Source organism: Osmerus mordax, chromosome 8 (assembly GCF_038355195.1).
Source record: "Osmerus mordax isolate fOsmMor3 chromosome 8, fOsmMor3.pri, whole genome shotgun sequence".
NCBI lineage: Eukaryota > Metazoa > Chordata > Actinopteri > Osmeriformes > Osmeridae > Osmerus > Osmerus mordax.
The window spans coordinates 20,236,248-20,308,336 of record NC_090057.1 but is presented as its reverse complement, the minus strand read 5'-3'; the positions used below and the strand labels follow the sequence as shown (position 1 = coordinate 20,308,336).

Below are 72,089 nucleotides of genomic sequence, written 5' to 3'. Positions count from 1 at the left end.
TGCACTAAACTGTAAATGTAAAGTGAAAATAACAAAACCAGTCAGTATGATGACTGGAGCGAATATCATTCACATCTTACTAAAACAGCGGCCACGCGAACGGGAATGAGGAAACTGTTTCCTCGACTAAAAAATACAATGCGGGTCACGTGAAAAAAGGATCCAAAGACTTGTAGAAAGACCGAGTCGGGAAATGAACGAATTGTTTGTTTCCTCCAGTACAGAGCCTATGCAGGTCACGTGAAAAATTATCCAAAGACTCGTAGAAAGACCGAGTCGGGAAATGAATGAATCGTTCCCTCTAGCGTTTCCTCTAGCTACCACTACAGAGCCTATGCAGGTCACGTAAAAAATGATCAAAATACTCGTACCCGAAGACCGAGTCGGGAAATGAACGAATCATTTATGTTTACTTGGACGAGCCTATGCAATAGTCCCGATGCGCGGCCACGAGAAAATGAACGAATCACTCTTTGAGAGGACTTGTTACTCCCGAGACCTTGTAAGGATTTGTTCAAAATGAACAAATCGTTCACAAACGACACATCACTACTGCACACCCGTTAGAGTTGAAATTACATTTAGTCTGTTATTGTAGACACATAAAAATAAGTCCATAATCAAAATAAATTACAGTACATTGCATAGAAAAGTGTGTAGTGTTAGTTCTTCACCTCAGTAGGACTATTTAGATTGAGCCTCTATCAAATGAGAATTATGATGCATACTTTATTCCAATCTAGAAAAATGTGAAGCCAAACAGAACCCTTAATCAGAACAGTACTTAGTTAACAAAGTCTTTATAACAGCTGAAAAAAAAACATCAGCTGTTGTGCTTTTTGGGAGGGAGAAGACTGGATATGTCAGTCTGCTAATTGTATCAACTGTAGCATGTCTTTTACATGGCCATATCAGTTGGAAGGTAACTGGTTGAATGCCTGTCAGTATGGAATTTGTAGTAGATTTGCTTGCTTTACAAGCATTCCTCTTTACATTTACATTTAGTTATTTAGCAGGCGCTCTTATCCAGAGCGACTTACAGTAAATACAGGGACATTCCCCCTGAGGCAAGTAGGGTGAAGTGCCTTGCCCAAGGACACAACGTCATTTGGCACAGCCGGGAATCGAATCGGCAACCTTCTGATTACTAGCCCGATTCCCTAACCGCTCAGCCACCTGACTCCCTGACTTTACCATTCCCTGTAACTATTAACAAATATTGATTGTTCAGTTGCCCACCTAGAAAATTGCATAACCTTAGGGGTTACTCTGTAGTTTTACCAGGTTTTTCCTCTGTGATTGCCTACCATGACATGAAGAATGTTCTAGGCTTTGTGCCTTTAACATCTCACCCACAGAATAGAGTACTTTGGCCAATATTCTCTCTTGCCAGTACATGTTGAGAAATAGCAGGGGCATTGCTACACTGTAAAAAAAAAACTTAAAAAAAAACTGGAACAATCTGGCAGCTGGGACACCAGATTAAACCCATTAAATTACAGTATTTTTTTTTTGTTAATTAAGATTAATTAACCGTAAAATAATTAACATTTTCCTGTAACAAATTTACAAGATATATCTGTAATATTACATTACAGGCTGTTCTTTGCCGGGTAAATATTACTTTTATTAATTGAACTTCTCTGTAAAAAAAACAGCATTTCTAATTTTAAATGTATACTATTATCCTGAATAAGGATAATAGTATACAGTACTACTTTAATTAATTAAACTTAAAATACAGCATTTTCAATAAATAAAACTATTCAATAAAGCCAAAACAAGATATCACGATTTAACATGTTCATTCAAAACAAGTTGTGTGCACAACATACAGCATCCAGATGCTGTAATCAGTATCCCGATATTTACAACTGTAGCGCCGGCTAGCTGTACGAATTGGAGAGGAATATTGCTCGCAGCAGCTTTGTGTCATTAGACAGGTTAGATCGCCATCTAACTGGACAACATTCACACTCAGGGTGAACACTTAATTTATCCAAACTACAGACCATCACATTACACATATCAAAACAGAACGAACACAACAACAAAACTCCAAACAATGCTTATCTAACTAAGCTTAAACCTTTAACTCTGTAGCTTTTCAGCATGCCGCGGGACATTCTGGGTAACAGGAGTGTTGCCGCTACACAACTATCTAATCAACTTTCCTTCGTCCTACTCTGGAGTCTTTACATTTATTCATTTAGCAGCCGCTTTTAACCAAAGCGACTTCCAAGAGAGAGCTTTACTAAAAGTGCATTGGTCAATGATCATGAACAACGAGATAGCCCCAAAAAGGCTTTTGCAGGCTTTTGTAGTCTTTGATATTGACTGGTGCATGCTGGGATTTCATGACATCAACTACCCGAGCTCAGTTCACAATTCAAGGTTCCTATGTCTAAACCAAAAATTATGTTATTAAGAAGTTATTTGTCTGTGGGATGAAAGTACATATCTGAAAAATAACTGTTAAAATAGCTCGTTTTGATAAAGTGAAATTGTGTTTTAACAGAACATTTTAGTGAAAATATTTGTAAAAAAAACTGACATGTTATTGTATTTTTAAGTAACAATATTTTGCTGTAATTTTAATGTAAATATATACATTTACATTTTGCCATTGTCTTTCTATCTTAATTTCCTGTCATTCAGAAATACAGAAAAAAACAAGTATAATTTACAGAAAAAGTACTGTAATTTAATAGTTTTTTTTTTTTTTTTTTTTTACAGTGTAGGGCATTTAGGGTTCCGCCTCAATCCATGTTGGATGGTCCAGGTGTATCCAAAAAGATTGTAAATGTGTGCACCAAGTTGGCCTCACGGTGGCCTGGGTTCGAATTTGGTCAAGGGACCCCACCGCATGCCATCCCCTGCCCCCCTCCAAACACACACCATCCTCATCATATAAAATAAAGGAATGAAATGCCACAAAAGAAATGCAAAGTTACTTTTATAGTTTCTAACTGTTGTAGTTGACAGTACATTTGGAGCAAAGATGTGTCAGTGACAATATATTATTTTCAAAATTATCTTTATATGCTGTTATGCTTCTATGTAATTGTATACTTTGTTGCTCAGTGTTCAGGGATGGACAAAAAACGTAAGGGATACGGGCATGCCATGTGAATGTCCCGTAGGCCTATAACATTGTTATCTATATTAAAGTTGGCAGACTGGGGGAATGTTGCAATGGTGTCAAATACGAATAGAAGTTTCATGGTTATGGGATGTTTGTTTGTGTGTGTCTGTGTCTGAGCACTTTTAACTCAGAAAGTTAAGAACTTCATCTTCCCATTTTAAATTATCATCAATAATTATGTTGCTTACATCCCTTTGTTACACAGAGGACAATGCATTGACCTTCCCTGTACCTTGGACAGGAACAACACCAATTTGAAGTTGGGAGGTTGACTTGCAGCATCCAAAGGCTCCACACACAATTACCTATGAAACTGATGTAATATATTGTGTTGTTAAAAACAAGTACAAGATTTTTCACTGTGGTATACATCTGAAATTCATCAAAGCATGTCTCTCTTCCATTCCTATAAACGACAGTAGGCAAATATTTTCCAGAGGGACCTTATAGAATCATTGATTTGATACAAGTTTTATTCTCTATTGGAGAAACAAAAAAGGTGAACATGTTTTTTGTCCTCTATGTCCGCCAATATGAGCAGTATTGCTCTTGAATCATGGGTCCAGGGTTCAACATCTGACCTAATTCCAGTTCTGGAATTGACAAATAAATCAAATAAAGCCAAATTATATATCTTCTCTGTATTTCAGTGTACTGATATTGAAGTAAACTGTAGTTGCTGCTTCATGAAGCACATCAACAAATAACCAGCTGATTCCATTGATATTATAAAAAAATAACATGCAGTAGGAATTGTCAGCCAGTCTTTGATTAAGGATTAAACAAAATATTGTTGCATTTGAATGTTCAAATCTATTATCAGCAGGGGCTTATATCAAGTCTTTAAGTACAACGAATGAGGGATGAACACATAAAATAGACCCAAAGTATAATAATTAATTTAGACTGTCGTTGTGTCTGCTACATATGATCTACACCTGCAAATTAAATATGATTGGCAGGTCTTTGAGGACTGTATTTATGGAATGTCTAGAATTTGAAACTTTTAGACAATTCCAATTTTATTTCATTTTGTATGTTGTCTCTGTTCAAGCTTTATGTGATGTGACAGACAAATATAAATGATCCCAAGCTGCACAAAATTATCTGGTTCTGCAATTCTGGCAAATTGGTTAATCTGTGGCCTTTATAAACTCTTTGCCTTTGTCCCTCAACATGGGCGGGAGGTGTGGACTTTGGATCTGTAACTGTGCTGCAGTCTGTGACTCCCTCCTTCCCTACCAATAGGCCCTATGGGGTATAAAATCCCAAACCAAGGGCTGACAAATCAGTCTTGTATTCATCAGTACTCAACCCCCAAAAATAGACTTTCAAAGAACTTACGATGGGGGATACCAAGCTCTGCTTGGTTCTTTTTAGCTGTCTGGCTTTAGCTTGTAAGTATCACATACAGCACATATCTTCTGATATGGGTTTATTGAGGGATTTTACATTGTAACTTTCAATTACAATAATCAGTTTGTGTGGTGTAGTAAATCTTCTCACACATCACAATGGTCTTTGATTGTGCTCGCCTTCTTTATTGCAGATGCCCAAGACAGCCCTGTAGGTCAACCAGCATGCTTGTGTAAGTTGTAAACAACATTCTATTTAGCTTTACAATACAATGTATTGCAACTTTCACATAAAAAACTAACATATATACAATGTAAGTGGACACATCTAATGTAAACAGAATACAAGTACTCCAGTACATTCCAATGTTAGGTGAATTATTTTCAAAGGCTAAATACAGTTATTGTTGATGATTTCCCTTAGTGGCAAAAAGGTACAAGACACTGCACAAGTATGAATACCAGTATGAAGCTGAGTCCCTGAATGCCATTACTGGTGCTACTCAGCTTAGAAATGGACCTAAAGTATCTTGCAAGGTAATTATTTGAGATACTATTCATGACTATGAATAGTCATACAGACTATTCATGACTGTATGACTATGTTTAGCCTGTGTTCTGCTCCTCTCTCTCACCAACCGTCTCTGGAGGAGGGGATCCCTCTCTGAATTGCTCCTCCCAAGGTTTCTTCCATTTTTTCCCCTGTTGAGAGTTTTTCTGGGAGTTTTTCCTTGTCTTCCTTGAGGGTTTAGGTTGGTTGAGGGGCAGTTCTATGGGCGTATGTGAAGCCCTCTGTGACATGCTTGTGTGTAAAAAGAGCTATACAAATAAATTTGATTTGATTCATCTAACATAATGTTTGTACTAACATAGCATTGAACAGGCTAAAATCTATACCTCTCTCTAAAGGTTGAGATTGAAGTTCCTCAGAGCTGCAATTACATCCTTCGCACAACAGGCTGTAGCCTAAGTGAGGTGGTTGATACAGATGCAGAGGGAAACCCTGTGTTCGGACCTGCAGCTGGCTCTGATGCCTTTGTAGCTGCTATGGAAAAGTACGTACAATGCTTGTGTCATTTATGCTCAAACCCAAACCCGTCCTATTCTATTAGTAATGTTCTTAATGTCTCCTGTTTACTTCAGATATCCTCTGAAGGTTGTAGTTGAGGGAGTGTATGATGTGAAACTGTACCCTGAGGAGGATGAGGCCATGACCATCCTGAACATTAAGAGGGGTATTGTCTCTGCCCTTGCTGTGCCCCTGCTGGAGGAAGACAAGAACAAGAGACTGGTATGTGAAAAAAAGTTTTTATAAAACATGATTATCACAATTACTTAACTATACATAAGTTATTGAAAACATCAGTCGAAATTTCTACATTTTAAGACTTCTGACCTGCTTTTATGATCATCCTTCAGCCCACCGTCCATGGCATGTGCAAAACCATCTACTCTGTCAATGCAAGGGAGGACATAGCCACTGACATTACCCTCACTAGAGACCTGTCAAGATGTGACAACTTCATCCCCCAGAGGGCCCACACCAGCCCCCTGGCCCTAATCTCTGGCATGGTGAGACTTTGGCTTTTGTCACCACTGTGAAATGCAATTACACCCCTTCAAAATAATTCACAACAAAACCCATTTCCTCCTACAGCACCACCCTCTTGCCCAGCTGATCAGGAGCTTTCAGACCTGCAACTACAAGTTTGATAATGAGAACAAGCACATGACCTCTGGTGCCTGCACTGAAAACCACATCTTGGTGCCTTTTTCTCACAAGTGAGCCTCATCAAACCCCATGTTCCATGATATGCATGAAAATAAGGGATATCCAGCACTCTTTAATATCTTATATATTCCCATAGCGGGAAATATGGAGTTACCAACGTTGGCAAGCAGTCTTTGACCCTGCTGGAGGTTTCAGCCTTCAATGAGAGAGTCTTCGACAACAGTATGAGTCTTCTTAGTTTAATTTTGGAACTGATTGACAGCCATTTAAAATAGGCAAATGTGCTTTTAAAACTGGGGCAATTTATCAGTCCAATCTTTCTCTATCTACAGATGAGGCTAATCTCAAGGGTCTGGCCATGGAGGCTGATGAAGATAAGAGCGTTGTTCAGAACAAGGAAGCAGCACTGGCCGTCCTGAGAGAACTGGCCACTTTGTCTCAGTCCAAAAATGGAGAGGATAGAGCCCACCTCTTCCAGAAGCTTGTGAGTATGGTCCGTGGAATGAAGCAAGAGACCCTGAGCCCTGCTGTTCCAGAGGCCTTCGAAATTTCCGGTCCCCTGACATACCAGGTTCTGGCCCAGTGCGGCACACCAGAATGTAGCAGTGCCCTCATGCAAATCCTCAGGACCTTCGACACCTCAGCTGTTGATGCTGCTGTGTTCACCATGGGCCTGTTGCCTAACCCCTCTGCCCTACTGGTCAACGACATGCTGGTTATGGCTCAGTACAAGCAGAGCAAGCCCATCATGTATGCATTGAGCAATACTGTCAAGAGGTGAGAGAATGCTTACTTAGCTTGTGACCCAAGGTAGAATGATAACATTTTGTCTTGATGGCCCTTTTTTATGTAATATATTTTCTCTATTATCCATACAAGGTTCTACAAGGCTGAAGGAAAGTTGACCCCTGAGATCCATGCTGTTGCTGAGTTTATGGCTGCCCAGTTGGGGGACTGCTCTGGTGACCAGGAACATATTTTCATGAGCCTTAGGGTGAGAAGTTCATAAAACAAAATACATTATGTTTTTATTCCTCCTGACACAAGGTAAAAATCTAATATGACTAACATTTCCTGCTTCTGTTTCCAGGTTATTGGTAACATGGCCGCTGCCATGGGAGCTGCCAGTCCTGCCCTGAGGACCGCTGTGATCCAGTGCGTGAACCAGCCCGCTGCCACCCTAGAGGTTCAACAAGCAGCCATCCAGGCCTACAGACAGACCCCTGTTCCTGAGGAGGCAAGCCAAACTAGGAACCATTCTTTAGTAGAAACAAAATCCAGTAACACAATGAGCACTTAATATGACTTGCTTCCCTACTAAAACTAAGTTGTCTTTCTTGTCACAGGGAAGAGAAATACTCATGCAGGTCCTTTTGGACAGTGCTAGCCCTCTGCAGAAACGTGTTGCTGCCTATCTGGTGTTGATGAAGAATCCTCAGCCAAGTGAACTGGCTCAATTGGCTGCCGCCTTGCCTATTGAGGAGAACCAGCAGGCTAAAAGCTTTGTCATCTCCCATCTGACCAACATCTTGGCCTCCACTGAGCCTGAGACCCAGGGGTATGTAATATACTTCAATTAAACTACAGTCAAGTTCTCAACTACTGTTCTCTTCCTCCATCATAATTTTGACGGCTCAATTCTGTTTTCTCCAGGTTAAGACAGAAGATCCTTGATGCTCTTCAAGGCAATGAGGTTGGAACTATCATGGACTCTACCCGGTTCTCCCGCAACTACAGGATTGGATCTGTAGAAAGCAACATGATATTTGATGGCACCAGCTACTTCCCAAGGGAACTTATGCTTGAAATTACACTGAAAGCCTTTGGATATGACATTGACATGATGGAGGTATGATAGTATATAACAATTTATGTAATTTGTTAAATGTTGGACTTCTGGTTCATTGGGTTTTGCATTACTTTAATAATAACTTTTTAAAAGGTTGGCGTTGAAGGCAAAGGACTGGAGCCAACTCTTGAGACTCTCTTCGGCGAGAATGGTTTTTTCCCTGACACAACGCTGAAGACTATTTACTTTGCTTCTGACAAGATGCCCTATGAGATCAGTAAAGTTCTGAAGAATATGTTGCCAACTCTGACGGCTGATAGAAAGAAGAGACAGGTATCATATTTATGGATCAATTCTGTTCATTATTAACTGTCAACTGACCTAATTTGCATTTACATAAACCAGATCATGACAAAATCATTTATTTCAGGTCTCTCAGAACCTAATCAGGGAAATCAGCCGCAACCTCAACAAACTGGTGAGGGATGTGAAGGCTCAGGAATCCCCTGAGGCTATGGTTTATCTGAGACTGATGGGAAATGAGCTGGGGTACTTCAAGACCAAAGACATGGAAGAAATGGCCTACTCTGCAGCTATGATGATTGACAACATGATGAAGATGTTCCCCACTGATGTATGTATACGGAACATTTCTTTTTTTATTAATACTAATTCTACTAGAATAAAATATGTTTTAAATCCAATCTGCTTGTAGCTGATCAAGGGACTGATAACCAAGGAGGACAATGAGGTCTTTGGCCATTACATCTTCATGGACAATGAATTCTTCTTGCCAACTGCAATTGGTGTACCTCTGAAGATTGCCCTTTCTGGTACCTTCACCCCTGGTATCAAGGGAGGTATTGCACAAAGTGCTGCTAACATGGTAAGTTGGTATGCATTGACAACATCCTTTGAGAAATGTTTATGAAACTATTGGCAAGATGTTTCTGTCATTGTACATGATTTGTTCCCTCAGGCCGAGTTCTCTTTCATGCCCTCTGCTGGAGTTGAGTTTGTGACCCAGGTTGGTTCTCATATCCCTGAGTATGTCCTGTCTGGCTTAGAGATGCACACCAACCTGTACCATGAGAGTGGACTCAGAGCTAAGATTGCTGTTTCTAAGAGTGAAGTCAAACTGACCATCCCGGCTCTCCAGAGCCCTGCCAAGCTTATCAGTATCACGTAAGTGTGAAACAACAAAATGTCATAATGGTGATAATCATAACATACCAATGACAGCAAAAACTCATAATTGTTCTACTCCACTTACAGTAACTCCTTGGTAGCTGTGACCTCTGCCGACATCAAGAATATCCCCCCTATCACAGAGGATAATGTTGATGTTTTTAAATGCACCTCTGCCTTTACTGGAATGAAGTACTGCACTGTCCTGCAGTACACTGATGCTAGCTCTCATGATACTGCCCCCTACTTTCCCCTCACCGGTGACAGCAAGTAAGTGATATAAAAACCCTTGACATATATTTACTCACATAAAATATGATGTTTTGTTGTGAGTTTCTAATTATAATAATTAATTATTTTAAGACTTGCTGTGGAGCTACACCCAACAGGTGATGTGTCTGAATACTCTGCTACCGTGACCTATGAACTCCTTATGGAGGGAGAAGAGGGTAACCAGAAGGTTGACACTGTGAAGATGGTGCTGAAAGCAGAAGGTATACTTTAACTTAAAAACTCATGCTTCAAAATTGTAGACTAATGTATTAACAATAATATACAATCAGTCTCTTTTCTTTTTACATTGTTTTTTTGGTGACTGAAAACAGGTGCTGAGCCCACTGAGGCCACAGCAACCCTTAAGTACAACAGGAGGAAACATGTCATCACCACTGACATCCAGATCCCTAACTATGACCTGGAAGTTGGACTAAGACTGGGTATTGTCGATGAAAACACAAAGGGCAAAGGAACACACTCCATCTCCATTGATCTCATCAATAAGAACATCCCTCAGTTGTCTCTGGTTGGCCGTGCCAAGTAAGATGACATTGACGTACCACATGTGTTCATTTCTGTGAATCAACCTGTGATTTGTCGTCACCCAAAATACACAATCTCATGATTTGTTTGCTCTCAGAATTGAGGCTTTGAAGGACGCTATGCTACAGGTCCAGCTGCTTGTCCCATCTCTGAAGGCTGATGCCACAGTCACAGCCCATCTGAAGCGTGATGAAGAACTAGAACTGGAGCTTGAGTGTGACATCAAGCTCCCTGAGACAACCTCAGTGCAGAAGATCTCCCTGAAATATGGTACAATGGCATTCAATCGTTTCACTTTAAAAGATCTTTATGGATAACTACTTTACAAGTCCATATATTCTCTGCACATCTCAGTTGATTATTATTATGATATTTCGTACCTCCTAGACAACAGTAAGATTGAGGCTGAAGTCAAGTCTGACATGAATTCTGAGATCCAGAATATCCTACCTAACGTTGAGGAAATCAAGAAGATTGTCAATGATGCCTTTGATCTTCAGGTGGGCCAGACTGACATCAAGGTCCGCCACATCCTCACCAAGTCTGTGGAGGTAAAGTCTAAGTTTGAAATACCATCTTGTTTTATTGAGATAATTTCTAGATAAAATTCTAACAAGAAATATAATTCCAGGCAACCAACATCTACTTGGAGAAATATGCTGCTGATATTCCCTACATTCAGACTCTGAGAGTACCAGAGATGCCAGAGATTACTCTGCCAGAGAAACTATTTTTTAATGCGTAAGTTATATTGGCTGACACAAAAATTCGAATTGTTCTAACAGGTGATATATATGAGCATAACAAGTATGTATGTATTCCATCTAATATATATATACATATATCATATTTCAATTTTACAGTGAGGCTAAGGCTGCTTATCATTTCAATGATGACCGCTTCACCCTCACGCTCCCCATTCCTCTTGGAGGAAAATCAACTGAAGAGCTCAACTTCCCACCTGCCCTGACCATCCCACGCCTATCTCTGCCCCAGTTTGGCCTTGAGGTTCACTCCATGCAGATTCCCATCCCTGAACTTTTTGTTCCTGAGACAATCACTCTATCTGTGCCTCTATTTGGAAAAGCTGAGGTTTCCACCAAGGTAAACAGCAATCTGTACGATTTTGAGGCTTCCGCTTCTGCTGGCAGGGATGCTGTTGAGACCCCAAGCTACTCAGCCAATATTAAAGTAGCAGGCAACTCCCCAGTGGACGTCTTTTCCATCAAGATTGAAGGTACAATTTCCATATTCTTTGTACCAAACTATGTGGGCCGAAAGACACTCTCCAAAACTCTCTAAAATCAGAGAATACTTAGTGAATATATTTACCTTTTTCTTTACATTTATAGGCTCTGGACTGATCGCCAGCACTCCTGCTGACTCCATCAAGGCCCATGTGCAGACCTCTGTGAGCCACAAGCTCATTGATGTCAGTGTCAGCATCACAGAAGTTGGTACAGTGACAGACAAGATCAATGTGAAATCCAGCAGCAAGATTGAAGCAACAAGTTCCGTGGGTCTAAATTTAGCTCTGGAGCACACTGGACTGGTTGGCTTCAATATTGAAGAAATCACTGCTGAGAGCAATGTGGAGGGAACAGTCAAGGCAGGACCTGTTTACGGCAGTACCACTGCCACCCAGTCTTTCTCCATTTTCCCATTCAGGCCAGAGGCAAAGATTGATTCTTTGCTTAAGATCGATTCAACAGTTGTTAGTGTCCAGAACACCCTTGCAGCAACCTTCAGCAATGGTGAGTTGGCTGTTGTGTCTAACACCAATGCATTTGAAGACCTCGTAACTCATGCTGCCAAGCTCTCTTTCAAGGAGAACAAGCTGTCCCTGAAATCTGACACAAATGCACTCACTCTTGGCATGAAGATCCACAACCAGGCTGAGGCCTCTGCTGGTGCTGGAGCAGTCACTCTAAAGATGGAAACCAATGCTGACCACACTGAGAATCGTGTGTATTCTTTAGTTACTGCCTCCCTAGATGTCAATGGTCTGGCTGTGAACAGTGATGCTAATATTAAGCTGTTTGAGCATGAAGCTACACATAAGGCCACTCTGACAATGAACAAGGATGGCTTGGCCACAAGTGGCACTACAACCCTCCAGAGTCCCCTGATTGTTGAGAACACCTTTGCTGCTGGACTTGATTCTTCCAAGGTAACCCTTTCCATCAACACCAAGGCTGCACTGAATGATGTTAAGGTTGAAAACAACAATGCTCTGACCCTCACTCTGTCTACATTGGCCTTCACCTCAAAGGCTGAAGCCATTGTCACTGAGAGAACGTCATACACTCATGATATTGCCATTGGCCTGGAGCCCCACACTGTCTCAGCAAATGTGAACAACCACTTGAAGGTGCTGGATGTCAACCTGGTCAATGAGGCTCAGCTGAAGGCAGAGCTCTACAAATTACACTTTACTGGAAGCTTGATGGCTGCATATGGTGAGGAGGAGGTCAAGCACACATATGAGATAAACTACGCTGACCTGATTGCCAATGCTAAGTGCAGTACCATTGGAAAACTCCTTGGAACCCATATGAGCCACAACACAGAGCTTGAAGTTTTTGGTCTTGCTGCCAGGATCCACAATGATGCTCTCTTCAACTCCCAGCCTCTCCGCTTCGACCACACCATCTGTGCCAGTGTCATTCCTTTTGACTTCAATCTTGATGCCATCTTCAATGCTGATGGTGACCTAACCCTGTATGGCAAGCAGAGCGCTCAACTCTATGGCAAATTCCTCATTAAAGCACAGCCCCTGGCTTTTGCCAGCACCCACGAATGCAGAGCTTCAGTCAACCAGCTGCTTGACAATGGCTTCTCTTTGGAGGCCACAGTTGACAACAAGGTAGACACCCTTGTGACTCCCCAAGAACAAAAGGCCACACTTAGATTGAAGTCCAAAATGAACAACCATGCCCTTAACCAGGATGTGAATGCATACAATAATGCTGAAAGGCTTGGACTGGAAGTGTCCAGTACCCTCGTCACTGACATTCTGAACACAGATTCCAGAGAAAGTCAACATTTCACAATTTCTAGCTTTCTCAAGTATGATAAGAACACAGATAGTCATATGATTCAATTGCCACCAATAGAAAATTTGGTAGCAATCCTGGAAAGCATCAAGATTTCTTTTGTGAGTATGGCTGAGGCACTGAAGAATTACATCAACAATGAGGATATCAAGGCTAAGCTTGAGGCTTTGCCCCAGCATGTTAGTGACTTTATTTCCCAGCTGAACCTGGAAGGTAAGGCTGTCCAGCTCAAACAGAATCTGATTGCCTTCACCCGGGAGTATGTTATTACTATAGAAGACCTGGACACCTCTCTGATAAACCTTAGGGTGGCTACTTTCAATCTGCTCACTGACCTTGCCACTCACATCCAGGGTGTCATGGATATTACAAAGGAGATGATTGTGAATGGCCCCTTGTCTGATAATGTCATCCAGAAAATCAACAAAGTGCTTAACACTATCAGTGAGGACATGAGTTCATTGATTGTTGCTGCAATTGATGCTATTGAAATAGTCATCAACAACATTGCCTTGCAAAACATTGAAATTAAGGCTGACATGGGGCAGGCGCTGGGTGCATTGAAGAAGTTTGTGCAGAGATTTGATGGAACCAAATGTGTTGAAGACATAAGAAGCTACATTTTATCTATAAACTTAGAAGCTCACATTGAAGAGTATATGACTCAAATCCCCACTGAGACCGTCAACAAAATTGTTGAGTCTGTGAAGAAAGTAATAGATTACTTTGACTTTATTAGCAAAATCACTGCTTTCCATGGAACGTTGAGCCAGCTGATTGTTAAATTGGAAGTTGACAAAAAGGTTGATGTCATCCTAGAGAAGATTTTGGACCTCATAAAGGAGTTAAAAATTCATGAAACAATTCAGGTGATAGCTGACAATGTAAAATCCATTGATATCCCTGCAAAGGTAACGCAGTTGTTGGATGAGGCCATTAATTATCTGAAAGCTACCGGGATTAAGCAGGTCATTGACCATATGAATGATTATCTTGATTCAGTTGTCCAGATGATGAAGTCATTCAACTACAATGATCGTGTGGATAATGTTAACCAGATGATCAGTAGCTACACCAACTACTTAAACGAGCTTATAAAGGCACTTGAAATTCCACAGAAATGCAAAGCTGCAAGGGAGTTTGTTAACTTTGTTGTGTCATCTCTAATGGCCTCCTATGAACAATTAAGGGAAATTAAAGTTGCACACTTCCCCAGAAGAGTAAAGGACTTTGTAGACCATGCCATGCTTAATGACCTGAAAGCTATGTCTAAAAGTGTGAAGCAGAAAATCTCTGAAATGGACATTAGAGTTGAGATAATTTCCTTCCTGCAGTTGGTGAACAGTTTCTACATCAAGACCAACATCATCATCACTGACACATTCACCAACATTGCCGATATTGTCAAGAACATGGCTGTTGATCAAACAATTATCAGTGATATCAAGCAGATTATTAATGGCATTGTCAATGCACTGAAGACAAGTGAGCTTGACTTTCCTGCACTCACCATTCCTCTCACTGACTTAGTCGTTCCCGCAATGAAGATTAGCCTTGAAAAGCTCCAAACAATAACAATTCCAACAACTCTGGAGATCCCTGAGTTCACCATCCTAGATTTCCACACTGTGCCACCCTGCACAATTACATTTGATGATATTAAGCAGAGATTAATCAAGATCCTAAATATCATTATCAACTTTGAGGTCCAGTTGAATAACGTGGAGGCTTTCTTTGGAGACCTAACAATGAACTACTTGCCTGCACTGCCCGACGTGACTCTTCCAGACATCACCTTTCCAAAAATATCTCTACCAGCCCTGCCTCGTGTCCCTGTAGAGAAGTTGCTGGAGATTCCTACTCTCCAGATTCCAAAGATAAAACTGCCATCCATAAGCAGTGAGGTCTCAGTCCCATGCTTTGGCAAACTGTATGGTGCTATCAATGTCAGGTCTCCTGTCTACAGCCTGGAGACCTCCGCTCAACTTGAGAATTCAACAAACCAAGCAATAAATCCTCAGTTTACTGCATCCCTGAAATCCCAGGGGACATCTTCCAGATTTGAGGTCCTCAACTTTATATTTGACTCCTCTGCTCGTGTTGCTATCCCCAAGATGAGCCGCATTATTGTGGCTGAGACTCTGAAGTTAACCCACTCAGGTCTTACATTTGATCATCAAGCATCAGCAAACCTTTATGGCCTGTCAGCTCAGACATCTGCTAGGACTAAAGTCAAGGCCACCACTGCTCCTTACACTGCTGAATTTGTTAATGTTGCCTTTTTTGCCATTGAGAGTGGAATGTCTGCCTCTCTTGAAACAAGCTATAACCACCAATTTAACATACCAATGATTAGCTTTTTCAGTGAAGCTTCTCTGACCCAAAAGGCTGTTGCTAACCAGGAATCAACCACAGTTAAGCTGAATGTTGAAAATGAAGGCTCTATCAAGTTCAACGCTCAAGAGGGCTCACACAAGAGCAGCCTGCAATGTACCATTAATCCCAGCACCATCAATCTGAAATTCTCTGGTGACACAGACTCCTCCATTGGAAAAATCAGGCAATCGTTGTCTGCTGATGGCGCCATACTCAGTTACTTCAAATTTGATGCCCGTTCTGAAGCAGAGGGCTCTGCTGTCAAGAGCAGTGTGGTGGTGGCATCTGGACATGCTGACATGGGAGATTTGAAGGTTGAGCTGAAGGCAACCCATGACTCTGAGCTTGTTGGTGGACTCAGCGGAATACTCTCTAACTCTTTCAATCTTGTGATACGTCCAATTGAGGTTGTCTTGTATTTCCAGAATAAAGGAAACACCAAACTTAGTCTAAATGAGGCCCTGAATGCTAAGATTGATCTCCAGAATGATTATTCAGTCACCATCAAGCCCAATGTTCAACAGATCAATACTATGGCTCTTGCCCGCTTCAATCAGTACAAATACTACTACAATTTTACCATTGATAACAACAAGAAGGAGGCTGGAATGTATGCTGCTGTGAATGGTGAGGCTGATCTTGATTTCTTGACCACTCCCATCAGCATCCCTGAAATGGATCTATTTATATTCTACCTCCCAGCCAAAAGCAATCTGAACCTGTATGAGGACACTGGTATAAAACACATCTTGAACACTAGAGAGCAGACTGTTGGTGTGGATGCCAAGATTGTGTACCAGAAGAGCCAGTTTGCCCCCCTTGTTCACATGGGACTGGTTAGAATCCCTTCTTTTGGTAACTTGATCACAGAGTTGTCATTCAAGTCTGCTATAATTAATCTGAATGCCAATGCTGGACTTTATGCTGAGGATGACCTTGTGTTCCGTCTGGGTGCAACCTCTGCCTCTGTGTTTGATGCTCTGAAAGCAAAGCTTGACGGTACCACCAGTCTGACCACCAAGAGAGGGCTGAAACTGGCCACTGCTCTGTCTCTGGACAACCCCCACATTGAGGGAACACATGACAGCTCAATCACCCTGAACACTGACAACATGGAGGCTGATGTCTCTGTTTCAACTGTTGCTAAGATTACCCTGCCCATCCTCAACCTTGAGGCCAACCAGCAGTTTGATGCAGACCTCAAGAACAATGCAAATGCTGCATCCACGCTGAAGCTCAAAGGTGATTTCAATGTTCCCCTAATTGAAGCGGTTGGCATAGTTGAGGCAGACTATAGCCTGAAGGTGGAGGAAACCCATGGAGACTATATCTCCATAGAGACTTTTACAAAAGGAAAACTGGAAGGCTCAATCCTGGAGACCTACCCAATTGTGGCTGCTCTGGACAATGAAGCTAACATCTACACGAATGCTGATAGTCTGCGTTCCACTGCCAAGGTCATTTTAAATGCTAAATTTGGAAATGGAGAGAACTCAATCATTGATATTGATGTAGATGAAAACCTGGCTGTGGAGGCTTCACAAGGCCATGTGTATGCAGTTCTGAAGTTCACTAGCAACAATATGGCTAACATGCTGACCTTCACCACTAATGGAAAGCACATAGCTCAGGCAACCATTGACCTTGCACCAACCTCCCTGTCCGCCAATTATGAGATTGACATGAGACAGCCGAGTTCCTTAGGTGACATTGTTATGTATGAGAAGACTGCTGTTGCACTGACAGACACAAACCAAAAGATCACTTACACTACTAAGATTGCCACACCTGTGTATACCACAAATCTGGCATTAGAAGCTGAGTATGAAGCCTCTGTATTGAAAGCCACCCTCAAGTCCTCAGCTACCTCTCCCATGGTATTCCTGGAATATGACATGGATGGTGAGTTCAATGTTAACTAAACAGATATTTACATTTACATTTAGTCAGTTAGCAGACGCTCTTATCCAGAGCGACTTAAAGTAAGTACAGGGACATTCCCCCGAGGCAAGTAGGGTGAAGTGCCTTGCCCAAGGACACAACGTCATGTGGCATGGCCGGGAGTCGAACCAGCGACCTTCTGGTTACTAGCCCGATTCTCTAACCGCTCAGCCACCTGACTCCCTTTGATATCCTTTGTTATAATGACCAAATGCCCCAAAATATCTTCTTTCAGTGTCTGCAAATTAATAACATATTTCCCTTAAAAGGTTCCATAACTGCTAATATTGAGAACGAGCCCCTGAGCCTGACTGGCAAGATTATGTTAACGCATAGTGACCTGGCCATGGACATTCAGCATACACTTACACAGGCAACGAGGTAGCACTTCTTGTACAATTAACAACATTTCACAGTACTGTATGTAAAGCTATTTAAACCTACTTAAAAAATTATTCAATATATTTCCATCATGGTAGTAAAATGTTGTGCGTTTTGTGCAATAATATGACAATAATATTGTGTGATTTACACATTTTAGGAAAAAGCGTCAAGATGAAGAAAGGTAAATGAAGAAAAAGATTTGACCAACCACACAACATTTGAAATAATACTCATATTAACAATATATTGCTATGTTATCAATTGATCTGACATTTACATTTCAGTGTTTCCCACCACTCCCTGAATGTGGACATCACCAGCCCTGCCTTTACCGATGTTAACTTCCGCTATGCTGCAAGCAGAGATGGAATCAATGCTTCTGTCTCTACTCCATCCACTGGGTTATTGGGTCTTCAGCTCCAGGGCAGGACTCCATTTCAGTTGAGTTCAAGACTCTACAGTCGTTATACTGTGAGTATCGTTTCAGTTGTACATTATCACAGAACTGTTTTTGCTCTGCTCTTACTGTCTTATCTTCCCATCAACAGTCTGCCCCTGAGGATGACGTTGACATCTTGATCATAAGATCCTTTGTTAAAGATGCTGATAGGATGTACCTGCAGGTTATCTACAACACAAAGGCCCCAAATGGCATGCTCCAGGGGCTGAAAGAGAAAATCCCTGCCATCACATCCACCCTGGCAAGCTTTGCTGACAAGTATGAGCTCATTGGACCAATCAAAGGACTGAAGAGCTCTATTGTACAAATCACTGAAGCCTACAACAGTGCAATAAACGATGATATGATTCAGCTGAGCCAGATATCTATGTTCTATAGAGATGTTGTTGTTCAGTATCAGAAAACCATACAGGTAATCTTGGATGCAGCTGTTAAATTCCTGAAAGAGACTCAATTCAAGCTGCCTGTCTCAGAGGAGATGACCACACTGCCTGAAGCATGCAACAAGCTTATCAGCAGTTTGTCTGATACAATCAATCAGGGGTTCCTGATTATGGATGCCAATCTGGGAGTATACATCAATGCTTTGATTGAAATGATGAGCAGTATAAAAATATCAACCCCAACAGGCAATGTGATGACTGGAGTTGAGATCCTGGATGTGATTAAGACCAACCTGAGGATTATTTATGTCGAGACTGGATACATGGTAAACCGTCTAGAAAGCCTTGATATGATCCTGCTGAAGATTGATGAAACAATTCAGGAAATCATTGAGAAGGCCATGGAATTTGTTGACACTCTTGAGTCTGACTACCTGGATTCAGTTTTGGTCTATGTAAACATTCTCCACCGTCGACTTCTCATCATTATCAAGAATGGTTTGAACAAGATCTCCACACTAAACATGGAGCATCTGAACAGTAATATCGATTACGTCCTGAATATGGTTATGTCTGTGTTAAGCGAGTTTAACAACACTATGTCCCTCTTTCTAAAGGAGGCTTATGTAGAGGCCCAAGCTGATGTGAAAGTTAATGAAGAAAGGATAGAGATCAACCTGCCCTTCCCCCTCAATCAGTGAGTTGCCCTTACATAATAAGACCTGAGACTATTAAACACTACCACCTGTATTATCTTGGGAGAAAAAAGTAAGTTCAAGAAATCTCTCTGCATGTATTTATTGCAGTCAGGGTAACTTGTCCACATTGTTAAGGAGATATTTCTGTTTTGTGTGAAATTACTACTATTTGTAAAATGCTAAGTTTATTGACACCCACCTCTTTTATTACACACACAAAATATAGTATTAGGAGTGATTTGTGTCAATAAAAACATACAGCTATATACCATAGCTGCAGTGTGTGATGAATCTTTTGTATCATCATTTTTTCAATTTAGAATTGTACAGATGCATTACTTAGCCCAATTCTAAGGCTGTCATGACAACCCATACTTCACCACCAGTTCTGTGTTTAGCCATCTCCTAACTTCCAACCGTACCTAGGTGAATGTCAGAACAGTGAGATCATTCACGTTATAGATTACTTTAAATACTGAATTAATAAATACATTACAAAAGTTCCACAATCACATCCCCTACATTTCACCTGCTGGCTGCTTACCCAAGTTCAAATCAAGGGTGTAAGTTTGGATTGAACATTGGTGAGGACTGTAGTGGAAAAACCAGGGCCGGCCCTGACCAATACGGTGACCTAGGCAAGATTTTAGCTGGTGCCCCCCTTGCATCTCAGCCAATTTCATTCAAAATCTACCAGCCACTCAATGTTTTTACCAGCCACTTTTTGTTTTTAACCAACAATGTGTAACTGCATGTGAAAATTAATACTACAAGATCTACAATACTTAAGTAGTTTATTTAATCTCAAGTCTTAATGAAACAGACACTTTCTCTTTCATACATACACAAACCACAAACTGATATACCTTTCATTAAATGAGTAGGGCAGATAAAACAACAAACTAACATTCCTCCACCCATCCTCCCCACTACCAGTACAGTTTACTCCTGCTCATCAGAATCCAATTCTAAACTTTCAGAGGTGCTTTCCTGAGCGTTCTTCTTCCCCTCCATGAACTCTGGCCTTCTAGGCCGGATGCTAGCCTGATGCCAGAGCTGGATAGCAGGGGTGGGGTCATAATTCTCAATAGAGGGACTGGATAGCTGGACAGTCAGTAGGTCACAGAGGCTTCTTGATGTAAGACGGGACCTCCAGTCATTTTTCACTAACTTCATTTGATTGAAGCCTCTTTCACAGTCTGCAGTAGAGGCTGGTACGGTAAGAATGAGGTCAACCAGGCTGAGGATGTCGGGGCACTGCGGTTGCAAAGACCTGTTGATTTCTGTCCAGGTCTTCATGTGGAGACTCTCTCCCGTCTCATACAGTCTGGTCTTGAGTATGGTCCACTGATCTGGGATGAGCTCAACAGCGACCCCCGAGGATGTCAGGATGCTCTGGAAGTGTGTAGTTAATTCCTCCACTTCTGATTCACCAAATTCTGAAAAAGAGACATACTGAAACAACATTGAGTTATATGCTTTCATGACTTTGTAGATGAAATGTTATGTATGAACCTAAACCACATACATACCTTTAGAGCGATCTGTGTCAGGCCAACTGTTCAGATTCACTAACTTTGTAGCTTGGAGAATCCCTTTGGTCATGTCGATGAAGCGACTTTGCAGACTCTGGCAGAGTTTGTCGAGCAGCTCAAACTTGGCCTTCATGACACGGAATCTCAAAGCTGTGCTTTAGGTTTGCCCTGTTGAGAGCGCTTTTACAATAGAATGTATGCAGCCCTGACAGCACATCTTCAATCTGTTTTGCCATAGAGCAGCTCTTAATGGCATCCTTGAAAGCTAGTTCCAGGCAGTGTGCCATACAGTGAATACCCAGGACGTGCATGTTACTTCCTCTTAGCCTGCTCACTACTCCTTTACGTGTCCCTGTCATCACCGACGCACCATCAGTTGCACATGCCACCAACTTGGCCTGCCACTCTTCTCCGCTGACCTCCCTCATCATGTTGTCTATTGCCTGAGCGATGTTCTCACCGTCTGCTTTCTCCACATTCTGTATCCCTACAAAGTGGACCTCCACCTTGCCTCGGTTGCACAAGCGCGTATACAGCATTTCCTGTTCCATCACGGCAGTGTCAGTAGACCCGTCAGACATAATGGAGAGGAATTTCGCTGCTGCTATCTTTGACTGAAGGGTCTTCCTCTCAGCTGCAGCTATGTGCTTGATAAACACCCTGGCTTGCTTCCGATTCACGTATGTGCTACCTGTGCCAATTCCCTTTTTCTCATCTAATCTATAAAATGAAAATGGAAAAATAAACAATGAAAACTACAGTTAGAAGTAAATATCATACCATAGCACTAATGTTATAGGCTACTTTATGCATATAAACTAGCCTAGCTACTGACATTAGTTACATGGGCGCTATATTCTTCTGACCTTATTCAGCATTTAATCTACAAATCAACATTTCATAGACAAAAATAAATAAATAATAATAATTCATAGTGCAGGGTTGCCAATGTTGTCGTTGTCCCTGGTGAGTTTTTTTATACTTAAATAATAAGATCATGCTACATCTAACCAGCGGATAATTTCTTGCAAGTGTGTCAAAGTGGTATTTTTACAGACTGTATTAACACCGTAGGCTTGAATAATAACCGAAGGCGTGAAGCTAGAGAGAGGATGCAATGGAAAATGTCCTACATAAGCTAGATCTACTGCTTCAAATTGAAAACGGAGACCATCTTTTGATTAAAGACAAGTTCCTTAACCTCTGTTGTCAATATCACCAATAAAAAGTAAATAATCTTCAGTTACGAAGCATTTGTTTGTAGCTAGGTAATGAATGATAGTTATTAGACCGTATGTGACCTGGTTTCGCCGTTCTATTAGCAGCCATGATGACAGCAGCGTCACTAGAATGGCCATAACTAACAAAAGATCAAATATCGAATCTGTCCGCTGTTCTACATTGCCTACATATTTACATATATTTCATTCCAAGACTCTGCCGAAACCATAGATATCCTTTATGTGTCTGTGCGGTCAGAAATACAACTCCTTTTAGGCCGTAAGGTGAACCCTGTTATCGTTTCAACCCGCTCCACAGTCTGGCATCTACACAATCTTTAGCTCACAAAAAAGAGTCCTGCTAAGCAACCCAAAAAAAGTTTGGCGCTGAAATTCCAGTCGATTGTCGATGCGTCTATGTTTTATGCAGAACTAGTTTCTTCAGAGCGTAATAGGAACAGTTGGTGGCACAGTTCGACACGTGATCCTTCTACACCAATAAGGTAGCTGCTTTTTGTCAACATGGATGGATATGGTTGTCAAATAGAGGATGGGACCTTCCACGTTACAGTGTTTCCTATGTTTATTTTGCCGTGGCGGCCCGCCACGACTACATTTCTGCTGCCATGGTATCAGAAATAGGGCTGTACAAAATTTTAGGACGTTTATGTGATTGTTAGAGTGCATGTCGGAGAATAGCATGGATACACGCTTCACACCGCAGTTGAGATTGTGCGTCTTTGAGAAGTCATATAGCTAACTTGTCAGTTAATTGGGTGTGCTTTGCCTTCGGCAAGGGCACAACCTTTGTTCACTCACATATATATTATTATTATTATTATTCTTTTTGCCCCCCTAAAACTCAGTCAATATTTGGCCTACATAGACAACCTAGGTGTCAAAAGTTTCGTCTTGGTAGCGATTGAGTTGCCGTTTTTTTTGGGCGAAAAGTGAAGCTAACGGTGGCTAATTTGCTAGCCACAGTCACTGACGTTTACTAACGTCACTACGTCACAAAAACACACGTGACTACCTGTAGCAGAACATTCGTTTCGCATCTGTTAACTTGGGGGATAGCTAGGCTAACTATAGCTTTACTGCAAGGCAGCTGCAGAAACGCCACAAGCAAAGAGGCCAGGGTGACTATTTACTCATTTTACTTTGTGATGTGAAACACAATTGTGAAATGTAATGTACAATATTAGCTGATATTATTAAGGAAGTAGGCCCACATCTACTTTCGGAAACGGTAGTCTACTATTTCACTGAAGCATTAGCATGACATTAGCCTCTGTTGCCCGGGCAACACATACTACAGTGGTCTATGATGCATCTGTTTTCAATCTTTAAAATAAACATTCCTCACAAATACATTTTCGTTGTAGGATTTATTATGACATTACAAGTAAACGATTTGTTGGTGAAATTATAATTCCCTGTGGTTTCAAACCAGTGTTGCTCACTGCAACGCTGTAGCCTACACGAGACACACTACAAAAACATCTACACAGCTGTTTAGGAAGTCAAACGGCGACAGAACATGTTCGGCACTCCCCTTACTTAAATCAAAAGTCTTTCAATAGGTGAAACTATCTGACTACTAACCTGAACTTCATTGCCACAGCCTAAACTTTGTCAATCTGTTCATGAAAATAATTAATTTCAGCCTAAACCGTACAACGGAACGTTAAATCCAATTCAACCAACGCAATTGCTACCAAGACGAACACAGCAGTAGTCTAGTACTGTACTGTAGTAGTAGAATTTACCGGGGCAGCTTCTCCACACAGGGCTATATCGCATTTTGCGTTGTTACTGACAATGATTGCTACCAGTGAGATTTTTATGAATGAGCGATTTTCCACTAAATAAATGTCAAGCTTATTTACGTTTTTTGGGGGCATATTTTCAGTTAGCAGATGGTACTGTTTGAATCGCAATTCCATCTTCTACTGCCGGTAACATCGTAGAATAATCTTCAAAGGGGGTTCTTTATTCATGAATGAATGCAATATGAGTAGGCTAAATGCCTGAAAATATCACAAGAAGGGAAAGGACATTTAAGTCATAGAGATTAGGTCAATTTTTACACCGGTCTGCCAAATTTATTCGTTTTGATTCAGCTATGAGGCTGCCTCTTGCAGGGGAAATTAGAAGACATCTATTTCATTCTACACTTAGTCGTATTTTGAGTTGTAAATATGCAGCTAAAAAAATATGCTTTTAAATCTATGTAATCTTTATAAATAATAAGTATGCATTGTTATATAAAATATACAGAAATATCAGTTGTAAAAATGTCATTAAAAAACGGACCCCTGTGCAACCGACGCAAGCAAGCACACCCTAAAATTTCCCCAGAAATTGTACCCTCTCTAGTTGATATTGTATTGTGATTATTACTATTTTGCTTAATATTGGCTTAGCAACTTTTAAAACTGTTTACTGCTCATTTAAATTATTGTATGATTCATATTTTGTGGCTTTGGACAAAAGTGTCTGCTAAATACAATAGAGAAACACACACACAGCCTCCCTCCCTTCCTGAGTCCCTGTTAATTTGCCTACTTCTTACCACATCGTCAACTACTCTTTTTCCATCTTTTCCTCACTCGCTCCCATGGCCCTGTCATGGTCACTCTGCTCCTCCTCGGCTTCTTCCCTGACTCTGTCAGTAGTCTATGTTTCGACCTCTCTGAGACAACCACCTCTCCTCCTTCCTCTACAGGTAATGCTGATGTTGAAGCAGCTAATCCAGGGGTTCCTGGATTTGATTGGGTCAGGCCAGTGCCAATAAAGAAAATTAACCAATGGGCCGCTGTCGGTTCTCTATGGGCCGGCCCGACCAAATTTTTTTTACCAAAGGGCCGCTGTCAATTCTTTACGGGAAAAGAAAAAAAAAATCCTATAAATTATATCGGCGATTCGGCCCAAAAATGCGTCGGCCCACCGGGCAAATGCCAGATGGCCAGTCCAGCCCTGACTACCACTAATCTACCAACAACACATTTGGCTGCATAGTCCAATATCATTTTTCTCTGTCATTTATCTCTGTTTCACTGTTTGCATAGTTACTGCGGTTAGCTTTTGCAGGGCAGTATAAATGAGTCAAGTGAGTTACAATAAATGAGTATTCTACAACATCTTAGAAAGCTAAAGGAGGCCTATTCCTGAGGTGGTGAAAGAGCTGTGTAAGCATTGGAATACTCGGAATGTTGACGGTAACTTGATTTGAGTAGACTACGTTGAAGGGAACTTGAGGGACCGAATCCATTGATTCACTATGCAATCAATCATTATAAGGGGGATGGGATATCACACCTTAACACTAGAAGCACCGAGAGGGGTAATTTGGGCCCAGTGAAGAATTTTTGGTTTTGTATCTTCACACTTGATCAAATTCCAGGACCCTGCTTTCTCGACTTTTCCTAGATGTGTGTTTTATCACCCAGTATATGAAACATTTCTAAATCACACCGGGAAAAGCTAATTTAAGGCTATTTTACTTCTCCCCTGCCTTTCAAGGCTGCAATTCGCCTTTCTATCAGCAGATGTCACAATGGTTCCCTTGCACAAGTCTGTCATTTAGACAAAGGTTAGGCCTATATAGCCCAAATAAAATATGTCTAGCAAAATATGTACAGTTTATAGGCCTATATAGTCTAAAATTATGTGCAAAATGATGTTAACATTTTTTGTGAATTCTATGAACCACTGTTGTGGTCAAGACCACCTAAACCGAGACCAAAGCATGACAAAGACCAGGGTGTATCAAGAACGAGACAAGACCAAGACTTTGAGGGGTCGAGACCGAGTCAAGACCAAGACCAAGGCAGGGCGAGACCGGGTCAAGACCAAGGCAGGGCGAGACAGAGTCAAGACCAGACCACTCAAAATACACAAGCAGTAGGGTTTGACTAGGTAAAAGTTAGATTTGATCTGTAACTGTATTTGAACTCAAATTAGAATCAGAATCAGAAAGGGATTTATTCTCCATGAAAGTTTGCACAGACAAGGAATTTGCTTTGGCAGGAAGGTGCATACAATAAACATATACCTAAAATTTAAATATGTGGACTAACTATACTAAGGGTACATAAACTAGCAGTACTAAGTGGGATAAATATAAGTTGCCGTAAATTACAATATAAAAATACAAAAATACAAATATTACAAAAAATACAAATGTACAAGATACCATGTTATGGTGCAGTGCAAAAGCAGAGTGTTTTAGGCAATAAGTCATTTGAGTCAGTGTGGTCCCTTGGCCTTGTTGAAGAGGCCAACAGCGGAAGGGAAGAAACTGTTTTTGTGGCGTGAGGTATTGGTCCTGATAGACCGCAGCCTTCTGCCGGAGGGGAGTGACTGAAACAGGGAGTGTCCAGGGTGGGAGGAGTCGGCCACAATCTTCCTCGCTCGCCTCAGGGTCCTCGAGGTGTGCAGGTCCTCGAGGGTAGGCAGATTGCAGCCAATCACCTTCTCAGCAGTACGGATGATACGCTGCAGTCTGCTCTTGTCCTTGGCAGTGGCAGCAGCGTACCAGACGGTGATGGAGGAGGTGAGGATGGACTCAATGATGGCTGTGTAGAAGTGCACCATCATTGTCTTTGGCAGGTTGAACTTCTTCAGCTGCCGAAGGAAGTACATCCTCTGTTGTGCTTTCTTGATGAGGGAGCTGATGTTCAGTTCCCACTTGAGGTCCTGGGAGAGGATAGTGCCCAGGAAGCGGAAGGACTCCACAGTGTTGACTGGGGAGTCACACAGGGTGATGGGAGTGAGTGGGGCTGTGTTCCTCCTGAAGTCCACAACCATCTCCACTGTCTTAAGAGCATTGAGCTCTAAGTTGTTCTGGCTGCACCAGGTCACCAGGTTGGCCGCTTCCCACCTATAATCAGACTCGTCTCCACCAGAGATGAGCCCAATAAGGGTGGTGTCGTCCGCAAACTTCAGGAGTTTGATGGACGGATGACTGGAGGTGCAACTGTTGGTGTACAGGGAGAAGAGCAGAGGAGAAAGGACGCAGCCCTGAGGTGATCCGGTGCTGATGGACCGGGAGTCAGAGACTTGTGTTCCCAGCTTAACGCACTGCTTCCTGTCAGACAGGAAGTCTGTGATCCACCTGCAGGTGGAATCAGGCACGTTCAGCTGGGAGAGCTTGTCCTGAAGCAGGGCAGGGATGATGGTGTTGAAGGCAGAGCTGAAGTCCACAAACAGGATCCTGGCATAGGATGCTGGGGAGTCCAGGTGCTGTAGGGTGAAGTGGAGGGCCATGTTAACTGCATCGTCCACAGACCTGTTGGCTCTGTAGGCAAACTGCAGGGGGTCCAGTAGAGGGTCAGTGATAGCACTAGTGCCGTGTGCCTATGGCCAGGCAAAACAGCCTATGTTTTTTTCTTATTTTTCTTAGAGGCGCAGTAGTACTCGGCCTCTGCTTTCACATCTCTCTCTCACCCAAGTGAAGGAGCGCGGTAGGCTACCGTAGCGTTTAACTTAGCATTAAGAAGTTGGGAGAGGTATGCAGCTGACATGAGTAAAAGTTGATTTAACATAACTTTATACTCATCATTAGCTACATTGCTTTATGTGGCCTGGCTTGTTATCACAAACAAAATCTGGCAAGCAACTGAAACTAACGCCTATCGCCCGTTGTTACATATCTAATACTAGCTAAATCTCATTGTGTAATGTGGGAAGAGATTTCTGAAGAGTTTTGGTACAGAGGCACATTGCAAGCGTTAGGTAGCTAGCTTTGCTAGCGTCACTTACGCCTAGCTTACCTTTTTTAATGTTTTCTTTCTAAATGCCGGTAAAAGTTTGATGTAGGCCTAGTGCCAGCCGTCTCAGTGAGCGTCTCTTTGCAGATTTTACACAAACTGTGTGTTTTCTTTTGGACGTTATTGTAAACTCTTTGTGGTTCAGGTAACCAAATCAAATTATAGCTGATTTGGCCAACATCTTCAGACAGCCACTGTTTCGCCAACCTTCCTCATTCACTTTGGGGTGATTTCAAATTAGAAATGAGTTAATGGTTGCATTTGAAGCGTGACGTTTTACATCCAATAACAGTAACAATATTAACAAACTAGAGAGGGTACAATTTCTGGGGAAATTGTAGGGTGTGCTTGCTTGCGTCGGTTACACAGGGGTCCGTTTTTGAATGACATTTTTACAACTGATATTTCTGTATATTTTATATAAAATGCATACTTATTATTTATAAAGATTACATAGATTTAAAAGCATTTTTTTGCTGCTCATTTACAACTGAAAATACGAGTGAAGTGTAGAATGAAATAGATCTTCTCATTTCCCCTGCAAAAGGCATCCTCATCGTTGAATCAAAACGAATAAATTTGGCAGACCGGTGTAAAAATTGACCTAATCTCTATGACGTAAACGTCCTTTTAAGTTTTTCCCTTCTCGTGATATTTTCATGCATTTAGCCTACTCATTGCATTCATTCATGAATAAAGAACCCCCTTTGAAGATTATTCTACGACGTTACCGGCAGTAGAAGATTGAATCGCGATTCAAACAGTACCATCTTCTAACTGAAAATATGCCCCCAAAAACGTAAATAAGCTTGACATTTATTTAGTGGAAAATCGCTTTCATGAAAAGCTCACTGGTAGTGATAATTAAGTAACAACAGTAACAACGCAAAGTGCGCTATCCCTGTGTGGAGAAGCTGCCTCGGTAAATTGTACTACTACAGTACAGTACTAGACTACTGCTGTGTTCGTCTTGGTAGCGATTGCGTTGGTTGAATTGGATTTTCCGTTGTACGGTTTAGGCTGAAATTAATTATTTTCATGAACAGATTGACAACGTTTAGGCTGTGGCAATGAAGTTAAGGTTAGCAGTTAGATAGACTTTTGATTTAAGTAAGGGGAGTGCCGAACATGTTCTGTCGCCGTTTGACTTCCTACAGCTGTGTAGATGTTTTTGTAGTGTTTCGCGTAGGCTACAGCGTTGCAGTGAGCTACACTGGTTTGAAACCACAGGTAATGATAATTTCACCCACAAATCGTTTACTTGTAATGTCATAATAAATCCTACAACGAAAATGTATTTGTGAGGAATGTTTATTTTAAAGATTGAAAACAGATGCATCATAGACCACTGTAGTATGTGTTGCCCGGGCAACAGAGGCTAATGTCATGATGCTAATGCTTCAGTGAAATAGTAGACTACTGTTTCCAAAAGTAGATGTGGGCCTACTTCCTTAATAATATCAGCTAATATTGTACATTACATTTCATAATTGTGTTTCACATCACAAAGTAAAATGAGTAAATAATTATCACCCTGGCCTCTTTGCTTGTGGCGTTCCTGCAGCTGCCTTGCAGTAAAGCTATAGTTAGCCTAGCTATCCCCCAAGTTAACAGACGCGAAACGAATGTTCTGCCAAAGGTAGTCACGCGTGTTTTCGTGACGTTAGTAACGTCAGTGACTGTGGCTAGGAAATTAGCCACCGTTAGCTTCACTTTTCACCACAAAAACGCAATTTCTACTTAAACCATGCAACGGAACGTAAATAAAAATACAACCAACGCAATCGCTACCAAGACGAACCTTTTGACACCGCCGTTGTGTATGTAGTCCAAATATTGACTGATCCTTAGGGGGGCGAAAATAAATAATAAATAAATAAATATATATGTGAGAGAATAAAAAATTTAAAACTATGCCTCTGACTGGTTTTGAACCTACAACCCTTTGCTTACCAGCACAACATCTCAGCCAATTGAGCCATTCCCAGGCAGGGATTACACAAAACTGGATAATAAAAAAAGCTGTTTCTCCAATGGCGAGCATTGTCAGATTTGGTCGAAGTTCAAACAGCTGTAATTCAGTCATATTTCAACATATCAAGGTGAAACTTTGCATGGGACTTCAGGGGCATGTCACCTTAAAGCCTATTAGGTTTGAACCATCCTTCAGAAATACATTTGATTTAGTGACACAAACATATTGAGGCAATGTGGACATTTACATAAATACACCCATTTCAGCCATTTTGTACTTGATTCAATTGCCTTAAGTAACGTTTTTAAATACGTCAATGATACATATCTGTACCACATTTCAAGTCAATTTCACCTTTGGTTCAAGAGAAGAGGAATTTTGAAGGTTTTCCCAAATTATCACAGTACAGGAAAATCCATCATGGCGGACCTTATGGGTCCTTGAGGCTTTTTTGTTCCTCATGATAAATGAGGCATGCACACCAAGTTTCAGAAGAATTGGAGCAATGGGGTGGAAATGCCATCACTTTGAAAATCGGACTTTTGGGCGTGGCCTGTGGCGCCCCCTATGGTCCGATGTGGCCCATATTTGGTGTGGGGGTACCCACTTGGATGTAGTATCAATGTGCCAAATTAGAAAATTTATGACCAGGGACTTTTTGAGATATTGGGGTGCAAGGAGAAGAAAAATAAGAATAATAAGAATACCAATAATAACAATAGGTTCCCTCCTACCGGAGGAACCTAAATATAGCTGCAAGCAGCGATGCGGGTTCCTCCGCAAAATGGCAAAATATTATAAACATGTACACTGTATAAGATCGGGAGTTGGACAACAAGGGAGCAAAACTACTTCATGTTTGGCCAACAACAGGCTGAATGGGGATTTGAACTCATGAGCATAAGGTCACAAGTCAGTCTCTCTATCCTCTCTGCTACACACCAACTGTTGAGATTGTATGAAGTAAAAGGGCAGAGTATTAGCTTTGGTCAGCTTTGGGACAAAGGTTAAGAAACGGTTGACATTTCAAGGTGAAATTGCATGAAATTGTGCATGGTATTTCAGAATGATGTCATCTTGTTTAACTAAACAGATAATCAAAATTATGACAGGCCAAAAGATAATGGCTGGAATCCAACCAACTACCTTATACTTTAAAGGTCACCATGCCAGCCCATTGAGCTATTCTCAGTGTTGAATATTGTCATGTTCAGTTACTGTATAAAAAAGTAAGCTGTTTCTCCTGTGGTAAGCGTTGTTAGATTCAGCCTAAGTTGAAACTGCTTGTACATTTCCTATAAAAACGGACAACGGGATGACTGGTTGCTGCTGTAAAGAATAACTTTCTCATCGTTTTTTTAAACAGGTTGTTTGGAGTGCCATAACTTGTCATGGAAGGGAATTTTAAATCATGCCTAGCATTAGTGGGAATGTGTCCTGGCTTAGGTTACTGAAATGAATTTGTGCAACAGGCAAGGGATCCACCTGAACAATCAATTTACTTCATTAGAGTTATCTCTACCATGCGTAGACTACAAGTAGTTAGATACTGTGGTGAACCTGGCTTGTTTTGCAGTGGTTTACACAGTCTCGCTAAACAGATGATCAGTGTTGTGATGGGCTCAAATAAACACGCATTGCTATGTTTTTACAACCGGAGGATTGATCGGAAGACTAGAAACCGTTTTGTCAGAATAAAAAATTAAAAACTATGCCTCTGACTGGTTTTGAACCTACAACCCTTTGCTTACCAGCACAACATCTCAGCCAATTGAGCCATTCCCAGGCAGGGATTACACAAAACTGGATAATAAAAAAAGCTGTTTCTCCAATGGCGAGCATTGTCAGATTTGGTCGAAGTTCAAACAGCTGTAATTCAGTCATATTTCAACATATCAAGGTGAAACTTTGTATGGGACTTCAGGGGCATGTCACCTTAAAGCCTATTAGGTTTGAACCATCCTTCAGAAATACATTTGATTTAGTGACACAAACATATTGAGGCAATGTGGACATTTACATAAATACACCCATTTCAGCCATTTTGTACTTGATTCAATTGCCTTAAGTAACGTTTTTAAATACGTCAATGATACATATCTGTACCAAATTTCAAGTCAATTTCACCTTTGGTTCAAGAGAAGAGGAATTTTGAAGGTTTTCCCAAATTATCACTGTACAGGAAAATCCATCATGGCGGACCTTTATGGGTCCTTGAGGCTTTTTTGTTCCTCATGAAAAATGAGGCATGCACACCAAGTTTCAGAAGAATTGGAGCAATGGGGTGGAAATGCCATCACTTTGAAAATCGGACTTTTGGGCGTGGCCTGTGGCGCCCCCTATTGTCCGATGTGGCCCATATTTGGTGTGGGGGTACCCACTTGGATGTAGTATCAATGTGCCAAATTAGAAAATTTATGACCAGGGACTTTTTGAGATATTGGGGTGCAAGGAGAAGAAAAATAAGAATAATAAGAATACCAATAATAACAATAGGTTCCCTCCTACCGGAGGAACCTAAATATAGCTGCAAGCAGCGATGCGGGTTCCTCCGCAAAATGGCAAAATATTATAAACATGTACACTGTATAAGATCGGGAGTTGGACAACAAGGGAGCAAAACTACTTCATGTTTGGCCAACAACAGGCTGAATGGGGATTTGAACTCATGAGCATAAGGTCACAAGTCAGTCTCTCTATCCTCTCTGCTACACACCAACTGTTGAGATTGTATGAAGTAAAAGGGCAGAGTATTAGCTTTGGTCAGCTTTGGGACAAAGGTTAAGAAACGGTTGACATTTCAAGGTGAAATTGCATGAAATTGTGCATGGTATTTCAGAATGATGTCATCTTGTTTAACTAAACAGATAATCAAAATTATGACAGGCCAAAAGATAATGGCTGGAATCCAACCAACTACCTTATACTTTAAAGGTCACCATGCCAGCCCATTGAGCTATTCTCAGTGTTGAATATTGTCATGTTCAGTTACTGTATAAAAAAGTAAGCTGTTTCTCCTGTGGTAAGCGTTGTTAGATTCAGCCTAAGTTGAAACTGCTTGTACATTTCCTATAAAAACGGACAACGGGATGACTGGTTGCTGCTGTAAAGAATAACTTTCTCATCGTTTTTTTAAACAGGTTGTTTGGAGTGCCATAACTTGTCATGGAAGGGAATTTTAAATCATGCCTAGCATTAGTGGGAATGTGTCCTGGCTTAGGTTACTGAAATGAATTTGTGCAACAGGCAAGGGATCCACCTGAACAATCAATTTACTTCATTAGAGTTATCTCTACCATGCGTAGACTACAAGTAGTTAGATACTGTGGTGAACCTGGCTTGTTTTGCAGTGGTTTACACAGTCTCGCTAAACAGATGATCAGTGTTGTGATGGGCTCAAATAAACACGCATTGCTATGTTTTTACAACCGGAGGATTGATCGGAAGACTAGAAACCGTTTTGTCAGAATAAAAAATTAAAAACTATGCCTCTGACTGGTTTTGAACCTACAACCCTTTGCTTACCAGCACAACATCTCAGCCAATTGAGCCATTCCCAGGCAGGGATTACACAAAACTGGATAATAAAAAAAGCTGTTTCTCCAATGGCGAGCATTGTCAGATTTGGTCGAAGTTCAAACAGCTGTAATTCAGTCATATTTCAACATATCAAGGTGAAACTTTGTATGGGACTTCAGGGGCATGTCACCTTAAAGCCTATTAGGTTTGAACCATCCTTCAGAAATACATTTGATTTAGTGACACAAACATATTGAGGCAATGTGGACATTTACATAAATACACCCATTTCAGCCATTTTGTACTTGATTCAATTGCCTTAAGTAACGTTTTTAAATACGTCAATGATACATATCTGTACCAAATTTCAAGTCAATTTCACCTTTGGTTCAAGAGAAGAGGAATTTTGAAGGTTTTCCCAAATTATCACTGTACAGGAAAATCCATCATGGCGGACCTTTATGGGTCCTTGAGGCTTTTTTGTTCCTCATGAAAAATGAGGCATGCACACCAAGTTTCAGAAGAATTGGAGCAATGGGGTGGAAATGCCATCACTTTGAAAATCGGACTTTTGGGCGTGGCCTGTGGCGCCCCCTATTGTCCGATGTGGCCCATATTTGGTGTGGGGGTACCCACTTGGATGTAGTATCAATGTGCCAAATTAGAAAATTTATGACCAGGGTCTTTTTGAGATATTGGGGCGCAAGGAGAAGAAAAATAATAAGAATAAGAATACCAACAATAACAATAGGTTCCCTCCTACCGGAGGAACCTAATAATAAGAATACCAACAATAACAATAGGTTCCCTCCTACCGGAGGAACCTAATTAAAAAAATGTGTGAGTCACACAAAAGAGGCAGTGTGGAATCTGAACTGCATCATCTAACAACGCTAACAGCTAAAATAGCCTACAATGCGGGAGAAGCTGAAATCTGAACTGTTACATTTACATTACATTTATTCATTTAGCAGACGCTTTTATCCAATTCGACTTCCAAGAGAGAGCTTTACAAAGTGCATAGGTCACTGATCATAACAACAAGTTAGCCAAAAAACATCGCGAGTAGCCAAAACATGAAGCACCCATTGTGAACAACCAAAGTAAGTGCCAAAGGGAAGAACCATAAGAGCATGTAGTTAAACAAGTTACAATTAAACAACATGAACCGCTATAAGTGCAAGTGTACCTGTGGAAAAAAGCAACTGTTAAACAGAAGAAGTAGGCTAGCTAGTCGTAACAAGAATATTATCGTTTTAACAGCTGAAATTATAGTTGGGATAGTAATAGCAGTAGCAGATGTAGCCTACCATTGAGTGTGTTTACTCGGCTTTCTTAGTAGGATTCAATGTGTTGATGGAATGAAACATACAGCAGTAGAGCCGGTACAGGAAGACACTGCGACACTTTGTTGCAGAAGGATGATGGTGCAAGTTTTGGCCGTGGAGCATACAACGATTAATAAAAAAGAATCATGTAGACGCGTTTATTGAGTAATCGCATAACTAATTACACATGTAAACGGAGTAATCGTATTAATGGTATAAACCGACAATTGCTCGTAATCGGGTTTCTCATGGTCAAGTAAAAGTACCAATCACCTGTGTGAGAGACTGAGTGGTGCGTGTCTGTCGTTACGGTGATGGTGCAGCTATGATTGCTAACGCTCTGAGGGCAGAGAATAAGAGAAATGTAGCTAGAATCCACACCTCAAACAATATAACCTAGGCGCAAAACTGTACGTCCAATCCAAAATATAAGGATATTTTCCGAGACCCAAGACTCTGCCGAAACCAGAGATATTCTTTATATGTCTGTGCAGTCAGAAATACGACTCTACCTGCAGTTTCAAAAACGTGTTCCTTTTGCTTTCCTGGTGCGTGTTTGTTTGGTTGCCACGGCGATGGAGCAGCTGTGATCGCAAACGAGCTAGGCAGAGAGAAAAACGAACATTTACCTAGCATCCACACCTCAAACAAGTTGACCTAGACGCAAAACTACACGTCCAATCAATAAAATGAGGATATTTTCCGAGACCCAAGACTCTGCCGAAACTAGAGATGTCCTTTATATGTATGTGCGGTCAGAAATATGTCTCTACCGGCAGTTTCGAAATCGTCTTCCTTCCTGCTTTCTCTGACTGATTTTACCCACCTCTCCATTGAAGTTAGTGAGAGAATTTGAAAGGCTGCTCTCGCTTCAAGGCCCATAGCTGAAAATCTGTAAATGTGAGCTCTTTAGTAATTACATTGGCTGAAAGAGGACAATTTGTCCTACATTTTAAGGTATAACTTGTTTCTGTACGTTAAACTATATGAACGTTAGAGGAATTAGTTTGACAATTTAGTTGAATATCAGAAAAAGAGCAGCCACTGCTGGCTGCTCATTCATAAAATTCAAGAAGGAGCAAACATTTTAATGTATTTCAAACTGTCATAATTCAAAATTGGCTGAATATTTGAAAAAGCTGAATCATTTGGGAATAGCTGAATGTCTTGTGAACATTTTAAAGGTTGAATGGTGTCTCTAGCTGAAAGTATACTGAAGTAGTTACGTTTGAAAGAGGAGGAAGCTTTTTAATGATTTGAAAGGATTTACCATTACTTTTAATGGGAGAATAATTTGCACAAAAACCTTAATGTCTTAAAAAGTATAAAAGTGAGAAATACCAAAAGTCATATAGCCAACATCTCCTGAAGGAGTTGAACGTTTTGATACAAAAATTTTAGGAATCGGTGAAAGTATGCAGAACTAGTTAAAGGACTAAGAAGTTGATATAATAATAATAACTAGAGAGGGTACAATTTCTGGGGAAATTGTAGGGTGTGCTTGCTTGCGTAGGTTGCACAGGGGTCCGTTTTTGAATGACATTTTTAAAACTGATATTTCTGTATATTTTATATAAAAATGCATACTTATTATTTATAAAGATTACATAGATTTAAAAGCATTTTTTTTGCTGCTCATTTACAACTGAAAATACGAGTGAAGTGTAAAATGAAATAGATCTTCTCATTTCCCTAACCCTAACCCAGGTAAACGTCCTTTTAAGTTTTTCCCTTCTCGTGATATTTTCATGCATTTAGCCTACTCATTGCATTCATTCATGAGTAAAGAACCCCCTTTGAAGATTATTCTACGACGTTACCGGCAGTAGAAGATTGAATCGCGATTCAAACAGTACCATCTTCTAACTGAAAATATGCCCCCAAAAACGTAAATAAGCTTGACATTTATTTAGTGGAAAATCGCTTTCTTGAAAAGCTCACTGGTAGCGATCATTAAGTAACAACAGTAACACGCAAAGTGCGCTATCCCTGTGTGGAGAAGCTGCCCCGGTAAATTGTACTACTACAGTACAGTACTAGACTACTGCTGTGTTCGTCTTGGTAGCGATTGCGTTGGTTGAATTGGATTTAACGTTCCGTTGTACGGTTTAGGCTGAAATTAATTATTTTCATGAACAGATTGACAAAGTTTAGGCTGTGGCAATGAAGTTCAGGTTAGTAGTCAGATAGTTTCACCTATTGAAAGACTTTTGATTTAAGTAAGGGGAGTGCCGAACATGTTCTGTCGCCGTTTGACTTCCTACAGCTGTGTAGATGTTTTTGTAGTGTCTCGCGTAGGCTACAGCGTTGCAGTGAGCAACACTGGTTTGAAACCACAGGTAATGATAATTTCACCCACAAATCGTTTACTTGTAATGTAATGTCATAATAAATCCTACAACGAAAATGTATTTGTGAGGAATGTTTATTTTAAAGATTGAAAACAGATGCATCATAGACCACTGTAGTATGTGTTGCCCGGGCAACAGAGGCTAATGTCATGATGCTAATGCTTTAGTGAAATAGTAGACTACCGTTTCCGAAAGTAGATGTGGGCCTACTTCCTTAATAATATCAGCTAATATTGTACATTACATTTCATAATTGTGTTTCACATCACAAAGTAAAATGAGTAAATAGTTATCACCCTGGCCTCTTTGCTTGTGGCGTTCCTGCAGCTGCCTTGCAGTAAAGCTATAGTTAGCCTAGCTATCCCCCAAGTTAACAGATGTGAAACGAATGTTCTGCTACAGGTAGTCACGCGTGTTTTCGTGACGTAGTGACGTTAGTAAACGTCAGTGACTGTGGCTAGCAAATTAGCCACCGTTAGCTTCACTTTTCACCACAAAAACGCAATTTCTACTTAAACCATGCAACGGAACGTAAATAAAAATACAACCAACGCAATCGCTACCAAGACGAACCTCTTGACACCGCCGTTGTGTATGTAGTCCAAATATTGACTGATCCTTAGGGGGGCGAAAATAAATAATAATAATAAATATATATGTGAGAGAACAAAGGTTGTGCCCTTGCCGAAGGCAAAGCACACCCAATAAATTAAACAATGCACAGGCAATTTAGTGATATTCCCGCAGTTGGGGTCTTGACTGTTCTTGAAATTAAATCCAGAGTCCTCTTTGTCCGAGACCAGGACAAGACAGAGTAAAAATGCGGTCGATTCCGAGACAAGACCGAGACCTTCAAAAGACCAGTCTCGAGTACTACAACACTGCTATGAACTGCATTAGCTTCACATGGGTGATTGTGTGTTGACTGTTAAGCGCAATTCTTATGTCATGACATAACGAGAACAATAATTGTAATCGTAAAATGCAAATGTATTTTGTACTGCGGATAAACATAATAAATGCAGTTTTCATATTCACACATGAGCGAAACGAATATGACTTTGATAGTTTGCAACTATTTTGCAAATGCAAGGCTTATCTATTTATGAATAAAATAAGGTAGGCCTAATAAAAGGAGATGATGGCATGGGCGGGGGCTGTTATGATCATTGGATTCACATAGCATAACCGATCGTTCCTGAAGGCTTATAATAATTAGAAACGCGGACAGACTACAGGGCTCCGTGACTCGATTCAGCCGGGTTACAAGTTGTCTCCACTTGCACACAACTTCCTCCTTCTCAAAGTCCCCCTTTTCTAATTCCTGCCTAAAATTATAGCAGCCCACTCAATGACATATTTTACAACAGCTTTTCTGAAATATCGAGAGGTATTTAAATGAGTAAATGATCTTACATCTGGCTACAACGAATGCATATTCTGTACAAAGTCGCTCTGGATAAGAGCGTCTGCTAAATGACTAAATGTACAAAGAGAATGTGAATGTAACAATAAGCTAAGAAATGTGTTCTTGAGCTGTAAGTAGGCCTATCAGAATGGAATGTTGGGTAACTGGATTTGAGTAAGCTAGACACCGTTGAAAGGAACTGTTGAGACCAAATGCACTGATTCACTATGCGATCGATCATTAGGGGGGGTCGCATCTTTCAAACAGCCTGAAAGATGCATTCTCGGGTTACCAGCAAAAAAAAAGAAATCCTGTGCACAATGCAATACCCAAGATTAGCCTATTCATTCAATTTAGTCCATAGATGTCAAAGGAACAAAATGCATCTGTCAGGCTAGTTGTAATAGAAAGGGTGCTTCCTTGGTTTATCAAATGTAACTTTCGTTTTATATGTGCGACTTGTTAAATTGTAAAAAAAAAAGTTGTTAAATTGAATAGGCTAAGCATCAACCGGTTACAATTAAGTAAGCCTATAGCCTTGAATTTCCAAACAAATTACATCACTCTCTGTTTTGTGCAACAAGCGCCATCTAGCGATCATTACATGTCAGTCACAACGTCCCTGTCTGGAGACTCACTAGTGAATTTGACCCCTAACGGCGCTATAAGTAGGTAACGTGCTCAACGTTGTGTTGTTGTAACACGTAGTGTTAATAGCCTGAAAGTGAAACCTATAGTGAAACATTATATTTAACCCTTGTGTTATCTTCGGGTCATTCTGACCCATCAGTCATTGTGACCCACCTTCGTATTGCGACAAATTTACCTCATACAAAAACAAAGTGAAGCATTTTCTTTTAACTGTCGGGCTGTCTCAGACCCCCCACATTGGAATGGTTAAAAGAAAATTATTTTTATTTGTTTTTGTATTGGGTAAAATTGGGTAAACACAATGATGGTTCGTTATGAACCTTTGGGTCATGTGACCCGAAGGCAGCACGAGGCTTAAGGGTACTTGACTTAAGACCAAATCTTCCGATTCACTTGGTGATTAGGAGGGGGGATGGGATATTGCACTTTATACAGACGAACACAGTCTACATATGAAGCATTACAGCTATTAAAGGCTGATCGACTTAGGGAACTGCGCTAGAAAGATAGTCTATTGAATGGAGTTGGCAAATAGGGGTAGAGTTTGCTTCTGTTATGACAATGGCCGCGTTTTCCAGATTCGTTAAGAGCTTCTTAGCGCTAAGAGCTTCTTATCGAATCTGGGAAACGCGGCCAATGTTAACTGTTATCTGTCCTTCTAGTTGTTATAGATAGGCTTGATTAATGCGTAACCCGAGATCCACATTCCTAATGTTACAGTGATAAATAAAAGGAGGAATTTCTGAAGAAATTAGAGAATTTTCCAACAAGTTACACTTGCCTCTCATATTTGCAATAGGTCTACTTGGACCGTGCCCTGACAATAAATGATGAACAATAAATGTTTTACCAGGATAACTGTATCTATCAGACCATTGAATGTTTATGATGTCCCTGTGTGTTTATTTGTTTGATTCGGGACAACAACATGATCATTGTCAGCTGACAATAGAATGTTGATTATGTCGGGCCATGCATTTATAGAACTGCAGTCTAACCCTCAACGTGTGAATTTTTTTAATAATAGATACAATTTAGGTGAATGATTGAAGGGCTAGACAACGATTGTTGTCAATCGTTATGAAATAGTCACAGACTTATCAACACGGAAATCAATGACAGATTGACGAAGGCCACTTCCAGTTTCCAACCTTGCTTTGGCTGTGTGCAAGATGTGCCATCTAGCAATCATTAGGGGACCATTGATACCCTATCCCCGCTAAAAGTATGGCTGCACCGTGATGCAAATCACATTAACAAGTAGTATTTAGTGATCCTAAACATGTTTTTATTATATTGAGTGACTTCTTCAACACTTTTTGTAATATGCAAGAAAAGAAGTAAAAAGAGGAGTAAATTGTCAAAAGAAACTTTTGAAATTGCCTGTTGATTAATGATATAATCGGATTAGGCACCTACAGTCATCATAACAATAAGTCTAATGTAATGTTTATATTAGCCTACATAAAGCAAATAAAACAGTAGGCCTATTTTGTGCTCAAATTAATGCAATATTTTTTGCTTGCGCGCTGCGAATGCTTGCATTCTATGTTTATGTCCCTAGCTGAGGTCAAATTACACATACTCAAGGTCCAATGTCAGGTTTGGGCTAAAGGCCAAATTATACTTCTCCGACTCCGTTACGGACAGACGGAGTCGGACAGATTGGTTGAATTTATAGTACTCCGAAGGCTGTGGGTGCTGAAAACACTTCACTGCCAGAAGAGTAGGTGGCGCTGCACTGCGATGCTGGCTAGGTTATCGAAATGTCGGAGCAAATTGACAAATTAGCCGTTTCATCAATAAAATAAGCACATTTTCAGAAACTACACTGCCCATTTATCGTCACATTTTAATTCAGATGCTGATTTACATGTACTGTTTAGCTGAAATATGAATTGTAAACTTACAGCAATGGCGGTCAAAGGATTCTGTTCCGTGGTGTTGGTCACGGCAACCCCGCCCCTGACGCAGGCGGTTCTTAATACGGAATCACAGCCAAGGGGTATCTGTAAAATGACGGACGGACGGATAGTCAGGAAAATCAGGAGGTGCACGTAGAGCTCTCCGAGGGGCTCGGAGAGGACACGGAGAGGGAGTTCCTCGTCGGAGAGGGCGTTCCCTGTGTCCGTCTCCGTAAAAACGGAGAAGTATAAATCGGCCTTAAGCCCCGAATGTTAAGAATGTCTGTCTACACCCCTGGTTCAAACCAATCATGAATTTCACCATTTAACCCAAATTAAGTCACATTGTGTACAGTATGCCATAGCATTTCTATATGTGTTCATGTGGCTATAATGTACTCTTGATGTTACAACATTGCATCATGTACGGTCCTGGGTTTGTTTGTGTTTTTTACAGTTTACAAATATGCACGAGTCAGTTAAAGCACGCACACAGCCATAAGTTAGCATGAATACCATTATTATGTTTCAGGATGGAACATTGTTTAAATGTTTGAATCTTCATACTCACCATTATTTGTTCATTTGTTCAGACTCACCATGCAGGACATTTGTTTGGGATGACCCTGGTGATGTCATGAATGACATGACTAAATGACATCACTGGTCAAACAAAGTGGAATGGTTTCCTTTTTGTAGGAATGATTATTTTGCTTGTTGGATGCATTCTAAGTAATCTGTTTGGACCGCTTACCATTTCTAAAGCCATTTAAATAAGCTTGTAAATTTGTCCCAAAATGTTACTTGACTTCCTTGTGTTATGATTAATGTGTGAAATTTCCTTTGTGCTATGGTACTGGCTGAAGCAATCTAGTTGTCAATGGAATACCATAAATAGTCAGTTGGCGTTTTGCTCCAGGCAGAGAGAAGTGAAGCTGTGCTGCCACAAACATGTGCCTTCTGTTTTATTCGTTATGTGTTTTTCAGAGTTATAACATTCCTTCGGAGTCAGCTGAATCTGTCTACCTACCATCTTCCTTGACGTTTGAGTTGGACTACCTCATGTGTGTTGTTGAAACATATTAGTATCGTGTTTGGAAACCTTATCTTGTTCTGAGAAGTCTGAGAGATAAGTGACGCTGTGTTCAATAATCGCCTGCTCTTCTGCCATTGTTACACTGAGGGATAGACTATTGTTCTGTTCTCATGATCTCGAGTTGTTTTATTGTCTCAAGAAAAAAAAAATGGTTATCTCAACAAAATGATAATTGGAAAACAGAAATTGTTCTTTCGAGATAATTACATAAAGAACTTGAGATCTCAGGAAAACAAGTTCAATTCACTCATTATCACTGGAAATAATAATAATAGTACACAGAATGTTTCTAATGACACAGACTTCGAATCAAGTAGTACCTCATCAACTTCATATATATCTGCTGAAGCCACCCTGGACCAAAAGCTAGTCATTATAGGTGCATCTTATTGTGTATTGCATAAATACATTATGTTGAAGAGATCTTTCCTCACAAATAGAAAGTGTCACTTTTTTTTAAGTCGCCCTATCCCTAAAGCTACTACCATGTCTATTTTGCCTGACTAGGGAGTCGGGTGGCTGAGCGGTTAGGGAAGCGGGCTAGTAATCTGAAGGTTGCCAGTTCGATTCCAGGCCGTGCAAACTGACGTTGTGTCCTTGGGCAAGGCAATTCACCCTACTTGCCTCGGGGGAATGTCCCTGTACTTCCTGTAAGTCGCTCTGGATAAGAGCGTCTGCTAAATGACTAAATGTAAATGTAAAGTGAATACGGAATGTGACTAAATGTTCAATTGAGTTGATTAATAGGCTACTAAATTATTACAAACTTAAAATATATAAATGCTGTCTATTTCAGTATGTATTATTCTCATAATCTTCATCATTATCATGATGATTATCATCATCATTGTACATGCTTTATTACTTTGTACCTTTGGGAAGAAAGGCATCATAAACTAAATTAGACCTCATGGTAGAACCCCATAACAATTGTTTATGTAGAACATGCTGTCTTATTGCCATCTAGTGGTAAAAAAAAAGCTAGATGTTGGTCACATTAAAAAGTGACAGTATTGGTACCAGTACGAAATATTTTCATGACAATTTATACGGATAATTGACTGTTAATTAAATTGAATTCCAATCAAACTATCTGTCTCATATCTCTCTCTAGAGTAGTCAAAATTCTACTGCATTATGTGCCTGCATAATGTATAACAATTGTATTCCCACCCCATGGTAACTGGTCCCTGAATTGTAGTTAAAGTTCATAATTAATTATAAGAAATGGTGGTTGGATCTAATGTCTAATTCACATACTGTTTGAGTTGCCCTACCCTGTCTCCCCAAAGCAAGAGATTACCATTTTGTTGGAAGAGTGGTTATTTTGTCACCATCTATGATTCATTCATTCATACTAAAGAGATGCCATGCAAATACAAATAAAAAAGTGTGTTTTTATGAGAGCTGTCAGATAGAATAGTATCTCAGTAAAAAGCTTTTTGTGACAGATTAATAATTAATAATTATTAATTATTCAGTACTTCTTTAATAGCTCACTTCTGAAACATTTTGAAATTAAAATGTGGTACAATTATTGATCCTTTTGTTGCATATTCATGCCAGGATGTCAATAGTTTAAACATAATTTCAAATGTAAGACTGCAGACTTTAAAAGTTCAGTCAAAGTAAGTAAAAAGCAACCCTTAAACTCAAGACAAACAAGCATTAGATCACAGGCATGTACTGTACATCAAGTGATACAGTCATGCCTGATAACGATCAACACATGCTAAATGCAAACTGGAACACAGTAACTTAGATGTTCTTGCATGTCTGCCAATGATTGCTGTTATGTTTCTCATTTAAAATAAGAGTCGGTTTTTTATGCAAAGAAGGAACAAATCAGTTTTAAAATAATATAGTTAGAAACGAAAATGTGCCACAAACATTTTGCAATAAAAGTATTTTTGGACTTCACCCTCAGCTCTGAACCCACCGCACCCAGAAACCCCATAGTCCTGAAGTTTAGCAATGGCCTTTGTTTTTCCATTGGGAAAATATGTATCTAATATTTAGAAGTCAAGTACATATAGAGGAGTCTGAGATATACTTACAGATTGCATCGACTCATTTTAAGGATTTGTAAGTATAGCACGTTTGGAATAATAAATATCTCTTCAAGTGTATGGAATATCTGAATATTCTTTCTATGGTTTGAACATACAGCATGCGATGACAGCACCTGCTTGGCCAAGGCAAAAAGACTGATTCTGCATATTAGCTATCATGTCCATGGAGAGCTTTATGAAACTAGTTGCCTTTGTCCCTCCACACAGACGTATGGCATGGACTTTGGAGCTGGGACAGTACTTTTTGTACGTCCCAACCCCTCTCCTATGGAATACCAAAGGTATAAAAGGCCTGTGCTGCGGCTGTGAAATTAGTCTCGTCTGAGTACTCGCCAATCCCAAAGGAGAGAGCTTCAACAAACCCATAATGGGTGACGCCAAGCTCTGCCTTTTTCTGCTTCTAAGCACCCTTGCCTTAACCTGTAAGTATATCTCAGACTCTTCTCTAAAACCTTACACATGTTTCTGGTGCAGATCTTTTTATTTATGTCAGAAGAAGACATTTTACAGTTATTATTACCTAGTTATCAATTATCTTCTAAATCAGTCATATAAAACAAATGTATGTATGACTGTATGTCCATCACATATTTAAAGTATATAAATGTGATTTCCTTACTTTTAGTTTTTTCTTGTTTCATGCAAATTCATGACCAACTTTACAGATGCCCAAGAAGAAGAACATGCATCCTGCTTGCGTGAGTCCTTATAGTCCTTAAACATTATTGTGTGTCTTGCCAACAAACAACAAGCCTTCTTATAGAAACAGAAAACATGAAATTGATTGATTAACACATTGTAGTCCATTGCACAATAATTATGACTACATTGCCAAGAGTATCAATTCATTACTTATGTTCATTTATAGTGGCACAAAGGTACAAGACCTTCCACAAGTATGAATACCAGTATGAAGCCGAGTCCCTGAATGCCATAAATGGAGCTTCCCAACTCAGAAATGGACCTAAAGGCTCCTGCAAAGTAAGTTCTATTTCAGACCGCTCAGCTTTTCTTCTGTTCATCAACAATGATGACCTCCCTAATGTGGTTGTATGCAGTTTCCGTAACACTAAGCTCTGTGTGTAGGTTGAGATTGAAGTTCCTCAGAGCTGCAGTTACATCCTTCGCACAACAGGCTGTAGCCTAAGTGAGGTGGTTGATACAGATGCAGAGGGCAATCCTGTGTTCGGACCTGCTGCCGGCTCTGATGCCTTTGCAGCTGCCATGGAGAAGTGTGTATCTTTTTTTCTATTCTGTTTTACTTAGGTTAGGCTGCCTCTGTAAAGCACTTCTAATATTTATTTTTAAAGAGCTAAATCTGAATCATTGCTTGTCATATTCTCCTTGTTAAGACATCCTCTGAAGGTTGTGGTTGAGGGAGTGTATGATGTGAAACTGTACCCTGAGGAGGATGAGCCCATGACCATCCTGAACATTAAGAGGGGTATTGTCTCTGCCCTTGCTGTGCCCCTGCTGGAGGAAGACAAGAACAAGAGACTGGTATGTTCATTTAACACCTAGTTTCTTGTATGTGTATATTACATTTTCAGTTAAATATGTCAATTGTTGTTGGTTGTATGTATGTAACATACAGTAAATATGCATGAAAAGTTACATTATTAAATGTGAAATCTTTTTGATGTTTTCATTGTCCACTTTAGCCTACCATCCATGGCATGTGTAAGACCGACAATACTGTCAATGCAAGGGAGGACATTGCCACTGACATTACCCTCACTAGGGACCTGTCAAGATGTGACAACTTCATCCCACAGAGGGACCACACCAGCCCCCTGGCCCTCATCTCTGGCATGGTGAGACTTTGGCCTTTGTCACCACTGTGAAATACAATTACACCCCTTCAAAATAATTCACAACAAAAACACGTTTCCTCCTACAGCACTACCCTCTTTCCCAGCTGATCAGGAGCTCTCAGACCTGCAACTACAAGTTTGATAATGAGAACAAGCACATGACCTCTGGTGCCTGCACTGAAAACCACATCTTGGTGCCTTTTTCTCACAAGTGAGCCTCAGCAAACCCCATGTTCCATGATATGCATGAAAATAAGTGATATCCAGCACTCTTTAATATCTTATATATTCCCATAGGGGGCAATATGGAGTTACCAACGTTGGCAAGCAGTCTTTGACCCTGCTGGAGGTTTCAGCCTACAATGAGAGAGTCTTCGACAACTGTATGAGTCTTCTGAGTTTAATTTGGGAACTGATTGACAGCCATATAAAATACGCAAATGTGCTTTTGAAACTGGAGCAATTTATCAGTCCAATCTTTCTCTATCTACAGATGAGGCTAATCTCAAGGGTCTGGCCATGGAGGCTGCTGAAGATAGGAGCGTTGTTCAGGACAAGGATGCAGGACTGGCCGTCCTGAGAGAACTGGCCACTTTGTCTCAGTCCAACAACGGAGAGAATAGAGCCCACCTCTTCCAGAAGCTTGTGAGCATGGTCCGTGGAATGAAGCAAGAGACCCTGAGCCCTGCTGTTCCAGAGGCCCTAGAAATTTCCGGTCCCCTGACATACCAGGTTCTGGCCCAGTGCGGCACACCAGAATGTAGCAGTGCCCTCATGCAAATCCTCAGGACCTTTGACACCTCAGCTGTTGAGGTTGATGCTGCTGTGTTCACCATGGGCCTGTTGCCTAACCCCTCTGCCCTACTGGTCAATGACATGTTGGCTATGGCTCAGTACAAGCAGAGCAAGCCCATCATGTATGCATTGAGCAATGCTGTCAAGAGGTGAGAGAATGCTTACTTAGCTTGTGACCCAAGGTAGAATAATAACATTTTGTCTTGATGGCCCTTTTTAATGTAATATATTTTCCCTATTATCCATACAAGGTTCTACAAGGCTGAAGGAAAGTTGACCCCTGAGATCCATGCTGTTGCTGAGTTTATGGCTGCCCAGTTGGGGGACTGCTCTGGTGACCAGGAACATATTTTCATGACCCTTAGGGTGAGAAGTTCATACAACAAAATACATTACGCTTTTATTCCTCCTGACACAAGGTAAAAATCTAATATGACTAACATTTCCTGCTTCTGTTTCCAGGTTATTGGTAACATGGCCGCTGCCATGGGAGCTGCCAGTCCTGCCTTGAGGACCGCTGTGATCCAGTGCGTGAACCAGCCCGCTGCCACCCTAGAGGTTCAACAAGCAGCCATCCAGGCCTACAGACAGACCCCTGTTCCTGAGGAGGCAAGCCAAACTAGGAACCATTCTTCAGTAGAAACAAAATCCAGTACCACAATGAGGACTTAATATGACTTGCTTCCCTACTAAAACTAAGTTGTCTTTCTTGTCACAGGGAAGAGAAATACTCATGCAGGTCCTTTTGGACAGTGCTAGCCCTCTGCAGAAACGTGTTGCTGCCTATCTGGTGTTGATGAAGGATCCTCAGCCAAGTGAACTGGCTCAATTGGCTGCCGCCTTGCCTATTGAGGAGAACCAGCAGGCTAAAAGCTTTGTCATCTCCCATCTGACCAACATCTTGGCCTCCACTGAGCCTGAGACCCAGGGGTATGTAAAAAAAGATATTCACATAGTATGTACTATCTTAGATAAACGTCCTTTTTATTTTGTCTTTCATCATGCTTGTTTTTAATCATTCATACCATATATTATTTTGTCCTTACAGACTGAGACAGAAGATCCTTGATGCTCTTCAGGGTAATGAGGTTGGAACAGTCATGGATCCAACTAAATTCTCCCGCAATTACAAGGTTGCATCTGTTGAAGGCAACATGATCTTCGAGGGCGCCAGCTACCTGCCTAAGGAAGTAATGCTGGAGATGACCCTGAAAGCTTTTGGCTATGATATTGACATGTTGGAGGTAAAAAGAAAATCAAGCTCTTTGTAGGCCTTTTCTGCATATTTGTTAAAGTTTACAGTTCTCTGATGATGCATTATTGCCTTCTTCAGGTTGGCATGGAGGGTAAAGGACTGGAGCCAACAGTTGAGACTCTCTTCGGTGAGCATGGCTTCTTCCCTGATACAGTACTGAAGACCATATTCTTTGTTTCTGACAAAATGCCCCATGAGATAAATGAGGTCCTGAAGAACATGCTGCCTGCTCTGAAGGCTGACAGAAAGAAGAGACAGGTATTGTATTCAAAATAATGCACTTTTATTGTCTCATGTTTAATTGTATATCTATTTATAATTTTAATCAATCATCTCACTAACTTCCATTTTGTCGAAAATGATATATATATATCCTAGACTTCCCAGAATCTTGTTAGAGAAATCGGCCGCAACCTCAACAAACTGGTGAGGGATCTGAAGGCTCAAGAATCTCCTGAGGCTATGGTTTACCTGAGACTGATGGGAAATGAGCTGGGGTACCTCAAGACCAAAGACATGGAAGAAATGGCCTACTCTGCAGCTCTGATGATTGACAACATGGTGAAGATGTTCCCCACTGATGTATGTATTCAGAAAATTACTTCAATATCTATTTATATTATTTTCCATGTTTCTGCTATTGAACATGTCTTTGAACTCATTATTACATCTGCTTGTAGCTGATTAAGGGACTGATGACCAAGGAGGACAATGAGGTCTTTGCTCACTACATCTTCATGGACAATGAATTCTTCTTGCCAACTGCTACTGGTGTGCCTCTGAAGATTGCCCTTTCTGGTACCTTCACCCCTGGTATCAAGGGAGGCATTGCTCAAAGTGCTGCTAACATGGTATACTTTTATTAGTTACAGTTCCCAGCATAATTCTTTAAAACTACTGGCATTACATTGTTTGTCTTATTGTAGATGCTTTGTTCCCTTTAGGCTGAGTTCTCCTTCATGCCCTCTGCTGGAGTTGAGTTTGTGACCAAGGTTGGCTCTCATATCCCTGAGTATGTCCTGTCTGGCCTAGAGATGCACACCAACCTGTACCACGAGAGTGGACTCAGAGCTAAGATTGCTGTGTCCGAGAGTGAAGTCAAGCTGACCATCCCCGCTCTCCAGAGCCCTGCCAAGCTGATCAGCATCACGTTAGTGTCAAACAACAACTAAATGTCATGATGATAATCATAACAAACCAATAACAGCACAAACTCATACTTTTCTCTTCTCCACTTACAGTAACTCCTTGGTAGCTGTGACCTCTGCTGAGGTGAAGAAAATACTCCCGATCGTGGAAGATAAAGTTGATGTTTCTGAATGCACACCTGTCTTTGCTGGAATGAAGTACTGCACTGTCTTGCAGTACACTGATGCTAGCTCTCATGATACTGTCCCCTACTTCCCCTTCACTGGTGATAGCAAGTAAGTACTTGAAAAGATATTTAATGTTAAAATATATATATTTCGTTGTGAAATTGTAATGGACACACAATTCTTTTAAGGCTTGCTGTGGAGCTCCACCCCACAGGGGATGTGTCTGAATACTCCGCCACCGTCACCTACGAACTCCTCATGGAGGGAGAAGAGGGTAACCAGAAGGTTGACACAGTGAAGATGGTCCTAAAAGCAGAAGGTATTACTTTCATCCCAAAAGTATTTTCGGTTACATTTCAAAATAGAACACTATCATTTCATCGACCAAACATTTTTGTTTCTGGTGGAGGCTGAACTCTTTTTAATCTGGAAAAACAGGTGCTGAGCCCACTGAGGCCACAGCAACCATGAAGTACAACAGGAGGAAACATGTCATCACCACTGACATCCAGATCCCTGACTATGACCTGGAGGTTGGACTAAGACTGGGTGTTGTCGATGAAAACACAAAGGGCAAAGGAACACACTCCATCTCCATTGATCTCATCAATAAGAACATCCCTCAGTTGTCTCTGGTTGGCCATGCCAAGTAAGATGACATTGCAGTACCACATGTGTTTATTTCTGTGAATCAACCTGGGATTCAAAGAACCTGTAACCTTTGAATCAACCTGTGTCATCACCCAAAATACACAAGCTCATCATTTGTTTTCTCTCAGAATTGAGGCCTTAAAGGACGCTATGCTGCAGGTCCAGCTGCTTGTCCCATCACTGAAGGCTGATGCCACAGTCACAGCCCATTTGAAGCGTGATGAAGAACTAGAACTGGAGCTTGAGAGTGACATCAAGCTCCCTGAGACAACCTCAGTGCAGAAGATCTCCCTGAAATATGGTACAATGGCATTCAATAATTCCACTTTAATAGATTTCTTTGGATCACCATAGATATCTACGGAAAACTATTTGCAAGTTCTTCAATTCTCTGCACATCTCAGTTGATGTATTTTAATTCTCTTCTCCTAGACAACAGCAAGATTGAGGCTGAAGTGAAGTCTGACATGAACTCTGAGATCCAGAACATCCTACCTATCGTTGAGGAAATCAAGAAGATTGTCAATGATGCCCTTGATCTGCAGGTGGGCCAGACTGACATGAAGGTCCGCCACATCCTCACCAAGTCTGTGGAGGTAAAGTCTAAGTTTGAAATACCATCTTGTTTTATTGAGATCATTTCTCAATAAAAGCATAACAAGAAATATAATTCCAGGCAACCAACATCTACTTGGAGAAATATGCTGCTGATATTCCCTACATTCAGACCTTAAGAGTACCAGAGATGCCAGAGATTACTTTGCCAGAGAAACTGTTTGTTAATGCGTAAGTTACATTGGCTGACACAAATTTGAATTGCTCTAACAGGTGATATATATGAGTATTACAAATATGTATGTATTAAATCTAAAATATCTATGTATATCATATTTGCATTTTACAGTGAGGCTAAGGCTGCTTATCATTTCAATGATGACCGCTTCACTCTCACGCTCCCCATGCCTCTTGGAGGAAAATCAACTGAAGAGCTCAACTTCCCACCTGCCCTGACCACCCCACGCCTATCTCTGCCCCAGTTTGGCCTTGAGGTTCACTCCATGCAGATTCCCATCCCTGAACTTTTTGTTCCTGAGTCAATCACTCTATTTGTGCCTCTATTTGGAAAAGCTGAGGTTTCCACCAAGGTAAACAGCAATCTGTACGATTTTGAGGCTTCCGCTTCTGCTGGCAGGGATGCTGTTGAGACCCCAAGCTACTCAGCCAATATTAAAGTAGCAGGCAACTCCCCAGTGGACATCCTTTCCATCAAGATTGAAGGTACAATTTCCATATTCTTTGTACCAAACTGTATGTGGGCAGAAAGACACTCTCCAAAACTCTCTAAAATCTGAGATTACTTAGTGAATATATTTACCTTTTTCTTTACATTTATAGGCTCTGGACTGATCGCCAGCACTCCTGCTGACTCCATCAAGGCCCATGTGCAGACCTCTGTGAGCCACAAGCTCATTGATGTCAGTGTCAGCATCACAGAAGTTGGTACAGTGACAGACAAGATCAATGTGAAATCCAGCAGCAAGATTGAAGCAACAAGTCCCCTGGGTCTAAATGTAGCTCTGGAGCACACTGGCCTGGTTGGCTTCAATGCTGAAGAAATCACTGCTGAGAGCAATGTGGAGGGAACAGTCAAGGCAGGACCTGTTTACGGCAGTACCACCGCCACCCAGTCTTTCTCCATCTTCCCATTCAGGCCAGAGGCAAAGATTGATTCTTCGCTTAAGATCGATTCAACTGTTGTTAGTGTCCAGAACACCCTTGCAGCAACCTTCAGCAATGGTGAGTTGGCTGTTGTGTCTAACACCAATGCATTTGAAGACCTCCTCACTCATGCTGCCGAGCTCTCTTTCAAGGAGAACAAGCTGTCCCTGAAATGTGACACAAATGCACTCACTCTTGGCATGAAGATCCACAACCAGGCTGAGGCCTCTGCTGGTGCTGGAGCAGTCACTCTAAAGATGGAAACCAATGCTGACCACACTGAGAATCGTGTGTATTCTTTAGTTACTGCCTCCCTAGATGTCAATGGTCTGGCTGTGAACAGTGATGCTAATATTAAGCTGTTTGAGCATGAGGCTACACATAAGGCCACTCTGACTATGAATAAGGATGGCTTGGCCACAAGTGGCACTACAACCCTCCAGAGTCCCCTGATTGTTGAGAACACCTTTGCTGCTGGACTTGATTCTTCCAAGGCAACCCTATCCGTTGACACCAAGGCTGCACTGAATGATGTTAAGGTTGAAAACACCAATGCTCTGACCCTCACTCTGTCTACATTGGCCTTCACCTCAAAGGCTGAAGCCATTGTCACTGAGAGAACGTCATACACTCATGATATTACCATTGACCTGCAGCCCTACACTGCCTCAGCAAATGTGAACAACCACTTGAAGGTACTGGATGCCAACCTGGTCAATGAGGCTCAGCTGAAGGCAGAGCTCTACAAATTGGACTTTACTGGAAGCTTGAAGGCTGCATATGGTGAGGAGGAGATCAAACACACCTATGAGATTAGCTATGCTGGCCTGACTGCCAATGCTAAGTGCAGTATCATTGGAAAACTCCTTGGAACCCACATGAGCCAGAACACAGAGCTTGAAGTTGTTGGTCTTGCTGCCAGGATCCACAATGATGCTCGCTTCAACTCCCAGCCTCTCCGCTTCGACCACACTATCCGTGCCAGTGTTATTCCTTTTGACTTCAATCTTGATGCCATCTTCAATGCCGATGGTGACCTAACCCTGTACGGCAAGCAGAGCGCTCAACTCTATGGCAAATTCCTTGTTAAAGCACAGCCCCTGGCTTTAGCTAGCTCGCATGAATGCAGAGCCTCAGTCACCCAGCTGCTTGACAATGGCTTCTCTTTGGAGACCACAGTTGACAACAAGCTAGATGCACTTATGACTCCTCAGGAGCAGAAAGCCATACTTAGGTTGAAGTCCAAGGTGAACAACCATGTCCTCAACCAGGAAGTCGAAGCCTACCACAACGCTGAAAGGCTTGGATTGGAGGTTTCCAGCACACTCCTCACTAACCTCCTGAACACAGATGACAGTGAAAAACAGGAGTTTATCATTTCTGGCTTCCTTAAGTATGATAAAAACACAGAAAGTCACTTTATTCAGCTGTCACTGATTGAAAGTTTGCCAGCAATCCTGGAAAGCATCAAGATCACCAGTGTGAGCATGGCAGAGGCACTGCAGAATTACCTCAACAATGAAGAAATCAAGGCTAAGCTTGAGGCTCTGCCCCAGCGTATTAGTGACTTTGCTGTTCAACTGAACCTGGAAGGTAAGGCTGTCCAGCTTAAACAGAACCTTATTGCCCTCACCCAGGAGTATGCTATAACTGTAGAAGATCTGGAAGCCACTCTTGCTAACCTTAAGTCTGCCATTGAGGCACTGCTGGCTGACATTGCATCCCGCATAGAGATTATTGTTGCTGCTACCAAGGAAGTGATTATGAGTGGTACTCTGTCTGAAACTGTCATCCAAAGAATTCAGCAGGAGCTGAACACCTTCTATGAAGAGTATGACATCAGAGCTATGATTGTTGCTGTGATTGAGACCATCGATGAGCTGATCAAGCAGATCGACATGCAGAAACTGAAGGACACCAGCATTGCCTTCCTGCATGACATTGATATTAAGGCCAAGGTGGAGCAGGTTCTTGGTGTCTTGAAACAGTTCATAGAGAGCTTTGACACATCCAAATTCCTTGAGGATCTGAAGAGCTTCATTGCCTCCTTACACCTAGAAGCCCACATTGAGGAGCTGATGGCTCAGATACCCACCGACGTGATCAGCAAGTTTGTGGAATCTGTCAAGGAAGTGATTCTAAACTTTGACATCATTGGAAAAGTCAATGCTCTCCATGGAAAGCTAAGAGAAGTTATTGTCCAGTTAGAAGCTGACAAGAAAGTTGAGGCCATCCTGGAGAAGGTTTTGGAACTCATTCAGCAGTTCAAAATTGATGAAACTATTCAGGTGGTGGCAAACAGTCTGAAATCCATTGATATTCCTGCCAAGGTAATGCAGGTGCTGGAGGAAGCCATCAACTACCTGAAAGCTACTGAGATGAAGCAGGTGATTGATCACTTGAATGAATATCTTGATTCTGTTGTCCAGAAGATCAAGTCATTTGACTACAATGCTCATGCGGATGAGGTCAACCAGATGATCAGTGTATACACCACCTACCTGAATGAGCTGATTAAGGCACTTGAAATTCCACAGAAGTTTGAAGCTACAAGAGAGTTTGTCAACTTTGTTCTGTCATCTGTAATGACCTCCATTGAACAACTAAGGGAAATCAAAGTTGCAGACATGATCAAAAAAGTGAGGGATGTAGTTGACCATGCCATGCTGAATGACCTAAAGGCTGTCCTTGATACTCTTAAGCAGAAGATCTCTGAAATGGATGTGAAAGCTGAGATTCTTTCCTACCTGCAGTTGGTGAACAGTTACTATACCAAGGCCATCACTATCATCACTGATGCGTTAGTCAATGTTGTTGAGGTTATTAAGAGTGCGATTGCTGAGCAACCAATTGTTGGTGAAGTGAAGCAGATTGTTGAGGGCATTGTCACTGGACTGAAGGCAACCGAGCTAGACCTCCCCTCATTTACCATCCCTCTTACAGACCTTGTTGTACCTTCCTTGAAGATTACACTTGAGAAGCTTCAAGGGGCTGAAATACCAACACAGTTGGACATCCCTGAGTTTACTATCCTCGGTTTCCACACTGTACCTGCTTTAACCATTACCGTTGATGATATCAAGCAGAGAATCGTTGAGCTCATTGATTTTATTTCCAACTTTGAGATCAAGATGTTTGATGTGGATGCTTTCTTTGGAGAACTGACCATGAATTACCTGCCAACGCTTCCTGAAATCGCTCTCCCAGAGATCACCTTTCCAGAGATATCCCTTCCGAATCTCCCTCATTTTCCTATTGAGACGCTGCTGGAGATTCCTACTCTCCAGATCCCTGAGATCAAGCTGCCAAAAATCCCCAGTGAGGTTATGATCCCATCCTTTGGAAAGCTCTATGGGGAAGTTAGAATCGGCACTCCCATCTACAGCCTTAGGACCTCAGCTGAGCTCCAGAACTCAACTGACAGTGAGATGACCCCTCAGTTAACAGCTTTCCTGACTTCCCAGGCCACATCTCCCAGCTTTGAGATCTTCAACTACAATCTGGATTCCACTGCTCGCATTGCTATCCCCAAGATGAGCCGTGTGATTGTTGCAGAGACATTGAAGTTCACACATTCTGCTCTGGCAGTTGAACACCAGGCCTCGGTGACCCTCTATGGCATAGCAGCTCAGGCCTCAGCTAAGACCACAGTCAAGGCCACAACTGCCCCCTATACAGCTGACATTGTTAATAACATCTTCTTTGCCACTGAGGGTGGTATGTCTGCCTCTGTTGACACCACTTATAACCACCAGCTGAAATTCCCAATCATTGGCCTTAGCAGTGAGACTGCTCTCACTTCAAAGGCAGTTGCTCGCCAGGAGGGTACTACAATCGTTCTGACCATTGGAAATGAAGGCACTGCCAAATTCAACTCCCATGACGGCACCCACAAGAGTGACTTACACTTTACCCTCAATCCCAGCACTGCAAAGCTGACCTTCGCTAGTGACACGGACACTGCCATTCTGAAGATGAAGCAGACCATGAATGCTGAAGCTGTAATACTCAGTTACTTCAAATTTGATGCCCGTTCTGAAGCAGAGGGCCCTGCTGTCAAGAGCAGCCTGGTGGTGGCGTCTGGACATGCTAACATGGGAGATTTGAAGGTTGAGCTGAAGGCAGCCCATGACTCGGAGCTTGTTGGTGGACTCAGTGGAATCCTCTCTAACTCTTTCAATCTTGTGATTTCTCCAGATGAGGTTGTTCTTGACTTTCAGAACAAGGGAAACACCAAGCTCACCATCAGTGAAGCTCTGACCGCCAAAATAGATCTCCAGAATGATTATTCTGCCACCATCAAGCCTGATGGTCAACATATCAACAATGTGGCTCTTGTTCGCTTGAACCAGTTCAAATACTCTTACAACTTGACCATTGACAATGACAATAATGAGGCAGGCATCTTCGCAGCTATGGATGGTGAGGCTAATCTTGACTTCCTGACCACTCCTATCAACATTCCAGAGATTCATGTACCCTTTGTTGACATCCACACCCCAGCCATCAGTGATGTGAATCTGTATGAGCACACTGGCATAAAGCACATATTGACCACCACTGAGCAGACTGTTGATGTGGATGCTAAGATTGTGTACCAGAAGAGCCAGTTTGCTCCCCTTGTTCACATGGGACTGGTAAGAATTCCTTCTTTGGGTAACTTGATCACAGAGTTGTCATTCAAGTCTGCTATAATTAATCTGAATGCCAATGCTGGACTTTATGCTGAGGATGACCTTGTCTTCCGCCTGGGTGCAACCTCTGCCTCTGTGTTTGATGCTCTGAAAGCAAAGCTTGACGGTACCACCAGTCTGACCACCAAGAGAGGGCTGAAACTGGCCACTGCTCTGTCTCTGGAGAACCCCCACATTGAGGGAACACATGACAGCTCAATCGCCCTGAACACCGACAACATGGAGGTTGATGTATCTGTGTCTACTGTTGGTAAGATTGCCCTGCCCATCCTCAACGTTGAGGCCAACCAGCAGTTTGCAGCAGACCTCAAGACCAATGCAAATGCTGCATCCACATTGAAGCTGAAGGGTGATTTCCACCTGCCCCTTATCAATGTGGTTGGTAAGGCAGATCTTGACCATAGCCTGAAGCTGGAGGAAGCATTTGGAGACCATATTTCCATGGAGACTTTCACCAAGATCAACCTTGATGGCACTATCCTGGAGACCTACCCACTTCTGGCGGCTGTAGACAATGAGGCTAACATGTACTTGAATGCTGATGGTCTGCGCTCCACTTCAAAGCTCATTGCTATTGCTAAACTCAACGATGGTGAGACCAAGATCCTTGAGATTGATGTGGATGAGAACCTGGCTGTGGAGGCTTCTTTTACCCGTGTCTATGTGGTTCTGAAGGTAACTAGCAATAATGAGGCCAATGTGATGAACTTCATCACTAATGGGAAGCATGTAGCCCAGGCTACCATTGATCTTGCACCAACAACCAGCCTGAATGCTGATGTTGAGATTGCCATGTCTCAGCCAAGCACCTTTGGGGATATTACCATCTTCGAGAAGACTGTTGTCGAGCTGACAGCACCCAAGCAAAAGGTTTCTACCACTGCCAAGATTGTCACGCCTGTGTACACCACAAGTCTGGCAGCTGAGATTGAGGGTGATGCACCTATCTTCAAAGTCACCCTCAAGTCTTCTGCTACCTCTGTTATTGTCTTCCTGGATTATGACCTAGATGGTGAGTTATACCGTTTCATAAGCACTTTATTTTTTATCTTAACTCATAAAAAAGGCTTGAAAGAGACACTTCTTGGTTTAACAGCTTCTATTACTGCTGGCCTGGAGAATGCCATCCTGAGTCTGACTGGCAAAGCTGCCCTGACACATGCTGACCTGACCATGGACATTCAGCATGTTCTTTCCCAGGTTATGAGGTAAGATTTCACGAGGCTTGAATGTAGTGTGGCTATGGATGTATTTAGAATAATTACAGTTCGGTTACTCATACTTTGTGTTATTGTACTTTCAAAATAACCATCATTGTCCACTACAGGAAGAAACGCCAAGAGGAAGGAAGGTAAATATTACAAAAATTACTAATAATACTTAAATGTAAACATCTGTCAGATGACCAAATATTAGGGGTTGGGGAAAAAATAAATTCACATTTGAATCGCGATTCAGTCTTCTAGCAATTCACATCGATTCACAATTGTAAAAAAAACATATATTTTTTTAAATATATATATTTTAATCGATTCGTGACCCCAAGAATCAAATCGAATCCTGAGGTACCAAAAGATTCCCACCCCTACCAAATACATTTGTACACATGTACGATGTACATTTGTACATCGCTCTGGATAAGAGTGTCTGCTAAATGACTAAATGTACATTACCTTCCCTTCCCCAAGGTGATCATGCTTATACTGAATATTGTTTTTCAGTGACTCCAGACTCACCCTAAATGTGGACATCACAAGCGCTACCTTCACTGATGTGAATTTCCGTTACGCCGCTCGCAGAGACGGAATCAGTGCTTCCGTCTCAACTCCATCCACTGGGTTCTTGGGTCTTCAGCTCCAGGGCAGGACTCCATCTCAGCTGAACGCTAGACTCTACAGTCGTTATGCCGTAAGAACATTTTAAATCAGTACTATTACTATTGTGCAATCGTAGGCCATTCTTGGTGATTTTACAATCTTAGAATAATTTTTCTGGATTATGAATCAAATCAAAAGGATTCATGTGTGCTATAAACAATGTCTCTCTCCCTAACAGTCTGCCCCTGAAGATGACGTGGACATCCTAATCATTAGAGCATCTGTTCAGGACACTGAGAGGATGAGGCTAAAGATTGCCTACAACATGGAAGCTCCCAATGACATGCTCATGGGCCTGAAGGAGAGACTCCCTGCCATTACATCCACTCTCAACAACTTTGCTGACAAGTACCAACTGTTTGGACAGGTGTCTGGGCTGAAGAGTGCAGTCATCAACCTTATTGAGGAGGCATACAGAACAACTAACAACCATGCTGCAGACTTGAGCCAACTGTCCATCCTCTTCAGGAACACAGTTGTCCAGTACCAGAAGACCGTCCAGGTCTTCCTGGATGCTGCCGTCAAGTCCCTGCGTGAAATCCAGTTCAAGTTGCCTGGCTCAGAGGAGATGACCACTCTTCCTGAGGTTCTCAAGAAGCTGACCACTGGCATTGCTCAATTGCTCGAACGGGCTGTCCAGATGCTCCTTGCCAATGTTGAGAGCACCTTCAATGCCTTGATGGACAGGATCAGCAACATTCAGGTCACTATGCCAATTGGTACTGTCATGTCCGGTGCTCAGTTTATTGACGAGGCTAGAGACAGCGTGAAGAGCGTCCTGGCCCAGATTGTGGATCTTATCAAGCATCTGGAGAGTCTTGACATGATCCTAGAAAAGCTGGGTGAGACGCAGACAGCTGTTGTTGAGAAGGCCCAGCAATTTGTTGACACTCTGAAATCTGACGTCCTGGATGCGGTTGCCATCTACATCAACGCTATCTATGGAAACCTTGTCTCCTTGATCAAGAATGTCCTAGACCAGGTCAATACTCATATCAGCATGGAGCAGGTCAATCAAGTAATTGATTACGTCATGGAGCTGGTTAATGCTTTGGTGAGCCAGTTCAACAACACCGTATCTGCTTTCCTGCAGAATGCTTCCGAGGAGGCCTATGTGAAAGTTAAGGGAGGAAGGCTTGAGATTGACCTTCCCTTCAACTTCAGCCAGTAAACTTCACTTGTGAACTATTTAACATTAATCTCTTTCAGAACTCAGAATCAGAGTTGGCATGGAATTAAAAGCTTTGGAATCAACATGCAGCTATTGTATTGTTCTTGTGTACATGGCAACTGATATAAAACACCAACAAAAAATGAGTATTCAGTGACAAGACCTATTGACCTACTCTACTATTTGTCTGTATGTTTCAAGATGCAATGAGTGAGTAAATAAATAATAAAAACATTTATACCGCATTTCTGTATGTTTGAAATTTGTATATGAATAATTTGTGAAGCCTTAGTATTGCTTACTTGACTTATGGGGGAAGTAGGATGTCAATACAGAATTGTGATGACCTTGGCCTACCACTGCATAGAAGGTGGTAGAACACTCCTATTATGGTGTATGATGGTTGTATGCTGGTCCAAAGGTTTCTCTGCAGAAATAAGACACAAAAGAAAAAAAAATGTGAAGTGTATATTTACAGGTAAAAAGGACTTGACAGTCTATCGGATAATTATAATGTAAGTACGGTTAGTTTCTGTTACAGTAGCCAATGAGCAAAGCCTTATTCTGGCATTGCATTCGAGCTGACCGTGTCATCTCACTCATCAACTACACCTGTGTTAATTCATATTGTCATGTCCAGTGGCAATTTAACAGCAACACAGAAATGTACACTGACCTTCGGAATGTTGGATGATTCTGTACTATTGCCCCCACAAACACTTACAATAGGATCTACAAATCATCATTCCCCCCCAACCAGTTAACACACCAACCAAAGAAGAATAAAAGTCCCCAAAAAGTCCAGAACTATTGTCCATTGTGTCAATCACTGTTGCTTAATGATAGAAGTGGCTTCTTTACCATACAATTGGGCAAAACTTGAGTGATGGCCAGGCGGAGACACTGTCTTGGTGAGTCGGCTGTGGTACTTGTTCTTCACCATGTTCATTATTGAGAATGCAGACTCACAGCTGTAGGTTGCGCCAAACTTTGTGAGAATGTGAAGTGCCATTTTATGCAGGAGGGAAATTAGCTGCATGTTTTTCCAGAACATGAGAGCATCCCAGTCATACTCTTTTAGTGCAAGGTGTTCCTGGAGGTCAATCAACTCACCTTGCAGAAAACCAGCACTGGCCCAAGGGAAGATTTGTTGTGTTTGTGCAGAGAACTCTGACATTTCTGACCAGAAAAGGGTTTTCAATGTATAGTAGGACTTGTTTTCCTGATGTGAAGACATCAAAGTGAGTCTTGAAATCTCATCAATCAGCTTTTCCAGGAATTCACCATGATTCTGATTATGTTCTTCTCCTTTGGTCTGTTCCATATGTTTTTGGAAGTGGAGCAGTCCCTCCTCTGGGTAACAAATACAATTAAATCAGAAGCACTGCTTAAAAGGTTATGATGAAGTATAAAAAAGGTGTTAATTAACCTCTTGCGTAAGCCATGCCCACCTTAGTCACCGTTGTTAGTCCGTCAAACGTTGATTCTTTGTATAGCAGGTAGGCTACTACTGTTATAGTGCTGTATAAGTAGCATACTGTACTGGTCAGTGTGAGTTTGGAGTAATACCTCCAGATCGAGGAGAAACGGATTGCAATATGCAGTGGATATATTCAGAATATTTAAATCAACAAGGAAGGGGATATATCAATAATTAAAGCAAAGCATACGGTACTACACTGCAGTACAGTAGTACTAGTAGAGAGTCAAGGTTAAAATGCTTCAGTGATTAAAGCAAATCAATTCATAATTGGTTATTATGGCGTCATGTTCAAATTTATCATTTTTTCCAGCACAGACCCACTTACTAAAGCTAAATACGTACTTTTGGAGTGTAGCTGGCTAGTAATCTGTTGTCATAGTCTAAGCTAGAGCTAACGCTATGTTAGATTAGATAATATTTCGCAAAACTGGATTTTAAATGATTACTTACAAGTATGATTAACTAATGCTAATATTATCATACTAGTAGTAGTGGAGCGTCATTTGACAACATTACATTAGTTTCTGTACAGGGGCGCAACTGTACATTTGCTGAGGAGTATGCAAGATCATGGTTGGCCCCACCCTAACAAAAAAAGTATATAATTCATTTTACACAAGGACAAAACACAATGTGACAAGTTATATGGCCTCTGGAGTCAATCCAATTATATTTTAAAATAGGCATTTGCTGGTGCCAACATATTTCCATATAACTATAACTATAAGCAAACTTTTTTGTCTAAACACTTTTCAAACTGCTTTAAAGTGTAACAAATATACCATTCAGAACACAATTTAACTAATAAAAGTAGTAGTAAAAGTTCATAAAGTATATTTTAAAAACAATTGATTACAATTACATATGAAAGAAACACTACATTTATATCACGTCTAATTGCATTAATCCCCACATCTCCAACTTTTCTGTCTCCATCCTCCCCAATATATGATTACAGCACTTTGACATGTCTTGCTTTTGTACTTACCCATTTTTCAAGTATTTCATCAAATGAAGTTGATCTTGCTCGGTTGTTTTCAATGGAGATGATTGCCAGGTGGGTCAAGTGATCATTGTTCATAGTTGAACGAAGGTATGATTGAATAAGATTCACTTTCCTGAAAGATCTTGCAGCAGAGGCAACTGTTAGTGGCTGCAAAGCACCCTGAAGCGCCACGATCGGCTACGAATGGCACAAGGCTGTTCACACCAGACGCACATTTCTCTGTGCGGGTCATCAAGCCTTTCACCTCTTCTGAGCTTTCCTTTTTCACATGTAACGCTGACATGGTACATAAACATGGCATAGGCTATATTTTGGAAACCTGTTATTCCAACAGCCGCCCCAACAGCATCCCTGCATTGATCCGTCTTTACGTTGTCCTTGTAAAATTGTTGCTGGGGAACATACAACTCGCTGTGCTTTTCAACTTCGAGAATGAATTTGATGTCGTCCATCTCCTTGAATTTCTCCACTGATTTTCTATATCGACTTGGGGGTTCTCTATCAGTATGTCTGCACGTGTGTTGTCTGCAACGCGTGACAACTCGTTTCTCTCTGCCAATAGACAGACCGTTCAGAAATAACTACGGGCATGCTGGCTCAACAGATCAATCCGTTTATTGGGTGTGCTTTGCCTTCGGCAAGGGAACAACCTTTGTTCTCTCACATATATATTATTTTTTATTTATTTTTTGCCCCCCTAAAACTCAGTCAATATTTGGCCTACATAGACAACGTAGGTGTCAAAAGTTTCGTCTTGGTAGCGATTGAGTTGCTTCTATTGGAATTTACGTTCCGTTGCATGGTTTAGGCTTAAGTTAAGTTTTTGTGGCGAAAAGTGAAGCTAACGGTGGCTAATTTGCTAGCCACAGTCACTGACTTTACTAACGTCACGAAAACACGCGTGACTACCTTTGGCAGAACATTCGTTTCGCATCTGTTAACTTGGGGGATAGCTAGGCTAACTATAGCTTTACTGCAAGGCAGCTGCAGAAACGCCACAAGCAAAGAGGCCAGGGTGATAACTATTTACTCATTTTACTTTGTGATATGACACACAATTGTGATGTGTAATGTACAATATAAGCTGATATTATTAAGGAAGTACATCTACTTTCGGAAACAGTAGTCTACTATTTCACTGAAGTATTAGCATCATGACATTAGCCTGTGTTGCCCGGGCAACACATACTACAGTGGTCTATAATGTAACGTTATCTGTTTTCAATCGTTAAAATAAACATTCCTCACATATACATTTTCGTTGTAGGATTTATTCTGACATTAGTAAACGATTTGTTGGTGAAATTACCATTACCTGTGGTTTCAAACCAGTGTAGCTCACTGCAACGCTGTAGCTTACGCGAGACACACTACAAAAACATCTACACTACACAGCTGTTTAATAGGAAGTCAAACGGCGACAGAACATGTTCGGCACTCCCCTTACTTAAATCAAAAGTCTAACTACTAACCTGAACTTCATTGCCACAGCCTAAACGTTGTCAATCTGTTCATGAAAATAATTAATTTCAGCTTAAACCGTACAAAGGAACGTTAAATCCAATTCAACCAACGCAATCGCTACCAAGACGAACACAGCAGCAGTCTAGTACTGTACCGTAGTAGTACAATTTACCGGGGCAGCTTCTCCACACAGGGCTACATCGCATTGTGCGTTGTTACTGACAATGATCGCTACCAGTGAGCTTTTTATGAATGAGCGATTTTCCACTAAATAAATGTCAAGCTTATTTACGTTTTGGGGGGCATATTTTCAGTTAGCAGATGGTACTGTTTGAATCGCGATTCCATCTTCTATTGGCGGTAATGTCGTACAATAATCTTCAAAGGGGGTTCTTTATTCATGAATGAATGCAATATGAGTAGGCTAAATTCCTTAAAATATCACGAGAAGGGAAAAACTTAAAAGGACGTTTAAATCATAGAGATTAGGTCAATTTTTACACCAGTCTGCCAAATTTAGTCGTTTTGATTCAACGATGAGGCTGCCTCTTGCAGGTGAAATGAGAAGACATCTATTTCATTCTACACTTCACTCGTATTTTCAGTTGTAAATGAGCAGCAAAAAAAATGCTTTTAAATCTATGTAATCTTTATAAATAATAAGTATGCATTTTTATATAAAATATACAGAAATATCAGTGGTAAAAATATCATTCAAAAACGGACCCCTGTGCAACCGACGCAAGCAAGCACACCCTACAATTTACCCAGAAATTGTACCCTCTCTAGTTGGGTGTGCTTTGCCTTCGGCAAGGGCACAACCTTTGTTCTCTCACATATATATTATTATTATTTTTATTTCTTTTTGCCCCCCTAAACTCAGTCAATATTTGGCCTACATAGACAACCTAGGTGTCAAAAGTTTTGTCTTGGTAGCGATTGAGTTGCTTCTATTGGGATTTACGTTCCGTTGCATGGTTTAAGTGGAAATTAAGTTTTTGTGGCGAAAAGTGAAGCTAACGGTGGCTAACTGCTAGCCACAGTCAATGACGCTACTTACATAACTAACGTCACGAAAACTCACGTGACTACCTCTAGCAGAACATTAGTTTAGCAGCTCGTTAACTTCTGGGAGATAGCTAAGCTAACTGCTTTACTGCAAGGCAGCTGCAGAAACGCCACAAGCAAAGAGGCCAGGGTGATAACTATTTACTAATTTTACTTTGTGATATGACACACAATTGTGACGTGTAATGTACAATATAAGATGATTTTATTAAGGAAGTACATCTACTTTCGGAAACAGTAGTCTACTATTTCACTGAAGTATTAGCATCATGACATTAGCCTCTGTTGCCCGGGCAACACATACTACAGTGGTCTATGATGCATCTGTTTTCAATCGTTAAAATAAACATTCCTCACAAATACATTTTCGTTGTAGGATTTATTATGACATTACATTACAAGTAAAAGATTTGTGGGTGAAATTATCATTACCTGTGGTTTCAAACCAGTGTTGCTCACTGAAACGCTGTAGCCTACGCGAGACACTACAAAAACATCTACACAGCTGTAGGAAGTCAAACGGCGACAGAACATGTTCGGCACTCCCCTTACTTAAATCAAAAATCTAATCAAAAATCTAACTACTAACCTTAACTTCATTGCCACAGCCTAAACTTTGTCAATCTGTTCATGAAAATAATTAATTTCAGGCTAAACCGTACAACGGAACGTTAAATCAAATTCAACCAACGCAATCGCTACCAAGACGAACACAGCAGCAGTCAAATCAAATCAAATTTATTTGTATAGCCCTTTTTACACGCAAGCATGTCACAGAGGGCTTCACATATGCCCATAGAACTGCCCCTCAACCAACCTAAACCCTCAAGGAAGACAAGGAAAAACTCCCAAAAAACTCTCAACAGGAGAAAAATGGAAGAAACCTTGGGAGGAGCAATTCAGAGAGGGATCCCCTCCTCCAGAGACGGTTGGTGAGAGAGAGGAGCAGAACACAGGCTAAACATAGTCATACAGTGTCGGTGGGTTTTTAAAACACCAAAATCCATTGTTCAACTTTATAGATGTAGGACAGGACCGGGAGACTCGCGACCAGGTCCAGCGTTGGCTGACCGACGACCAGGCAGGTGCTGACAACTCAAACCCCCCACACCACAAGGGATGTGTGTGGGGGGGGACAGAGAGAGGAGAGCAGGGATTAGAGGATGCCAGGAGCAGATAACAGTTACAGTCATAATAGAATGAGATCCCCACCGGTCAAGTGTGGACTGGTGCAGCAATTTAACAGAGCAAAAAAGGGGAATTTGATGCAACCCCACACACCAAGACAGCGACAGCCCCCCCCATTTGGAACATGAAATCTGTTCCAGGGGAAGAGAACTCTAAAATAAGTTATACTTATAGAATAAGGATGGAAGCAACCCGTCCCCCATTGCCTCCAACTAGTAACATACTTACCTTTAACAGTCGTAGAATTGACTAAACAATAACGTTTTTAACCTAATTTTAAATGTTGAAACAGTATCAGACTCCTTAATTGAGACGGGTAATTTGTTCCAGAGAAGAGGTGCTCTATATGAGAACGCCCTACCTCCAGCTGTTTTTTTCTTAACTTTGGGAACCACCAGATAGCCGGCATCTTGAGATCTAAGTGTCCTTGCGGGGCAATAGGGTGCAAGGAGACCGGAGAGGTACAGTGGTGCCAATCCATGCAGAGATTTGTATGTTAGTAGTAGAACTTTGAAGTCAGCTCTGGCTTGGATAGGGAGCCAGTGTAGAGAGATAAGAGTAGATGTTATGTGATCAAACTTTCTTGATCTGGTCAATAGTCTAGCAGCAGCATTTTGCACCCGCTGTACATTTTTTAGGTGGGTAATTGGGAGGCCAGAGAACAACACATTGCAATAGTCCAATCGGGACGTAACAAATGCATGTATTAGTTTTTCGGCATCATCCTTTGAGAGAAATTTTAGTATTTTGGCAATATTACGTAGATGGAAAAATGCAGTTCTGGTAATTTGTTTAATATGGTACTCAAACGAAAGGTCTGGGTCCATTGTGACTCCTAAATTTTTTACTAACTGGCTTTGAGAGACTTTGACGCCGTCTAGGTCTAAGGTCAGATTGGGAAAATTATTTCTATATTTTTTAGGACCGAAAATTTGAACCTCGGTTTTATCCGAATTTAGAAGAAGGAAATTTGCAGTCATCCAAGCTCTCAACCTAGAAACACATTTTTCCATAGCATGTGGAAATTCTCCAGACTTTATAGACATATATAGCTGAGTAGTCTACTGTACTGTACAATTTACCGGGGCAGCTTCTCTACACAGGGCTATATCGCACTTGGCGTTGTTACTGACAATGATCGCTACCAGTGAGCTTTTTATGAAAGCGATTTTCCACTAAATAAATGTCAAGCTTATTTACGTTTTTGGGGGCATATTTTCAGTTAGCAGATGGTACTGTTTGAATCGCGATTCCATCTTCTACTGCCGGTAACGTCGTAGAATAATCTTCAAAGGGGGTTCTTTATTCATGAATGAATGCAATATGAGTAGGCTAAATGCCTTAAAATATCACGAGAAGGGAAAAACTTAAAAGGATGTTTAAGTCATAGAGATTAGGTAAATTTTTACACCGGTCTGACAAATGTATTCGTTTTGATTCAACGATGAGGCTACCTCTTGCAGGGGAAATGAGAAGACATCTATTTCATTCTACACTTCACTCGTATTTTCAGTTGTAAGAGCAGCAAAAAAAATGTTTTTAAATCTATGTAATCTTTATAAATAATAAGTATGCATTTTTATATAAAGTATACAGAAATATCAGTTGTAAAAATTGAATCACTTGCAACCGACGCAAGCAAGCACACCCTACAATTTCCCCAGAAATTGTACCCTCTCTAGTTATTATTCTAGTTCCATGGGAGTCAATGGCAACCCCTAGAACCCTTCGATAACGTTTTGTTAAATTTGGCACACTCATTAAGGACAGTTCCTTCTATACCTACACCAAGTTTCATGTATCCCATCAGACCACTCTAGCGCCACCAATGGGTCAAAGTTGGACTTGTGTTTACACACGCAACTTCTGAACCGTATGACTGATTTTCAAAAGCGACCATTGGATTCCCTGGATCAAGACGAGTTGAACCCTATGACATCAATTTCCGGTTGTATAGATTTTCCGCCATTTCCGGTTTTATCAAAAACCTTTGAAAGCCTACTCCTCCTACAATTTTTTTCCAATCTTCCCCAGAATTGGCAACCATCATCGTCAGAGCAACCCTCACTCAAAAATTATTTATATATTTGATTTTCAAAACCGTTTGTCCGGTACAGCCAATCAAAATCGGCAACAAAGCAACCAAACAGGAAGTTGGATCAAATCTCAGCAAATCTTTGAGATGTCAACACCAAACTTGGTATGATGACTCTGAACCCTCTTCTGATGATGTCCACACAATTTGGTGTCATGTGATCACTGGGCGTGGCCGCAGTAAGCAAAAATGTGTTTTGGCCAATAACTATTGATTTGTTTGCCTTTTTTAAGTGATTCCTTTGTCTCATGATATCTTGGGACATCCCGTGTGTGACTCATAATAATTTGTGATAATAGCCGAATTGATGCGGCCGCCATTTTGAATTAATTGAAAAACGTTTATTTCTCTACTCCTCCTACACATGTTGTCCGATCTTCACCAAATTCAGCAAAGATTATCTTCAGACCAAGCCTCACAAAGCCCATTACATGGTTTTTTAATTCTCGAAACCGTTTGCCCAGTACAGACAATCAAAATGTGCCGTTAAGCCAGCAAACAGGAAGTTGGGTCGTATCTCAGCAAATCTTTGATGGATTCACACCAAACTTGCTGCGTGTACTTGTTGCTCTCTTCTGAGGATGACTAAAATGTTTTCTGGGTCATTTTACTGCTTGGCCACCTCATTGCTGCTTGCAGCTATATTTGGATTTGGTCAGATTTGGTATCCCATTGGTAAGTCTGCAGCATGGATTTTTCTATACAGTGACAATTTGTGAAGAATATAAATTTTTCAATGGTTCGCAATGTTTTGGAGGAATCCGCCATTGCTGCTTGCAGCTATATTTATTCTTAGGACTGGGTGTCAATGGCAGCCCCCAGAAGCGCTTGGTCGAAAGTTCTGAAATTTGGCACACTCATTGGGGACAGTCCCCTGGTCTAATTCACAAAGTTTCATGTCTCATACTTGGGCACTCTAGCGCCACCAACAGGTCAAAGTTGTAGTTGCGTTTAGACAAATTACTTTTGAACCGCATGTCTGATTGTCAAAAATGAGGTACCGTTGGATTCCCTGGATCAATTCCAGTTCAACACAAACTATGGTGTCAATTTCCAGTTGTATAGATTTTCCGCCATTTCCGGTTTTATCAAAAAGCTTTGAAAGCCTACTCCTCCTACAATTTTTGACAAATCTTCTTCAGAATCACCAGATATGCTCTTCAGACCAAGCCCCACAAAAGTTATCGAACATAATTTTGATCCTCACAACCGTTTGTCCGGTACAGCCAATCAAATTCAGCAGAAAAGCCGCCAAACAGGAAGTGAAGTCATATCTCAGCAGTTCTTTGAGGCAGTGACACCAACGTTGGTACGCCTACTCGGAACCTCATTCTGAGGATGTCCTCCAAAAACTGTGTCATGTGACTAAAAGGGGGCGTGGCCGGAAGCATACACGTGTATTGGCTTATAACTGTTGCAGTTTTTACCTTAATAAAGTCATTTCTTTGTCTCTTGATGTGTTGTGAGATCCCAAGCCTGACCATCGATAATATTTCATAACAACCGAATTGACGCGGCCGCCATCTTGGATTTCATGGAAAAGTGTAAAAACCTTTTGCATGCCCCAAATTTTGTCAAATGTTTACCAAATTTGGCACAGATGATCTTCAGACCAAGCTTCACAAAGGTAATGGATGGATTTTCCATTTTCAAAACCGTTTGTTCAGTAGAGCCGATCAAAGGCGGCGGCCGCCATTTGGGATTTCATGTAAAAGTGTAAAAACCTTTTGCACGCCACAAATGTTGTCCAATGTTTACCAAATTAGGCACAGATGATTTTCAGACCCAGCTTCACAAAGGTATAAGATGGATTTTCCATTTTCAAAACCGTTTGTTTGGTAGATCCGATCAAAGGCCGCGGCCGCAATTTTGGATTTCATGAAAAAACGATAAAAACCTTTTGCAAGCCACACATTTTGTACAATGTTTACCAAATTTGGCACAGATGATCTTCAGACCCAGCTTCACAAAAGGTATCAGATGGATTTTCAATATTCAAAACAATTTGTTCGGTAGAGCCAATCAAAGGCAGCGGCCACAATTTTGGATTTCATGAAAAAACGATAAAAACTTTTTGCAAGCCACACATTTTGTACAATGTTAACCAAATTTGGCACAGATGATCTTCAGACCCAGCTTCACAAAAGGTATCAGATGGATTTTCAATATTCAAAACAATTTGTTCGGTTAGGGTTAGCCTGCGATTGCGTTGCTTGTATTTTTATTCAAGTTCCGTTGCACGGAAATTACGTTTTTTTTGTGGCAAAAAGTGCCTTTTGTCGCCAAGGGGAATCAGTGCAAGCCCATCGTCACAACGTCAGCACACGTTGGCAACGACGCATAACTACGACGTGCATAGATGTAGTAAGACTAGGGAGGACAAACGTTCTGCTCTCAATGTAATCACAACGGAGAGTTCCAAGCGTCAACAAATGCAAAACTGAACTCATTGCTCATTTAACATTGTGATAAAAAACACAATTGTGATATTTAATGTACAATACGATGTACGCTGATATTATTAGTACATTTACTTTCGAAAACAGTAGTCAATTTTCGCTTGTTGACTGAGGCGTTAGCATAATTAGCCTCTGTTGAACGATATATACGATAGCGGTCTGTGATACATCCGTTTTCAATCGTTAAAATAATAAACAAGCCTCACATATCGATGAATGTTTTATGATTTATTATGACATTATATTACTAGTAAACAATTCATGGGTACAATTGTCCTTATATACCTGTAGTTTTAAACCAGTGTAGCCCACTGTAATGCTGTACGCGACGCGGTTTAGAAAAACTTCTTTAGAATTCTACTACTGTTTAGGAGCCAAACGGCGACAGTAAAATCTCGGCACTCCCCTTACAAAAATACAAATTCCCAGATGAGTTTTTCAATTGGTGAATCAACCTGTCACTCAAATTAGAGCCAATCGCTGTGTGAATACCATCCCGTATGTGGCACAGAGGTTTTCCCATTTTAAGAGGTCTGTAATTGGCTGAGAGTACTTTGAGCCATAGGCTACTAACCTGAACTTCAATGCCACAGCCTCAATTTGATGTCATTCTGTTCATGAAGGTCTCCTCTACAGGACTGTGAAAACTGTGAACATTTCCCAGCTGGGGGATTTTTTATAATCGAGCTTATGTCCAAGGAGTGCCCCTCTTTAGAGCTACATTTTGAGTGCTAACAAACTTCCCATCGCTCTATCCAGCTAGTTAGCTTGCCACGAGCATTCCTCTCCCTGCTTCACTAACAAAATATGGACAGATGTGCCTTGTTTTCGCTCATTTAATCGGATCGACCTCAAAATCCGTATACATATAGTGGAAACGTACATCTACGAATGTGTGGTCTCAAATATACATAAAGATAAACATTTTTTAATTCCAGCGCGTTCAAACAGTCCCCTCAGTTAAGGTTGGCTAGCAAGTTACAGCAGCAGCCTGGCCCTGTGACAGGTGGGGGGAGGGGCGCAAAGGGCACACTTAAGTGGTATTTTGCTTCCAACTCATTTTGTAGACAACCCATTCATTTGTAGCAGATAAACATCTAAAAACATGCAAGCTAGTAGGCCCGAAAACTAGGATTGAGAGAGGTTGATATAAAAGGAGTATAATAGAAGCTGACAACGCTGAATGAGTATTTCATTTGTTTGATGTGTAAGGCAACTAAACACCTCTCTGGGAAAGTGTAAAAGGGAAAACAAACATTATGGAGATCCAAAATTACTGAAGAGCTCTGGCAGTAGTGCAATGCTTTGATAATGGTTTACTACATCAGAACTTGATGACTAACTAAATTAAAGAAGCCAATGACAAAAGGCTCTCACAAACAAGCTAGAAGTGGGTAGTAGCTTACTTGTGCTTTCCAATCAGTATCTAGTTTTGATTGCTGTAACCAAGACTTGTTTTGATTGCTGTTACCAAGACTTGCTTAAAAAGCACCAAACTCTAGTCTGCTGTTTTTATACCTTGGTTCTATGAGAAGCCTTTAAAAAACATGTAAGTCACATTCACTGTTGACCATTCTCCTTAGAAGTTGAGGCAAACTGACCATCCACATCCTCAAACACCGGACTGGCATCCATGGGCTCATAACTGCTCATCTGTAAATGTAACCGTGTTTCCTCTGTGTATATTTAAAAACCACTGTGATTTCCCACACTGACAATAAGACTTACATTTGTCTAACATAAGTCTTACAATAACTTTGATCAGTGCATCAAGCATCTTACTGACAGTGTGGTAAATGTACACAGTACCGTTTACATGTACACAGGGTGAAATGTATTGTGCTATAACATGTATAGTAGGCCCACATAATGATG

General features: G+C 41.2%; 3 protein-coding genes across 3 annotated transcripts; 2 read left to right on the top strand and 1 right to left on the bottom strand.

Annotated features, from left to right (window-relative positions):
- The first annotated feature begins 4,490 nt into the window (after window positions 1-4,490).
- LOC136947925 (apolipoprotein B-100-like) lies at window positions 4,491-19,605 on the top strand. The gene is made up of 29 exons (XM_067242164.1): window positions 4,491-4,542; window positions 4,695-4,733; window positions 4,925-5,037; window positions 5,410-5,555; window positions 5,644-5,791; window positions 5,920-6,072; window positions 6,158-6,282; window positions 6,369-6,454; window positions 6,565-7,009; window positions 7,112-7,226; window positions 7,323-7,469; window positions 7,579-7,790; window positions 7,886-8,081; window positions 8,175-8,354; window positions 8,452-8,655; window positions 8,737-8,907; window positions 9,001-9,206; window positions 9,297-9,479; window positions 9,573-9,703; window positions 9,815-10,025; window positions 10,126-10,298; window positions 10,416-10,579; window positions 10,660-10,769; window positions 10,892-11,265; window positions 11,381-17,362; window positions 17,671-17,782; window positions 17,943-17,966; window positions 18,070-18,256; window positions 18,334-19,605. The coding sequence occupies exons 1-29, from the start codon at window positions 4,491-4,493 to the stop codon at window positions 19,327-19,329; spliced, it is 11,385 nt and encodes a 3,794-aa protein (XP_067098265.1). The 3' UTR covers window positions 19,330-19,605.
- A 24,915-nt stretch (window positions 19,606-44,520) lies between these two features.
- Window positions 44,521-59,696, top strand: LOC136947314 (apolipoprotein B-100-like). The gene is made up of 29 exons (XM_067241311.1): window positions 44,521-44,581; window positions 44,825-44,857; window positions 45,028-45,140; window positions 45,246-45,391; window positions 45,512-45,659; window positions 45,821-45,973; window positions 46,060-46,184; window positions 46,271-46,356; window positions 46,467-46,917; window positions 47,020-47,134; window positions 47,231-47,377; window positions 47,487-47,698; window positions 47,817-48,012; window positions 48,102-48,281; window positions 48,402-48,605; window positions 48,704-48,874; window positions 48,968-49,173; window positions 49,265-49,447; window positions 49,528-49,658; window positions 49,778-49,988; window positions 50,119-50,291; window positions 50,423-50,586; window positions 50,667-50,776; window positions 50,895-51,268; window positions 51,386-57,415; window positions 57,500-57,611; window positions 57,731-57,754; window positions 58,125-58,311; window positions 58,459-59,696. The coding sequence occupies exons 1-29, from the start codon at window positions 44,527-44,529 to the stop codon at window positions 59,449-59,451; spliced, it is 11,433 nt and encodes a 3,810-aa protein (XP_067097412.1). The 5' UTR covers window positions 44,521-44,526; the 3' UTR covers window positions 59,452-59,696.
- Window positions 59,697-65,843: 6,147 nt separating this feature from the next.
- LOC136947333 (uncharacterized) lies at window positions 65,844-66,676 on the bottom strand. Its single transcript, XM_067241349.1, has one exon. It carries the CDS (start codon window positions 66,671-66,673, stop codon window positions 65,891-65,893), a length of 783 nt encoding a protein of 260 aa, XP_067097450.1. The 5' UTR covers window positions 66,674-66,676; the 3' UTR covers window positions 65,844-65,890.
- Between the last annotated feature and the right edge of the window lie 5,413 nt (window positions 66,677-72,089).

Bases quoted from the DNA above. Each gene is read 5' to 3' on its own strand.
- LOC136947333 (XM_067241349.1), bottom strand. From the start codon at position 66,673: ATGGAAAAATGTGTTTCTAGGTTGAGAGCTTGGATGACTGCAAATTTC.
- LOC136947314 (XM_067241311.1), top strand. From the start codon at position 44,527: ATGGGTGACGCCAAGCTCTGCCTTTTTCTGCTTCTAAGCACCCTTGCC. The intron at 45,974-46,059 runs GTGAGACTTTGG...TTCCTCCTACAG, and splicing joins TGGCCCTCATCTCTGGCATG to CACTACCCTCTTTCCCAGCT. The intron at 50,777-50,894 runs GTAAGTTACATT...TGCATTTTACAG, and splicing joins GAGAAACTGTTTGTTAATGC to TGAGGCTAAGGCTGCTTATC.
- LOC136947925 (XM_067242164.1), top strand. From the start codon at position 4,491: ATGGGGGATACCAAGCTCTGCTTGGTTCTTTTTAGCTGTCTGGCTTTA. The intron at 4,734-4,924 runs GTAAGTTGTAAA...GATTTCCCTTAG, and splicing joins AGGTCAACCAGCATGCTTGT to TGGCAAAAAGGTACAAGACA. The intron at 17,363-17,670 runs GTGAGTTCAATG...TTCCCTTAAAAG, and splicing joins CCTGGAATATGACATGGATG to GTTCCATAACTGCTAATATT.